Raw genomic sequence first — 72,089 nt, 5'->3', positions numbered from 1 at the left:
ATGTTTCTCGGTCCAGAACCCCTTTTTAATACAAACACTGTCCTAGGTTTCCTCAGAGATGTTGTCCTACACGTTATTAGTCCCATACATTCATAGCGCTTCTTCTCTTGAGAGGATGCCGCTGTGAAAATCGTACTGTATAGCACAAGCCTCCAGGCCCTTGTGTTTCAAGGGCTCTGGCGAGGGAGTAGTGCTCCAGGTAATTTTACCATCTCACAGATCTTTTCTAATGCAGCATTCTCTCACGATGGACTTTATTTCTCATAGAACATGTCATTATCATCGACATAATTTTATAACACATAGATTTTGCGCAATCTAGAGCGACTATTTTTAAGGCCCCTTTACAGCCACGTCACATCAAGTTCACTGAACTCATAACTACACTGCGAATTCATCAACACTGGCTCGGCGCTCTTTGGCCATACCTGGCCCTTGCGCCAATAAAAACCAAACATTCATTCCTTTCGCGCGGCCAGCTCTGCTTTGCTCTTCTGTTTCCAGTAAACTGTTCAATTTGCGCGGATTGATTTGCTTCGCTACGGCAAAACAGCCTTTCAAGTTGGCTGGTCGGATCATGCGGCCAGATTTGTTTTCGCGTCCGTTTCCAGTAAATGGTTCATTTGGCTCGCTTTGCTTCGCTCTTTAGAAAATACGTAATACCTACATTTGAATCGAGCTCTTCGGTTCGGGCAGCAAGCTTTGCTTTGCGCTACTATTTCCAGTAAACTGTTCGGTCCGCGGCTCGATTTTCTTCGCACTCTTTAAAATCACGTTGTATCAACCTTTCTAGTAGGCTCTTGCTTTCGCACGGCCAGCTCTGCTTTGCTCTCGTGTTTTCAGTAAACTCTTCAATGTGCGCGGCTCGCTTTGATTCGCTTTGATTCGTTTCCAGTAAAAGGTTCGTGTGGCTCGCTTTGCTTCGCGTTGTATAAAATCATGTATTACCTAGTCTTCAATTGAGCTCTTCGGTTCGGGCAGGAAGCTTTGCTTCGCGCTACTGTTTCCGTTAGACTTTTCGGTCCGTGGCTCGATTTTTTTCGCGCTGTTCAATATCACGTCGTATCTACCTTTCAAGTAGGCTCTTCCTTATGCGTGGCCAGCTCTGCTTTGTGCTACTATTTCCAGTTACCTTTTCAATTCGTGCGGATTGATTTGTCACGCTATCAAAAATCAGCCTTTCAAGTAGGCGGGTTTGATTGTGCGGCCAGATCTGCTTTTCGCTCCCGTTTCCAGTGAACGGTTCGCGTGGCTCGCTTGGCTTCGCGCTGTAGAAAATACGTCGTACGTAGTCTTCAAGTGAGCTGTTCGCCTCGGGCAGCAAGTTGTGCCTTGCGCTGCTGTTTCCGGTAAACTGTTCATTTCGCCTCGATTTTCTTCGCGCAGTTGAAAATCACGTAGTATCTACCTTTCAAGTAGGCTCGTCCTTATGCGTGGCAAGCTCTGCTTTGCTCTTTTGTTTCCAGTAATGTGTTCCGTCCGTGGTTCGATTTTGTTCGCGCTATTGAAAATCACGTAGTATCTACCTTTCAAGTAGGCTGTTCCGTATGCGTGACCAGATCTGCTTGACGCTACTTTTTCCACTACACTGTTCAGTTCGCGCGGCTTGCTTTGTTACGCTATGGAAAATCAGCCTTTCAAGTAGGCTGGTTTGTTCATGCGGCCAGATCTGCTTTTTGCTACCGTTTACAGTGAATGGTTTGCGTGGCTCACTTTGCTTCGCGTTCTAGAAAATCACGTAGTACCTATTTTTCAAGTGAATTCTTTGGTACGGGCAGCAAGCTTTGCTTCGTGCTACTGTTTCCAGTAAACTGTTCGGTCCATAGGTCAATTTTCTTCGCGCTGTTGAAAATCACGTAGTTTGCACCTTTCAAGTAGGTTCTTCCTTTCGCGCGGCCAGCTCTGCTTTGCAATACTGTTTCCAGTAAACTGTTCAGTTCGCGGTTCGCTTTGTTTCGCTATGGAAAATCAGCCTTGCAACTAACCTGGTCAGTTCGAGCGGTAAGGTCTGCTTTTCGCTATCGTTCCCAGTGAACAGTTCGCGTGGCTCGCTTTGCTTCGCGCTGTAGAAGATCACGTAGTACCCACTTTGCAAGTGATTTCTTCAGTTCGGGAGGCCAGCACTGTTTTGCGCTACTGTTTCCAGTAAACTGTTCAGTTCACGCGACACGCTTTGCTTCGCTACGGAAAATCAGCCTTTCAAGTAGGCTGGTCCGTTCGTGCGGCCAGATCTGCTTTTCGCTACCGTTTCCATTGAACGGTGGGCGTGGCTCGCTTTGCTTCGTGCTGTAGAAAATCACGTAGTGCCTACTTTTGAAGTGAGCTCTTCGGTTCGGCCAGCAAGCTTTGCATTGAGCTACTGTTTCCAGTAAACTGTTCGGTCCGGGCTCGATTTTCTTCGTCGTAATATCTACCTTTCAAGTAGGCTGTTCGGTTCATGCGGCCAGGTTTGTTTTTCGCTACTTTTTCGAGTAAACGGTTCGCGTGGTTCGCTTTGCTTCGTGCTGTAGAAAATCACGTAGTACCTACTTTTCAAGTAAGCTCTTCGGTTCGTGCAGCCCGCTTTTCTTTGCGCTACTGTTTCCAGTAAATAGTTGGCGCGGCTCGCTTTTCTTCTTGCTATTGAAAATCAACTAGCACCTATCTTTCAAGTTAGCTGTTCGGTTCGTGCGGCCGGCTCTGCTTTGCGCTATTTTTGATTCTACGTGTTTTTCGTGCAATTTCATAAAGACGCAAGACACCTTGTGAAATGTGGAAAAATTAACGTTTATTTTATTCTTTGTAAATGCTCGTCGCGGGCTGTGTATTCGTCCAGCGTTGTGGCACCAGGTAAGCAGCAGTACTTTCCGCAGGAAGCTCCACGAGACGATGTGAGCTGAAAAAATTACAAGCGTTATTTTGGTATTAACATCTAAGAATAATGCCTGTAGAGACGAAGCGTGCGAAAGTGGTGAGCGGGCGGCATTACGAACCAAAGCAGTTCGTATTTACACACACGGAGTAGAAAATACCCGACTCATCCCAAGCAATACCGTACATACCACAAACATTCTAATTCCAAGCATTCCCCTCTTCCCAATACTTATTTCCTGCACATTAATAGCACGAATGCGCGGGCAACGGCACGTTTCGCGAACTTGGCTACAACCGACGTGATAGTACGCTACGAATACACAGAGGTGGCCACAACACAGGCTCTCAACCAGAGCATGCTGGACGCTCGCAGAATTCCTTCTACTCGCACTCAAGACAAAATGCGTGGGTGCCGTTCATAAGACAGAATTTTCGAGTTACTAGTTCCTGGCGTTTGAGCTCCTTGGCTTATCTCTTGCGCGTTCTGCAGGCGCAAGCAACGCACTCCCGTGTTATGACTCTTAACGATTGCTCGTCGCGTTTTCGACAAGCGTGGGTACCGAAAGAAGGTTTAAATTGTTGCGGGGACATAAAAATTGCGAAAAATTTGTCGGAATAAGATTCAGTACGCGCCAAACTCACCACGGCCGAGCTGGTTTTCGCTGCGTCACAACAGGCGCGGCGAGCGGGCCTCATAACATAAAAGTATCGAAAATAATTTTCAACAATGTTGGGCGTCAGAGAAAGAAAAGCGCCATGAACTTGTCAGTGCATTAAAGCGCGAAACCGCGCACCACGGCCGAGCTGATTTTCGCGAACCGAGTCACAGCGCCAGGCGCGCCCACTGCGCTCGAAAGGTAGCCCAAAAAGCTATGAAATTAGATTCAATAATGTTGGCAGTCAGAGAAAGCGCCAAAACTTGTCACAGTAAAATTCAGTACACGCGAAACTGCGTCACAGCACCCTGTGCGACTAGCGTGCCCAAAAACTACCGAAATCAGTTAAAACAATATTTGGGCTTATAGGAAGCGTCGCAAACATCTCCCAGTGCGATTCTTTAATTCAAATTAACTGCTCCACGACGGCCACGCTGTTTTTCGTTAACTGCGTCACAAGTCTAGCCGAGTTGCCGGGCAGTAAGCCTAATTGCTTGAAGTGCGTCGCAGACTGTCGAACAAAGTTTCTCACCTTGCCGTAGTCCAATAGTGCAGCGCTGCCTTGTCGAAGTTCCGAATGAACGCAATAATTCGCCGGGAGGTCACCAAACCAGGCTAAATACCAAAATAGAAAAACAGGCAGAAGGGCGCCCGAACAGTCCAACGCTCAGATGCGCGGCCACTCTCTCTCGCTTCGGCGGTGAGTCTGACGAATGACGTAAACATTTGGCTCGTCATTCGCCAGTTCGCCTGTCGCTAGGCAACGAAAGTAAGCCGCAAAGTTTAACTTAATTTATACGCAGATATTTTTAATTTTTCCGGGAAAGAATAAAAATAATAAAACAATTTCTGTTAATCTCATTTCACATTCTTCTTTTTCTCGATGCTCGCGGCCCCAATTCGTCGATGTTAAAAGTATGGCGTGACGTAATTCCTGTTTCCAATTTTCGCCGAGTGTCCGCTCTTGTTCAATCTCTTTCTCTATGGCTACTCTATGCACATGTGTGAAAAAAAAAATAAAAGGCGCGTAATTGGCTCCGCCATAATTGATGTCGTTGCTCGCCGTCGCAGCCGAGCGCGTGCGCAGCAGTTTCTCTCCGGCTCCGAAATGGGTAGGTCACGCGTCGTACGCACATTTAAGTAGCAGGCACCTTTCGATCAGCAACGCCGGGAGCAGAATCAGAGACGAGCTTGTCTATGCTGCGCGGATACTGCAGTCTGGGCACAGCGAACGGGCTCGCGTAGCCAAGTGCAAGCAGCAACTGCGTACCGAGGATCCGGCAGCCTACCAGGCCGTCGTTTAATGAACCGTCGAGATTAACCCAGCGATAAACACCTGGGCCGCACGTTTCCGCTCTACTGGTTAGCCATATGTATGGAGTGCTTGGGCGGTGATTTTTTCTACCCGTATACAAAACAAGCTTGCGTCTCGCGTGAATGAAGAGCTGTTAATATAACGTGAAGCAGTGTGTTTAGAGAGCTTGTTCGACAAATCATTAACATACAAGCACGCATCCGCAAGTACGCCACTAGCCGAACAAGCGATGCTGTCAGCATATGCTGTGGCTACTGACGTTTTATCCCCGTTACGTGACGCGCAACATCAGCAATCCACATAAAAATTACCGTGTACATTTCTCTCCAATAACACAGATCAAGCAGCCCAGCAGTAAGTAATGTCTACATTTGCTTCTTTGTGTACTTTGAGTGGACTGGACCGAACACTCTGAAGGGTACCTGAACCGCAGCTACACATTCCACCGGCTCAAGCTGCATTTATAGCGAAGCAAATGGTGAAGGCCCAGTTGGCAAGTAACGTTTTAGGCGAATTCATTGAGCGCACCGAAGTATCTATGCAGCTCCGCATCTAGGACTTGATGCAAGACTAATTTCATGAAGCCACGCGGCGGGTTCGCGAGCATCGAAACAATCGACGCATATTTTATGCAGTTGCGTCACTTTCCGCACAATCTGTCATTTACCGTCGGTATTCCGGTGTTAAATGTGATGCCCACTCGGAGAAACACAATAACATCACTTTCGCCAAATCGAAGGTGAAATTGAGACGCAAAATACGTCTCTTACTCAACGCACATTGGCAGCGTGTCGACGGCCTGGAACGGATATGGCCGCTACCACCCTTTGTTGCTCCCCGCAGGGGCGTCTGCGTCAGGAGGCGTTTGGTGTGTTGCGACACCAAACAGCCTGTGTTGTGTTGGCCACCGGCGGCTGTCCGACCTACAACCAGCGAGTCGGCAGTCACGCCATCTGCCCCCGCGGCGGTTGCGGCTAGCCCTGCTCCGTCAACCCACCAGACGGGGCCACCGACCCATAAGGTGGGCGCAGCTGAGGCTGCCCCAACCTCCGCGGTCCCTTCCAGCGCTGGCAACAGCCAGCGCAGCGAAATCTCCCACGGAGCCCCATCGACCTCCGGGCTGGTGGGTGCAGGGGTCTTGCCCTCCAAGGCAGGGCCCTCGTTGGTAAATTCTCGCTCGCAAGAGCACGTGTCCGGCGCCTCACAAGAGGCAATGGACACTACACCTATCCTCAAGGCGCACCCAGCGCCTAAGGAGCGGCGAGGCTCCCTCGAACGCTCCAGAAAGAGTAGAACGTCCGTTACAGGGTCTCGAAAGAGCTCTGTAACTTAAGGCATCACCTCCGTTTGCATACACACAGCACTCATTTACCTTCAAAATGGCGACACAAATTATTCAATGGAACGTCAGAGGTCTTTTTAGGAACCTTGATGACGTGCAAGAGCTTATACAAAAACACAATCCAAAAGTGCTGTGTCTACAGGAAACACATTTAAACCCTGAACACACAAACTTTCTCCGACAGTGTGTCAAGTTCCGCAAAGATCGCGATGAAGCTGTCGTATCATCAGGCGGTGTTGCCATTTGTATTCATAAAAGTATTTCCTGTCAGCGTTTACAGCTACAAACGCCCCTTGAGGCAGTGGCGGTTCGAGCTGTTTTCCTAAACAAACTCATCACCATTAGCTCTCTTTACGTGCCCCCACACTACAAGTTAACGAAACACGATTTCCAATCCTTTATAGATCAATTGCCAGAACCTTATGTTCTTCTTGGCGATTTCAATGCGCACAGCTCCCTGTGGGGCGACTCTCGTATAGACGCGCTAGGACGTCTTGTTGAGCAGTTCTTTTTTCCTTCAGGTGCGTGCTTGCTGAATAAGAAGAAACCCACTTATTACTGTCTTGCAAACAATACCTTTTCTTCAATTGATCTGAGCATAGTTTCCCCGTCTATACTGCCCGAACTCGAATGGGAAGTTACAAATAATCCCTACGGAAGCGACCACTTCCCCATACTATTAAGAACACTTAAAGAAAATGAATATCTACCACAGGCTTCTAGGTGGAAGATTGACACAGCAGACTGGGAGGAATGTCGAAATTTAACTAGTATACCATGGGATGACATGTGTTGTTTGGAAATCGATGCTGCTGTGGAATACTTCACAGCATTCATAATGGATGCCGCATGTAAATGCATAGGTGAAGTAAGTGGCTCGGCATGCAAACGGCATGGCCCGTGGTGGAACGATGAATGTAGAGTCGCACGTAGGAATCAAAACAAGGCGTGGGGGTTGCTACGTCCTTCGCCCACTGCAGAGAATCTTGTTGACTTCAAGAAAGTTAAGTCTCAAGGCAGGAGAACCCGCCGACAGGCCAGAAGAGAGAGTTGGCAAAAGTTTTTATCGAACATCAACTCGTTTAGAGAGGAGGCGAAAGTCTGGAACCGCGTAAATAGAATTAGAGGCAGCCAAACATATTCACTCCCTCTGGTAAACACACAGGGTGATACGCTGCAACATCAGGCAGACTCACTTGGCGAACACTTTAAGGGTGTGTCAAGTTCAAAACATTATTCGAAATTCTTCCTAAAGTATAAACAAATAGAAGAATGTAAGCCACTCAAAAGTAAATGTCTACAGAATGAATCGTACAACTGCCCTTTCAGTATTGCTGAGTTCAGAGCTGCCTTGAGCTCATGCAAGAGCTCTGCATCGGGATCTGACAGAATCACGTATGAAATGATCAAAAACCTACGCAGTGATACCCAAGTTACACTACTCACACTTTTCAACACCATTTGGGCTGCAGGATACCTCCCAACTGCATGGAAAGAAGCCATTGTGGTTCCTGTTTTAAAACAAGGCAAAGATCCTTCCTTAGTGGCAAGTTACCGCCCGATCGCCCTCACGAGTTGCCTTTGTAAGGTATTTGAAAAAATGATTAATCGGCGACTCATCCATTTCCTTGAAATGAGCAAAATGCTTGATCCGCATCAGTGCGGCTTCCGAGAAGGGCGGTCCACAACCGATCATCTCGTACGTGTTGAAGGAAATATCCGGGACACATTTATACATAAACAGTTCTTCCTATCGATATTTCTCCATATGGAAAAGGCGTATGACACAACGTGGCGTTACGGAATCTTAAGAGACCTGTCAGAAATGGGCATCCACGGTAATAGGCTTAATATAATAAAAAGCTATTTGTCAAATCCTACCTTCCGGGTAAAAGTCGGCAATGCACTCTCACGGCCTTTCACGCAAGAAACGGGTGTACCACAAGGAGGCGTTCCCAGCTGCACGCTCTTTGTCGTAAAGATGAACACGCTTCGTGCTTCATTACCACCCGCCATCTTTTACTCTGTCTACGTGGATGACATTCAAATGGCTTTCAAATCCTGTAACCTCGCAGTCTGCGAGAGACAGGTACAGCATGGTTTGAACAAGGTGTCATTGTGGGCAGAGAAAAATGGATTCAAAATCAATCCTCACAAGAGTTCTTGTGTTTTGTTTACAAGGAAGAGAGGCCTGGTTCCAGATCCCTGCTTAGAAGTGTGTGGACAACATATACCTGTAAACAAAGAACACAAATTTCTAGGTGTCATACTTGACTACAGACTCACTTTCGTCCCCACATAAACACATTAAAGAAAAATGTCTCAAAACAATGATCATGATGAAACTTCTATCCCAGACTACGTGGGGTAGTGACAGGAAGTGTTTATTGAAACTCTATAAAAGCCTCATTCGACCACAATTAGACTATGGTGCTGTGATTTATCACTCTGCCGCCCCGAGCGCACTAAAGATCTAGACCCAGTCCACCATCTAGGAATCCGACTGGCCACAGGCGCTTTCAGAACAAGTCCCATACAATGTTTATATGCAGAATCAAATGAGTGGTCACTTAATCTTCAGAGAACATACATTAGCCAAACATATTTTCTGAAAGTCCACTCAAATCCTCAACATCCCTCTTTTAATACCATTAATAACATGACATATGCTACACTCTTTCGCAATCGTCCTTCCGTAAGACAGCCTTTCTCGCTGCGTGTGAGGGAGCTTAGTGAAGAAATGCACTTTCCTCTCCTCGAGCTTCGCCTAATGCATCCAGCCAAGCTGCTACCTCCTTGGGAGTGGCAGCTCATACAATGCGATATATCTTTCATGCAAGTTACAAAACACGCTTCAGACATTGAAATCCAAATGCATTTCCGGGAACTCCAGCACACACACTCCTGCACGGAGTTCTACACAGACGCATCGAAGTCACACGACGGGGTGTCCTATGCAGCCGTCGGGCCATCCTTCTCGGAATCCGACGTACTGCATCCGGAAACTAGTATCTTCACGGCTGAGGCCTACGCACTATTGTCGGCTGTGAAGCATATCAGGAAATCAAAACTCCAGAAAGCAGTCATATATACGGATTCCTTTAGTGTTGTGAAGGCCTTAATGGCATTCTCTAACCACAAAAATCCTGTTATAGTTGAACTCTATTCCGTCTTATGTAAAGCATATGTATCTAACCAGCATGTGATTATATGCTGGGTGCCAGGTCATAGGGCCATCGAAGGCAATGTTCTGGCGGGCCAGATGGCCACGTCAGTTGCATGGCATTCTCCTAATCCCGCCGCTGCAGTTCCTGTCACAGATCTGAAGCCCTTCTTACGGAGGAAACTACGGAACCACTGGCAACGCCTATGGGACGCGGAAACAAATAATAAGCTCCACGTGATAAAGCCACAGTTAGGATTCTGGCCCCCTGTAAAAAAATCCGAACAGATGTCCTATTCTGTCGTCTCAGAATAGGACACACATTTGGCACGCATAACTATTTACTCACTGAAAATGATCCTCCAACCTGCGGTAGATGCGGGGAGAGGCTGACCATCGTCCACGTCCTCCGGGAGTGTCGGGAAGCCGAATATGAAAGAAAGAAACATTTTCCCTTAGCATACCGGCAGCGCATCCCCCTTCATCCTGTTATGTTACTCGGCCCAGAACCTTTATTTGACACCAACGCAGTACTAAGTTTTCTGAAAGATGTTGTCTTGCATGTATTTAGCCCAACATGTTCGTAGCGGTTCCTCTCCTCAGAGGATGCCGCTGCGATAGCTCTTTAGTATAGCACATGCCTCTGGGCCCTTGTGTTTCAAGGGCTCTGCCGAGGCAGCAGTGCTCCAAGTAATTTTAACATCCTATGTTTTTCTACTTTGCATCATTCTTCCACGACGGATTTTAATGTTCATAGTATTCGCCATTTGTCATCGCCATAATTTTATAACAAGTTAATTTTATGCACTTTACAGCGAATATTTTTAGGCCACTTTACAGCCAAGTCTCATCTTCCATAATACATCGTCAACATTACCACTTGTCATGGCGCTCTTTGGCCAAACCTGGCCCTTGCGCCACAAAAAACCACACATCATCATCACCCTTTGTTGCCGGCATGCTACGTACCTTTGCGGTGCTAAGAAAAAAAGTCCAGTGACTCTAGCTTAGTGTGATCGCGCGTGTGCTTTCTTGAAGGCAATTTGCGCTGCATTCGAATGATATCCGGCCAGTTTTGGCGTGTGGCTTCGTGTCTGTTGTGCTCTCGGGCACCTAGTTCACGCTGAAGCGAGGGGCAGCACGCAGGAGAACTTGCTGGCCGTTGCTGTCGCTCTTCGTCACGTCAGCGTTCTGAGAGCGAGTGTCCGCGGTTCAATTATTAAAAATAAATTCTGGGGTTTTACGTGCCGAAACCAATATCTGATTACGGCACGCCATAGTGGAGGACTCCGGAATAATTTGGTTCACCTTGGGCGGTTTAACGTGCACCTAAATCTAAGTACGTGGGAGTTTTCGCGTTTCCCCTCCATCGAAATGCGGCATCCGTGACCCGGATTTGATCCCGCGGCTTCGTGCTTAACAGCGCAACATCTAAGCCACTAAGAAACCACGGCGGGTGAGTTTGCGGGGTCATCTAGTTAGATGTTTTCGTGTTTGCGTGGGTGCATGTTAATTTATTTACTAAGCGAATGTTTACTGTTGTTTATGCAGCTGATAAAACGATTAAGCTTACTTTGTATAGCTGTCTGGTATCGGAATCAATGCTTCGCCTGTCGTGCGGAACTTTATTTTCGTGAGGAGCAAAATCAGAAGTGGTGTGAATGTGGACGTACGATGAGCAAAACGAGAACAAGGTAAAAGCTCGGGCCAACATTTCTACAGGTGGACTTGTCATTTTCATGGCGACCTATGCTTCCCACTGCAAAGTAAAAAAAAAAGATATCGTTCTTCTAAAGAGGAGAGGAGGTAAAACGGGTGGGCGAGCAACGACCGACGGTGTGTTAGTGGCGAGGGTGTAGAATTGAAAAAAAACACAAATGTGCCGTTCAATGTTGGTGGAGGAATGTCAGGGAGCGCCGTGTTTAAGCCAGCCATGTGTTTTTCGTGGAAAGGGCCTGGTCGACGTGGGCTGGAGAGGGAGTATTATCTGCTGCGCTGGAGGTCAGTGAACTATCGTCTCTCTATTTTCACGAGCACAATAGCGCTCGTGAAAATAAATGTGATATATGAGTAAATGTGTAGACAAAAGAAACAAAGAACGGGAGGAAAGTTAAAGAGAAAAAGAAAGCTAAGCCACGCAATGAAAAATAGCTAAGTGCATTGCCGATTGTTTAAAATTTAGCAAAGCGAATGGATTCTAAAGCTCCATGTCAAAAGTTTATGCCTATTTGTTGCAATGTCTTGAACTTATGGGTGAGGTGCAATTCTCTGTATTTTCTGCATCGCGTACAACGGAAACCTCACTCTAGGATGCAGAGTTTAAGTTCATCAAAGTTATGTCGGTTGAAATGCTAGGCGATGGCCTTGGGAAGCTTTTTTGCAATGTCCGCGCGATGTCCGTTTAACCTGATGTTCACTGAATGTCCCATTTCACGCATATATTGTTTCTTACAGAAGGCACATTGAAGTATATAAATCGAATCGGAACTAGTGCAAGTAAAGCTAGTTTTCACTTCGTCTATGTAACTGCTGGTGGTTCTTTTATTTTTAATATCACTTTGAAGGTTTTGCACCTTGTGCGATTTAAATATGGGGGCATGATGTCGGCTTACTTTTGCGTGCACTAACACGTCTTTAAAGTTTCTGTTGCAGCAATAGGTCACCTTTGGTACCAAAGGGAACGCTTTTCGCATACACGCGTTACTTGATAATAATGGATGGTATTTTCGTAGAATGTTGTATGCATTTGCGAGGGCTTTAGAATATTCTGTTATAAAGGCTGGTGGTCTCTCACGTTCAGGTGTAGGCTGTTCCCTAGGTAATTCCGACTTCCTCTCCAATTTTGACGTGGCATCATAGGCCCTGTCAAGAGTAACTTGTGGATAGTTCCTTTCAGTTAGCCTTGCTTTAAGGTCACACCACCTAAATGACATTAAATCAACGGGTCCTCAGAACGTTTCGGCGAGGTTGGCTACAGCTTTCCGTTTAAACGATTCCCCTGTTTTATGCTGCAGGACACAAGCGCGTAACTCGTCCGGCATCGTCTGTTTCGCGTGGTCCGCAGTCATCAGCGTGCGAAAATCGTCCATTGTTTTCGCGTTTCGGCTGCGCAAATAGTAATTCAGTGTTACTTCTAACTTAGTGACGAACACTCCCCATCTCTCACTACCTTTTCGGAAGTTTAAAACCGGCGCTTATACTCCTCAGGTGTCAGTTTTAGCTCCGAGAGTACCAGTTCGCGAATTTCTTCTCACGATAACTCTTGGTCATGGAATTTGTTTGTTACTAGGGCCCGAGTTCCCTCATTCAGGAATGGGAGAGTTATTCAAGCTGCGATATCTTGCGGAATCTCACGGCGCGAGCACTGCTCTTAGGTCCTTGGCACTACTGCCCAGAATTTACTTTCGCGCACTTTCGTTCTCCTAGACACTCTGATCTTGCAGTTTTAGAATTTTAAGCAGAATTTCAAGTCTCAGTATTAGCACATCCAGTTCGTTCTTCCTCAGCCGCGAGGCCGCGCTTTGGCTATTGGAGTCGGTTGTAGTGCTATGCCCTTCCGAGGCCTCTACCCCAGCTACATCTGTCTAATTCAAAGCTGATTCAGAGGTTATTTCTAAAGCTGCGCGCTGCATATGCGCTCGCGTGGTGACCGACATGGTGCCTCCAGAGGCAATAGGGTGGAGCCTACCTTGCTCGAATTCGTCCCAGACTCATGGCGAACAGACTGGTGGTGATGTCGATCGAAGTCGTTCAACTCTGACGCTCGTGCAGTCATCAGGTCAGTCTACAGGGTCGTTCACAATGGATCGTGCGCCATCCTATTCACGATGCCGCTGGTGGCCGATACTGCAGGAGCCACGCTGTGCAATCGCCGACTCCTCGACACAACACTCATTGGCTGTACTCCGCCCGTTGTCCCACAGTCTGTCGGCAAACACTGGCCACTAGGATGTCACCACGGAATCTTGAGTCTTGGCTCCTGGAACTTCTTACGTGAATAATGCTCGAGCACGCTTCCCGAAACGAACCACAAGCTGTGGCCGACAGTTGGTCCTAGCCTCTCACTCGGATACTGCCACAAAATTTTGATCCTTGGCTCCTCGAACTTCTTACGAGGATAACGTTCCAGCATTCTTCTCAAAGTGAAGTGAATACTTGTAGCCAGCCCTGACGCAGTCAGTCAATCGGACGATCCTGATCACGGCACCAGTTAAGTTTCTTCTCCTCCACGTCTTCCAGGCAGACCTGGAGTCATCAAGGAGTCATCGCGGCCGTCCGGCGACACTTTGTACTCAGGGAGACTAACTTAGAAGTAGATAGGCTTATTTGTATAACGTCGCATAGATCGACTAACGGCGACCAATTATCGGCTCGCTTGCTTTACCCCCTTTCCTCTCCACACACGCTTTTAAATACCGTTGGGAATCGGGGCGGCACCCTTATGTTAAAGATCTTCACTCACATTACACCAATCAGTTTTATTTTAAAGTATGTGGGGCCATGAACAATACACAGTGACCGCCACCCCCCATACTATCCCATTTCTGGAACACAATGATCAACATAACTTAAACGAACGCCTTGCTCGAGGTTCACACGCCTCCGTGCAGCCGTCCCGGTGCAATGGCATGCCCCGCGAACTCATAAATCGCCCCGTGTGTCATTAACCCAAGAAATGCCGCACATTCGTACAGTCGCCCGACGTGGCCGCCACGTCTCCCGTTACATACGTATGCTCGACGGCGTAAACAGTGTCGCTCTCCCAAAGCAAGAGGAACGCCGGCACCCTTGGCAAAAACACACCTGCATGCCATTGAGCGACATACGCGCGGCCAGGTGGCTGCTTTGCCTCCGGTTACCTGCGCTTGTGCGTACAGTGTCCATATTGTCACGTGGTAGGCACGTATGGAGAACACAGTACCAGTACTGTGAAAGACGAAAGTAATTTTTATAGGGCGAACCTGTGCCCACAAAAACGGGCTACACTTTAAGGACGGCGCCAACGGCGAACACAGTCGGCGATCGTCAAAATCAGATCAGCGGGTCAAGCACGCCAGCTTTTATACGTCAGTCGTCGAATGTTCCACAGTAGTCGCGGGGACCCGCGTGCACAGGTGTGAATCTCCGCATGGCTGCCATAGGCTGTTTTCGAGCAGGCGCTCTTTCGACGCTAGCCCCAAGGTCCCCTTCACGGAAATAAAAATAGATGGCCGCATTGGTAAAGATCTAGAGCTTGCAGAAAAATTTAACCACTTTCTCATAAACATTGTGAAGCAAACGCAACAATTACAGCCAACTGCAACTCGTGCAGAGACTACAGAAACAAACAGCATCTTTTTTGAACCAACCAACGATCAAGAAATAGCCTTAACGTTCTCTGTGCTAAAGAACACCAGAGCGCGTGAGATAGATGGCTTTAAGATATCTCCGATCAAGCATGTAATCCATATTATAGCTCCTGTGCTCACTCACATTTATAAGCTGTCTTTATCGACAGGCTGTTTTCCAAAACAAATGCAAACGTCTGTTGTCACTGTGCTATATGAAAAAGGAGACAAAAATGACCTCACGAACTAAGGACCAATTTCAATATTACCGATATTTTTAAAAGGCATAGAAAAAATTTATTTTAGAAGAGTCATAAGCTTTTGCGCCACATTCTACATAATAACAACATCACAATACGGTTTCATGAAGGGCAGGTCGACAGAGACTGCTTTACTAGCCCAAAAACAAACAATTCTAAAATCTTTTGAAGATAAAAAACTGTGCATTGGAATCTTCGTAGATTTTTCCACGGACTTTGATCGTCTCTGTCATTGCACTTTAATTGAAAAACTAGAAATGTATTGTATTCGTGTGTTGTGTTGTGTTGTGTTTTATGGCACATAGGCAACTAAGGCCATCATGCGCCAAGCTCGAGGTATAGGAGAATTTTCCATGTAATTTTATAAAAATGTATATAATCGTCGGTGGTGTTGAGTGCTTAAATAGCTAGTTACCTCATGATGGAGTAAGAAAAAGATAAAAACTTCTAAAGGATCTCGAGGCTCCTACCCAACCAATCAAATAAAGTCCTCAGCCTTTTTCTCAGGAATAAGAAATGGCTCTGGTGTATGAGGTAAAGTACTGCGTGATGATTTACATATATTTAAGAAAACCAGCTTCTGTTAAAAATCTAAAAACGCTAGACATATCCACAATTGCATTATCACTCAAGAGCAGTGCTGGGTGAAACGGGATGAATTGGTTATAAAACGGGGAAAAGCACTTTTTCCGTAGCTTTTCCAGTTTACAACATGAAATTAAAATGTGTTTGACTGTAAGTTCATCTCCGCAAGTGCAAATTGGTTTGTCGTCTTTCTTCAGCAGAAAGTTGTGTGTAATGTGTGTGTGACCTATACGGAGACGGCAGATAATGGCTTCCTTGAAACGCTTCTGGTGCACGCATGACTTCCATTCACCTAGAACTGGTGTTATTAATTGTAGCTTGATATTTAGTTCGCTGTTCCAAGTGGACTGCCATTTTTTCCTTGCATTACTATGCAGTAAGTTCATGCAATCTTTATAGGGCATATTTACATTCTTAATTTGTTTACCGTAAGCTTGAGCAGCGCACAAATCCGCTCTATCATTGCCTTTTATGCCGACATGACTTGGTACCCAGCAGAGCCTGATGTTTTGGCCTTGAGCTGTGGCTGCTGTAATGCTGTGCATGAGGTCTCCAAGCAGAGGAGCCATTGCATTTCCAGAATGAAAGGCTGTGAGCACACTCAATGAGTCTGTGTAAATAACACTGTTGGCGAGTCTCTCTTTTACTATTTTTTCTATGGCTACACAGATGGCATAACTTTCCGCAGTGAAGATAGAAGCACACTGTGGAAGTCGTACTATATTATTCCAATTGCCCTGTACAGCTTCGCTTCCTACATAAGCATCTGTTTTTGAACCGTCTGTGTAAAAAGCTGCAAAATTGCTGTACTTTTCTTCAAGTGTGAGGAATTCTTGTATTATATGTTGTTGCGGAATTTCTTTTTTACGGAAGTGTATCAGAGTGAAATCACAGATTTCCGGAAAATTGTGCCATGGCGGCAGTGGACCTCGCCTTTGGACAATGTTTGGCAATATGTCTAGCATGCGGAGGTTTTGGCACATCTCTTCGAAACGCAGGAGGAGCGGCCTAATAGTTTGTGGTTTGTTGTTAAACAGTGTTCTTGATGGGCACTTTGTGACTATGGGGTAACATAGGTGTTTGGGAAGCGAACGGATTTTTAGAATGTACGAGCTTGTGAGCATGGCTCTTCTATCTGTAAGTGATGGTTCATTGGTTTCTACATGGAGACTGTTTATGGGTGATGTCCTGTATGCACCAGTGGAGAGACGCAAACCTAAATTATGTACTGGATCTAGCCGTTTCAGGTACGATGGTCTTGCTGACTCATACACTATACATCCATAATCCAGGGTAGAGCGTACTACAGAACGATAAATTTGTAAGAGACAAGTCCTATCGGCTACCCAGTGTTTTCTCGAAAGCACTTTGAGTATGTTCAGGGACTGAGAAGCTTTCTTTTTCAAAGCATTTATGTGAGGCAAGAAGGTGAGCTTCCTGTCAAATGTTACACCTAGAAATTTATGTTCATTTTTTACGGGTTGATCTATTTCGTTCAGGTGTAAGGTGGGATCTATTTGTATGCCTCGTCTAAGTGAGAAAAGAATGGCCACCGATTTCTGTGGGGAAAAACGGAAACCATTTCTGTCTGCCCATGTTGCTAGTTTGTTTATTGTTAGCTGTATTTGTCGTTCGCATGTTGATATGTTCGAGGATGTGCAAGCTATCTGGAGATCATCTACATAGAGAGAATACATCACGCATCTTGGAATTATTTTCCTAATAGAATTCATCTTTACAATGAAGAGTGTTGTGCTCAAAATACATCCCTGAGGCACTCCATTTGCCTAGATAAAATTCATTGAAAGGGTTGAGCCAAGGCGGACATGAAATGTACGGTTAGACAAGAAGTCCTTCAGGCAGTTCAACATCCTGCCGCGGATGCCCAGTTCAGCCAGGTCCTGAATGATCCCAATCCTCCACGTTGTATCATATGCCCTCTCTAAATCGAAGAAGACAGATAGTGTTGCCTGTGTATAAATGATTCACGAACAGTGTTTTCAAGACGGACAAGGTGGTCGATGGTGGAGCAAGCCTTTTTAAAACCGCATTGATGGACATCCAGGAGCTCCCGGTCTTCTAACACAAATGTTAATCTGATATTTAATAGACTTTCAAAGGACTTTGCTAGACAGCTAGTCAGAGCTATGGGACTATAGCTGCTAGGAAGGGTGAATGGTTTTCCGGGTTTTAATAAAGGAACAATAATGGCCATCTTCAAGGCTTCGGGAAGTTTCCCCGACACCTAAACTTTGTTAAAAATAAATAAAAGTGCTTCCACAGCCAGTTCAGAGAGATGAGCTAACATATGATAATGTATTTCGTCTGGGCCAGGTGCAGTTTGCTTACCAGCGGACAGTACTCTAGTAATTTCCTGAACTGTAAGTAAGTTAATATAGGGTTCATTTGTACCGCCACTTGTCGACAGTCTTTGTCTTTCAGCTGTGTTTTTGTATTTCAGGAATGATTCTGAATAGTGAGATGAACTGAAGACCGCAGAAAAATATTCACCCAGAATATCTGCCTGTTCTTCTATATTTGTCTGTGTACCAGGGTCAGAGAGAAATGGAACGTTGAAAGGAGATTAGCTGCTATTTATCTTTTTTACCATCTCCCACATTTCTTTTGATGTAATTGTGCTACTTATTGAGGACAAGTAACCCTGCCATGAAGTTTTTTCTGCTTTACGGCGAATATACCGGGCTTTTGCTCTGAACTTTTTGAACTTGATGCAATTTTCCTGCGTTGGGTACCTACGAAAATTCCCCAGGCTTTGTTTTGTCTCCTTTTTGCGTCTCGGCATTCTTGTGTGTACAAAATTTTGTTATTCTCTTTTACTACTCCTGAAGACTGAGGAATCGCCAGGCGTGCAGCGGTTAAAATGCAGTTGGTCATAGCTTCATTCAGTTCGTCTATGCTTACATCATCTGAAACTATTTTATCTAAGCTGGCCCTTTCTTTAAAAAGTACCCAGTCGGCTAAGTGTAACTTCCACCGTCGTGGTTTTGTTGGGATGACTTGTGGTGGAGAGGTTAGGCTGATTAATACAAGCAGGGGATCGCTGCCGTATGGGTTGTCGATGAAATCCCATTTACAATCGCTACAAACAGAGGGTGAACTAAAAGACAAGTCTATGGAACACATTTTTCCCGTGCGCGGAGAGCAGTATGTACTTTTGCCGGTGTTTAGGAGGGAAACATTATTACTTAAAATAAAATCTTCTAAAATACGGCCTCTCGCATCAGTGTGTGCACTTCCCCAAAAACCGGAGTGGGCATTAAAAGCACCAACTAGCAGGTACGGCTCTGGTAGCTGTTCTAAAAGGGTTTCTAAATCATTAGGTGTTACTGTTAAGTGTGGCTCAAGATACATATTACAGATTGTGATCGTCTTAAAATGAATGACAGTGACAGCAACAGCTTCGTATTTGGTTTTAAGTTTGATTTCTTGGGTTGCAACACCAGTCTTAATTACAATGACAACACCTCCAGACAGTCTACTTGCGTGTTCTCGGTCAGACCGAAAGACATTGTACTTGTTTAAAATGTTTTTTTGTTTCGGACCTAAGTTGGTCTCCTGTAAGCATAAAGCCACCGGGGACAGCGTGTTTAACAGTTCTTTTATGTCACTGTAGTTATTTATTAGTCCTTGGCAGTTCCACTGTATAAGGAACGCCATGTTTGATGAGTATAGTTAAATATTAGGATGCTGGTTTTCGGGGTACCAATACTGGGATTTTTTCGTTTCTTTTTCGCTCCAGGGAGCTATGCTTCTGCTGCAGCAGAGGCGAGTTTTGTGTTATGTCCATTGTCTCACTAGAGGCTCTGGACTTCCGCGGTGAACCCGTGGGTGTACCATTTGTGGGCTTCTCTCGACTGGGGGAAGCCTTGCGGGCGGCCGACTGAGAGGCCGGCGCGCCTTTGTTCAGAGGTGCCAGAGCAGCCTTTGCTGTGTCTGCCGGGGGCGGGAGTGGCCCTGCCTCAGGCTTTGCGTGGGTGGTGGCTGAGGCCTGGTGTGGTGTGCCGCCCCTGCGCACCACATCAGCGAAATTTGTTTTTGCTTTGAATTGAAATGTTGAGGAGTGTCGTTTTCGTGCCTCTTGATAAGTTATGTTTCCCTTGCTCTTGATCGTTATGATTTCTTTCTCTTTCTTCCAGGTCGGACATGATCTCGAGTACGCGGGGTGATCCCCTTCACAGTTCGCGCACAGTGGTGCAGCGGTACAGTCCACAGATTCGTGAGCATTTGAGGAACATTTGGCACATGTTTGGCGGCCACGACAGCTCTGAGAGCCATGGCCGAATCTTTCACATTTGAAACAACGTCTCGGATTTGGAATGTATGGTCTTACAGTTATTCTAAGATAGCCTACTTCTATGGATTCAGGGAGTTGGCTGGAGGCAAAGGTCAGTATTGTGTGTTTTGTAGGCATTTCCTTGTTGTCTTTTCGGATTTTGATACGATGGACATCGGTGACATTCTGCTCTTTCAGACCATCCAACATCTCTTCTTCAGAAAGGTTCAGGAAATCGTGCTCAGACATTACTCCTTTGACTGTGTTTAGTGAGCGTTGAGTAGTTACGGTTACCCGCACGTCTCCAAAGGACACTAAGGTTGGGAGTTTCGAGTATTGTGCTTTGTCTCGGATTTGGAGAAGTAGGTCGCCACTGGCTAGCTTCGTCACCTTGTAGCCAAGGCTTAGGGCGTGAGTCAGAGATTTTGATACTGTGAATTGGGACATTTTTCGAGCTGGTTGATCTGGATCTTCACTTTGTATGACATGATACCTGGGGAAATGTTCGTTTGTTTTTTGGAAGCATTGGGAAGTTATGTCCTCGGTCCGCACTCTTTTTGGAGTGCGATCATTTTTTGAGAGAGGTGGAGCTTAATGTTCGGTCATGATGCCAGCCGCCCACCATGGAGCCCAACGAGGGGACGGGAGCGGAACTCGGCGTGGTACCGGCACGGCTATAGCTGCGCCGCTCACGCGAATGCTCTTCTTTGTGCAGGTGCTACTCACTTCGCTTTCGTGCCCGTGCTTGTCAAGAAGTTGGCAAGGCATATCTTTGAAACCTGCGTCATCGGCGGAGGAATCTTCGCTCGTCTGTTCTTCTTGGAACCAAGCCGCCAAAGGAACCAACATCTGTGACTGAACGGACACCACCGCTACTCTTGGACTTTGTCCGATACCAGTCAACGAACCTTGGAACGTCGCATACCGCCTAGACAACCTACTAATACAGCGGAACATCAGTCTGCCTCTGGGGCGTGGTACCGGCACGGCTATGGCTGCACCGCTCACGCGAATGCTCTTCTTTGTGCAGGTGCTACTCACTTCGCTTTCGTGCCCGTGCTTTTCAAGAAGTTGGCAAGGCATATCTTGGAAACCTGCGTCATCGGCTGAGGAATCTTCGCTCGTCTGTTCTTCTTGGAACCAAGCCGCCAAAGGAACCAACATCTGTGACGGAACGGACACCACCGCTACTCTTGGACTTTGTCCGATACCAGTCAACGAACCTTGGAACGTCGCATACCGCCTAGACAGCCTACTAATACAGCGGAACATCAGTCTGCCTCTAGGACGTGGTACCGGCACGGCTATGGCTGTGCCGCTCACGCGAATGCTCTTCTTTGTGCAGGTGCTACTCACTTCGCTTTCGTGCCCGTGCTTTTCAAGAAGTTGGCAAGGCATATCTTTGAAACCTGCGTCATCGGCTGAGGAATCTTCGCTCGTCTGTTCTTCTTGGAACCAAGCCGCCAAAGGAACCAACATCTGTGACGGAACGGACACCACCGCTACTCTTGGACTTTGTCCGATACCAGTCAACGAACCTTGGAACGTCGCATACCGCCTAAACAGCCTACTAATACAGCGGAACATCAGTCTGCCTCTGGGGCGTGGTATCGGCACGGCTATGGCTGCGCCGCTCACGCGAATGCTCTTCTTTGTGCAGGTCAGTCAGAACGCAACGTGCGATGCTTATTCTATTGTCATTCTGCCGGTACCACCCCCAATGCTTTTTGCGAGTGTAAGAGCTCATGCCTGTCGCGTTCGACCTGTGTTTTGTAGGCGCTATCGGTTCAAGTTGCTACGCGGTTTCGCATTTTACTTTTTGTTGTTACTTGTATGCGGTGACGTCGAGATGAACCCTGGCCCTGACGATAGAGTTCTTAACCGTCTTTTAGACGGACAAAAGGAAATTAAGGAAAAACTTGGTGCTATTGAAAAAAAATTACCGACGATTACGTTACTTCCTAACGCGAAATTTGAGCGCAGCAAATAAGCTGTTTCACCTTTTCGATAGATTGAGGCAAAGAAATCGAGCAACACAAGTATGCGCTATCACAGAATTTTTTTTATTTTTCACACGTATTCCTTTAACAAAGACTCCACTAACAGTTCTTGACAGTCATGAAGGAAGCTTTGTGGTCGGAGAAATAGACTGATATATGTTCGACTTGGTACCACCGCACAGGGGTTGCATTGGAGGAGGAGCGAAGAAAGGAATTAAGTTCGAGCCGGCGCTTTGACAACCGGAGACTCGCAGGAAGAGGGGGGAGGGGGGCGGCGTGTACACCCAGCGGCAAACGATGGGGGCAGAAGCGCGCGCAACAAGCGGACAACACGATAAAGGGAGGAGGGAAGAGATAGCAGCGACTGACTGATGCCGCTGACGCCGATAGTGAGTCAACCCCAGCTGCGGAGTTGGTTTCAGGGACAACGCCGCCGATGCCGACACAAACAATATGATACCCTCGCTTCCGCAGCGCTAAGAACCAGGTCTAGCCGTGGGAAGGTGGTCACGTATTCGTCGACGTGCCGGGGCCTACGTGAAATAACCGGCGCGTCGGCAACTGAAGAGCACCCTATCCGCCACACAGGGGGGGGGAGGGCACCCTTTCCTCCTCTTTCTGCATGGCGGCGACGGTGTTCTATGCAGTCACGTTATCTTGACTCTCTAGCGGCGTCAGCGGCATCCAGCGGTATGAGTCGGTCGCTGCTAGCGCTGGGGGGATGAAAGGGGGGCGGAGCTGGTTACGAGGCCGACGACAACGCCGACGACGACGCGAAACCCAGGAACGGACGCCAAAGAGCTGCGCTCTAAAACACCAAGCCGAAAGTAACTCTGCCATATAGGACCTCAACGAACGTATGACTAAATTAGAAACAACGCTTACTAAACTTGAGGAACTGCACAGCGTCGTAAAGGGATGCACAGAGATTTGCGAAGTGCAGCAAGCGGAGCTAAAGGCGCTTGTATATAAGGTTGATGACCTTGAAAACCGCAGTAGGAGGTGCAATTTAATCATTTATGGAGTGAAAGATGATGAACACGAAACGTATGAAAAGGCTGAGGAACGTATCTTAGAAATTTGTCAGTCGAAGCTTCAATGTGAAAACGTATCAATAGAGAGAGCACATCGTCTTGGAAGGCATAATCCTAATAAAAAGCTGCCAATAATGGTCAAGTTTCTTTCGTTTAAGGAAAAGCAGGCAGTGTTATCAAGCGCGAGGAAATTAAAGGGCTCAGACATTAGTATCTCAGAGGACTTTTCTGAGAGCATGCGCAAAAAGCGGAAACGATTGTGGGATTATGCTAAGGCGAATCAAGTGAAGACTGACAAAGTAAACCTCAAGTTCACTACTCTTCATATAAATAAGGTAAAATGCGTCAATAATGAATCCCTGGACCAAGTTGTACAAGCAGACTGACAGGAACTGAAAGCAGACGGGTCGGTGCTTTCTTTTCTTATTGTGAATTGCAGAAGCATAAGAAATAAAGGCGATGAAATTTCTAGCCTTGTTGATATGTCTAGACCAACTGTCGTTCTTGGATCTGAATCCTGGCTCGATACTGACATTGAGGATAATGAAGTATTTCCCAGGGGCTTTGTTCGTTACCGTAAGGACCGAAATCGTTTCGGGGGCGGCGTTTTTATTTTGGTGGATGCGACAATGTGCTCCCGGGAAATTGACATTCAATGCAGTCAAAGTGAAATGTTGTGGGTAGAGATTAGATTGAAGAACGACAGGTCATTATCGGTATGTTTGTTCTATCGCCCACCAGGAGGCAAAGTTAACATTCTAGGTGAGCTTACCGCCGCAGTGGAAACAGTGAGCACCGATTATCTAGTTATAGGCGGTGATATTAATCTTCCAGAAATCAATTGGTCTCTGGCAGATCCCAGTTCCAGCGCTTGCAGCCAGTCAAGTAAAGAAATGTTGAAGATATGTCGCCTCTTCGAGCTAACACAGCTAGTACTAGAGCCCACACGAGCAAAAAATGTTTTAGATCTATTTTTCACTAACACGCCCGAGGCGGTGCGTTCTACAGTAGTACTGCCGAGCATAAGCGACCACCAAGCTGTATTGTGTGATACGAATTTGCAGTATGTGAGAGCAGCTAACAGCGGTCCACGGCGTATCTAGAGCTATCAAAAAGCACGTGTCAGTGAAATGACCCTGGCTCTAGATTCCTACTATGACGTATTTGAGACACAGGCTGAATTCATGAATATGGAAGAATTATGGGAAGTATTTAAGAACAAGTTGCTCGAGATGCGTGAAAGATATGTCCCATCATGGGTTATGACGGCGCGGCGCAGCAAAAGTAAGCCGTGGTGTTCTCGACAGGTGAAATGCAAAGCCAGGCAGAGAGCTCACGTTTACGCTGCTTATGAGAAAAACCCTTCGTTGAAGCTTAAAGATAATCTCAAAAACAAAACTGAAGAGATGAAGGTAGCTACGCAGACAGCGAAAGATAAATACTTTAGCACGTTCCACCTGCGTATACAGAAAAGACCGAAAGAACTGTGGCAATTCTTTAAAATGAACAGTAAAGTTGTATTATCAATACCTGCTCTTGATAGCGACGGTGCCATAACGACAATGAAAAAGCCGAGTGCTTTATCTCGTTTTTCAGTTCTGTGTATGCTGCTCGTGTTGACACTCAAAACACTGTGGCGCGATCCACCCAAGTGGTGGGTGAGCCCATGGACGATATCGTGATCGATCAGCGAAGAATAGAGGCAGCTCTCAGAACATTGAATCCGTCTAAAGCAACTGGGCCTGACGCTTTGTCACCAGCACTGCTTTCTTCGTGCCCACGGGAGGTGTCCAAATATCTGTGTGTAATCTTTACTAAATCTTTACTAGAAATATCTTTATCAGATGACTGGAAACTTGCCAATGTCGTCCCTGTGCATAAAGGTGGACCGCGAAGCAGTGTTTTGAATTACCGGCCTATCTCGCTTACCAGCGTTTCATGTAAGATACTTGAACATGTGATTTACAGTAATATTATGAGCCACATGAACGCGCACACTTTGCTCAGCCCCCAGCAGCATGGGTTTCGCAGTGGCTTTTCCTGTACAACACAATTGCTTGAGCTGACGAATGACTTAGCAGGAGCTTTGGACAAGGGTTTTTCTGTTGATTGTTTGTTTCTAGATTTTAAGAAGGCGTTCGATGTTCTCCCTCACTCTTTACTTATAGAAAAATTAGAAATATATAATATAAACAGTACGGTTGTTAACTGGATAAAATAATACTTAAATTTAAGAAAACAAAAAGTTGTGCTTAATGGCAAAGCATCCCGTGAAGTTGATGTGTCCTCTGGAGTGCCCCAAGGATCAGTTATAGGACCACTTTTATTTCTTATCTATATAAATGATATTTGCTCCGGTATTTCATCGCAAATCAGGCTATTTGCCGATGATTGTGTTTTGTACAGGACTATTCATAGTACCCATGACTGCAATGATTTACAAAATGACCTGTACAAGGTAAATGAGTGGTGCAACAAGTGGCATTTGCACATTAACATGAAAAAAACCGTTCATATACGTTTCTCGAGGAAAAGAACCCCTCATGACTTCTGTTACTCTTTAAATTCAACCATGATAATATCGGTTCAGGAGCACAAACATCTCGGCGTTTATTTCACACCTGTTCTTTCTTGGAGCCGTCACATTGATCATATCACAAGTAAAGCATGCCGCATTCTAGGTTTCCTGCGCAGAAATGCAAAAAAAGTTGCCACTGGAGACAAAGGTATCATTGTACAAATCAAACGTCCGATCTGTTCTGGATTATGCGTGTGCTGTATGGGGATCCGTGGACGGCACATGACGTCAACAGTTTAGAAAGAATTCAAAGCATAGCCGTTCGTTTTGTTTATTCAAACTACACTAGGAATTTCAGTGTTTCAAGAGCAAAAGAAACCCTCAGTTGGGAGCCACTTCAGCAACGCAGGAATTATCTCAGACTGAAACTCTTTCATAACATATTCCACTCTCGAACAGGTATAAACCCCGGGAAAGATTTTTCCAAGCCTGTTTACGTTTCTGAACGGCTGGACCATGAAAATAAGGTTAAAGAAATAGCCTGCCAAACTGAAGCGTTTAAAATGTCATTTTCCCCAGAACCATAAGCCAATGGAACAAGCTACCATCCGATATCGCAATGATTCTATCAAATGATGTATTTTCAAACTGTATACGCCCACTGAAGTAAGTGTTTTTGTGTGTATGTGCGAGTATGACAGCATTCCGGGTATATGTTATGTATTGCCTGCTTTATTTATTGGTTCTTTGTTTTCTTCCCCCCCCCGCTGTAATGCCTACGGGGGCTGTGGGTATTGTGATAAATAAATAAATAAAAGCAAGTCCTGCCCACGCCAGCTGTACACCTCAACTACAACCTAATACGACATAACCAAGGTAGGTTAGTCACAGAAGGTTATCCCGTGCCACCTACGAAAAATTTAACTGAACAGAAGATACAAGAAGACAGCACAGGTGTGAAAGAAGAGGGTAAAGAAAAAAGCGTTTAGAGGGAGAAGATAGGAAAAGGCGACTGCCGATTTCCCCCGGGTGGGTCAGTCCGGGGGTGCCGTCTACGTGAAGCAGAGGCCAAAGAGGTGTGTTGCTTCCGCTGGGGGGCTTTAAAAGTCCAAACACCCGGCATCGGCTCAACCCCCAGGATCCCCTTTCCCCGGACACGGCTAAGCCGCGCACGGCTACACGCGGGAGGGTCCAACCCTCGTGTGCTCGGGTACGTGGTGTCGCAACACACCAAACGCCTGCTGACGCAGACGCCCCTGCGGGGCGTATGGTATTCGTAGCATCCCCCTTTCACTCTTTAAATCATACCTTGAATGCCGATCGCAATGTGTAACAATTAACAGTTATTTCTCTGTTGCCGATAGTCACTAGGGTACGACAAGGTAGCATTTTAGGGCCGCTGCTTTTTAACTTATACATCAACGATATTGTATAAATTATAGCGATAAACCTAAATATATAATCTATGCCGATGACACTAGCATTTTCTTCAGTGGTAACGATATAGGTGCATTGACTACACTTATCAGCACTACATTAGAGAGCCTAAATGGCATGCAGCGAGCAAAATGCATTAGTCATTAACGCATGAAAAACAAAAGCTGTCATTTCTCACTCACGCATGCACATTAATTCTCCAGGCGATGCCTTACGCTTAGGTAGTGCGACGATTGAAATTGTGGAGACAGTTAAAACTGTAGGAGTGTTTTTTAATTGTGCAACTTCATGGGAACCACAAATTAATACGTTAATAACTTAAATTTCTAAATGTGTAGGTATACTTACACGACTTCATTCCTTGCTTCAAGTTTCCGTTAAGATTACACTTTATAACAGGTAATTTTTATTGCATGTCAGTTATTGTTTTTTGGTATGGGGAAGTACAACAGCAACGAACATTAATAGACCATACAAATTAGAGAAAAAAGCGATTAAGCACATTGCTAATGTTGACTATTATGCACAAACGGGTGAATTATTTAAGCGGCTTAACATTATCGCAATTCATCAGCTTTACGAGTATTACCTAGCAGTAAGATATAAAAATGCCTCCTCAATAGCAATCGCGCTTTTTTGGATATTTTTCAACTAGAACCATACATTATCTCATACCGTACTCGTCACCAACAACACCGGATCATTCCATTGTGCAGAACACACATTGGCCAACAAACATATGCTTCGCTTCCCTTTCCCTGTTTTATTAAACAAATTATTTCAGAAAAGGATAATAATTGAAGAATGTGGCACACGTGTTATTAGGGAAGCACTGCTATCATGAAATCAACGAAATGATTTTTATCACTCACTAAACTTTCAATGTTTATTGGAATTGGTCTTTATGTGTTGTATTGTGCAATTTAACCGTAGATGAATATGTGTATCTACATTTTCAGTTCATGATGAATCTATGTGTATCACGATTTGGAAAATATTAACCCCTTCTTGCTATGAACGAATTTTGTTTGTCTGTCCTCAATTCTGTCCATGTATCAGGGATGCTCGGGTTCCCCTCAAGTGACTAATGTCACTCTTATCCCGAGCCTGCCCTCATCTTTGAGATGAAAATAAACTGGTTTGATTATTTGATCCTCATAGGTCCAGTTGCCGAAGGTCGAGATCTTTTCGAAGGTTTCGAGCCAGGTTTCCGGATCCTCCGACGTAGCTCCATGGAAGGTAGGGGGCTCTCTGGGTTGTTGAAGTACGACGGGTAACACTGGGGCTGCCATTGTGATTGTTTTGGCCACAAACTTCTTGGTCTTCTCAGGTCCGTGCTCCGGGGGCAGCTGTTGCAGACGGTGGCTTGCTCGATAGTCTGAGACTACGTTGGTGTTCTCTATGTGGCCCGGGCTTGGACCACGGCTTGACGGGGGCGTTCGGTACATTAACCAAAAGCACTTCCACCAGATGTCACATGGTAGTGACGTATGAAGAACACAGTAGCAATAGTGTGAAAGGCGAAACTAACTTTTCTCTGGTGAACCTGTGCCCACAAAAACAGGCTAAACTTAAAGAACAGCGACAACGGCGAACACAGTCAGCGATCGTCAAAATCTGATCAGCGGGTCAAGCGCATCGGCTTTATTTATCAGTCATCGAATTTCCCAGAGTAGTCACTGGGACCCACGTGTTTTACACAAAGTTCTGTATTATTCGCGTAGCGAATACATGCAATCAAATTACACAAGGTTTGGTCACAGACAGCGGATGGAACCATCGATAACATTCTAGAAACGTCCTGTACATGCAGGCGCGTACTGCGCTGTGCGATACCATTTGTTAGGCGGCGAAACGTGGTCGCCACATGAAGATGAAGGAGTACACGTGTCATTATATATTGGGCACCGCGGTGGAAGCGCGCCGTCCGCAGCGGTCCCTGTGTCGAGGAGTGGGGCAGCTTTAAGAACACTAACGATGGTCGGCCATAGAGTAACAAAGTAAATGACAACAGCGGACACTCGAGCCGTTTCACGGCCGAGCTATGGAGCTTCGCCGATTCCGCTAGGTGACAAAGCAAACCAAGAAAAAATGCGGCTGTGGCTGCGGCTGCGGCTTGACAGGCGGCACGACCACTGGGCACGACACAACATGTGCGAAGCCTAGTAAGGCTATTTCTGTAAAATGCACCTGAGCATCGTTGGAGGGTTCTTCTGCCAGCGTCTACTTTGTCGCCGTTTCATGGTAAGGCCACAGCAAGCTCTTTTGCGCGTTGTTAACGACTTATTCTCTTCGCATTTCGTTATGTCACTGTTAGCCGCATGAACGAGTGACGGTGGCCTTGCAGCCATGAACACTGCCCGTTTTCTACGCCGACTCATTTCGTATGTTTTTTTTATGCGCAGCAATGAACGGTCATGCTAGGGATAAAAGTGATGCGGCAGCGTCCGAGCTGCGAGGCACTATCGATACTATGACGAAGTTAGAAAATAAATAAAAATGGTTCGTTAAGAAATGTGGCCTATGAACACATGCCGTTCGGGCCAGAGAGCTTTATGTTATGCGCAGTGACTGCTGAAAAAGAATGTACTATTAAAAAAAATGTAGCTATTTCTAAAGCGGTACACGTGCAATATTTGCAGTATGGCAATAATGCAGTCTCTCTCAACCTCTGTAGCAGGGTATGTGCGCTCGAGCGTTGTTGGTGGTTCGGCATTGGGCTGAAGATACGTGTTTTCATGTTTTAATTTCGTATGGAGTCGTTACGGCAGAAAGTTTGTTTCTTAGCATTTATTACAGTGGTCCCATAACAAAAAAATACGCATTTCATGAAGGAACGCAGCATCTGCATTATAATGCTTTGCAGGCTCCAGTGTAGCTTATACGAAGGAACGTTGCGTCTACATGCAAGAGCTTTGAAGCCTCCAGTATTGCTTAGCTTCTATCTGTGATACTACGTACTGCAGAAATGTCCACAATTTCCTCAAAATGCACTATACAGCTAAAAGACATCATGCATATTCAAGGGCTAAATTCCAAGTATCAGAAGACGATTGCAAGCCTTCGAAGACAGCAGGTGAAGACCTCCAACACAAAGTGCTTAATTGCAGCTATTTAATGACGGACACACTGGCTTAAAAATTCGAGACGTGGATGCTGGTGCGTGCTCAATTATTTTTGCAGCCATTTTGTTTCGGCACGCTACCATTCACATAACTTTTGCTGCCCTAATTCACCCTCCTTCGCAGTAGAACAAGAAAGAACGTCATTTTTGTTTTCCTGCTAAAACAAACCAATATTGAGCAAATTAACTGCTGTCGTGTATGTGCAGTCTTTTTTTTTTCTTTATCTGGATAGTTGCAACACCTCTTCTATGTGTTTTGCTTCTGCAAAGTTGAGGCCATCACGCCGTTAATTTCCGACTATTCTCCATTATACCACTGTCACACGACCACTTTCGATCGCGATCAAGTCCGATCCGGATTGAAATTCTCGTCTACTATTGGCTCCATTGCACAGCTTGCGCAAGAGAACCAATCGCGACCGCGAAATTCAAATCAGCTTGAGCTTGATCGCATTTAAAAGTGCACCGCGTGACACCCGTTTTACTTGCATTTTGCTGTTTCTTACCATTTTCTGCATCTTACAATCTTGCTGCAATAAATTGTTGTCTGTCACTTTCGTGTTCTTCTCTGTGCAGCAAGTCTATTTATATTTAAGGAACACAGCACAATTATTTACGATGCACGTTTTGTCGTGAGTTATATGTACAGTCTAGTCCACTCTTACCGTGGCCGCGCTCCGCGCGGCGCCAGTGGGTCCGGCGCGGCGGCGCATCGAAGCCGCGCCGCCGCGCAGCCGCGCCGCGCAAGTGGCGCAGGCGCACACGGGCCCAGGGGTGGTGCTTCGCGCCGTCTGCTACAGCGCTGGAGCGCGTCTTCTCTTGCTTTGCTGTGAAGTACACTTCGCTAGACCCAGGTGACTGGGTGCCCGAGGCGGCATTGCGGGAAGGCGCACTTCACTAACCGGAGCATTTTCCAGCTGGTTCTGTCTACAGCTTGTAAACAGCCTGCTTATAATCAATATACCTAAACAGAAACAAGCTTCTCACCACATAAATCACTTAGCATGTTTTTTATAAGGCATGAGGGTAAAAATACTGTAATTTTTTCGCGCTCTTTATTAGGCTGGAGCCCTTTTATTTTACTCTCACAGCACTTGGTGTAGTGCATACCGAGAAACCTATTAGGCGCGCTCTTGGTTGGAGTCATCATGTGATGAGCCTAGCACGCCGTTTCGCGCATGTCTTGATACTATAACGAATGTGCTTAATTGACTTAAGAAAACTACCGAAACCCGCTATGAATTTCGTAGAAAGTTAGAGAGCGATTGTTCAATCACGCATCATCATGTTTGCCATGGATTTTACCATTAAGGAGGGCAATACTATTACTTCTAGAGCAACCAAGAAGTAATATCGGCTGCTTCCCACTCTGTTATCGACGCGTTAATGTCGCTGGTAGGAGAGCATGGAGCGCTTTACGCGATGTAGGAAAGTGCTCTCCCCGCCACAGCAACTGATTTGGCGGCAATTTTACTCCCCCTTTTCATTTTCTACATCCCATAAAAAACTAAATTCATTTTTGTTGTCGCAGTTTGGGTAAAATCACCGAAGCGGTGCTGGTCCTCTGACGGCTACCTGACGCGAGAAGTCGCTTTCTCATTTGGAGGAATCGCTGGTCAATTATTTGATCACATTGATTAGGTGAAGTAAAACATGTGGCGCCGACGTTTTTTGGTTGTTTGTTTTGTTTCTCCTTGGAGTCAATGCACGCCGTATGCGAATGCTGTTTCCGTCCATTTCGAATAGGTAATTGGAGTGGAGAATCTATAATCTACCTGTCTCTTTTCCAGCTTAAGTTACGTCTTCCCGGGTAATTAAGTCGTTATTCGCTTCTATTTCATTTAAGTATTTCCTCGGAATGGGCCATATGCACATTCTCACTAGCATATAATAATTTGTTAATTGCGCGGTATACGTACCGAAGCGACGCATGGCCTCTGAGTTACGCCATAGAGGAGGGCATCGGATAAATTTGGAGATTAGGTGGAATTGACTTCTTTTTTTTAAGGGGTAGGCGGGGGAGTGCTGGGCTGAGCGGGTAAAGCCCAAATATGAATACCGCACATGAACCCTTGCTGTGGACAAGCGATGCTGTTGCCGTCGTGGGGAAGGGGCTGGTCCGTGTTTTGGATGAACGCGGCCACGCTATTTAAACCGGTGGTCATGAGGCCGGCCCAGTGTCGTCTGCCCACAGCATGCCGGTGGTCGGCAAACGGGCTCGCCATTTGTAAAAGCTTAGCCTGGCCCAAGCCAGATTGCTGTGGTCGGGCCATTCCACTTTTTAACAGACCATGGTCGTTTGCCCATCAACCGCCGAGCACCCCCCCCCTTTCTTTTTGCTTAGGTCATGCTACCCCATCTTAGCTTCATATGATGATGCGGTGCAGCCAACGACTACTCAACTGAGTGACTGGCCGCTCAGGAGTTAAAGATTCCGGGATGACTCGCCAAATCGAAAGACACCAGAGGTGTTTCCATTAAACGCATTTTCGTCGACTTGCATGATGAATAGCATTTTGTTCGGTAGCTGGTTGCTATGGCACTTCGGCGATAAAAACGCTGTAACAGTGCAGGATAATTTCATTTCCCCGGTGCACTTTGGAAACTAGGCATGTCGTGGGCACTGGAAAAGAAAGACGACGCATTGTAGATCTGTGTCAACAAAACTATTCTCAACGCGTTATATCGGAGATTACAAAAACGCCACTGAAAACTGTAAATAGAATCGTCCAGGCTTACAATAAGGGTGGATGAATTGTGGATGCTCCCCGTAAAGCCCGGCAGAGAGTGACCATTGTTGCGGCGGCTGCTGCAAACCCGACCTCCACCGTTCGAGAAATTAAGAACAGCCTCAGGCTGGGTGACGTACCTGACACGACAATCAAGCGTCGCCTCTACGCCCCAGCCTAATGAAGAGCGCGAAAAAATGACTATTTTTACCCTCATCACTTATAAAAAACTTGCTAAGTGATTTATGTGGTGAGAAACCTCTTTCTCTATATGTATATTGATTAAGCAGGCTGTTCACAAGGTGTAGACGGAACCAGCTGGAAAATGCTCCAGTTGGTGATGTGCGCCTTTCCGCAATGCCGCCTCGGGCACTCAGTCACCTGGGTCTAGCGAAGTGTACTTTACAGCAAAGCAAGAGGCGACGCGCTCCAGCGCTGTAGCGGACGACGCGAAGCACCACCCCCGGGTCCGTGTGCGCCGGTGCCGCTTCGCTTCGATGCGCCGCCGCGCCGGACCCCCTGGCGTCCCGCGGAGCGCGGCCACGGTGAGCCGTGTTCACCCTAAGAGTGGACGAGACTGTACAATAACATAAGCGACAAAGTTCTACGTCTTCAACAGTTGGCATGATTGTTGCGCTAAGTTGCAGCTTGAAACAGCAAGTATGAATTTAACTGACACTAATATGAGTGAAACACCTTTGCGTGCTAGTCGTCACAACATATTGACACGTGTACTTATCTTTATCGGGCGACCACGTTTAGCCGCCTAAGAAAATGTTATCGTGCAGCGTAGGACGCGCCTGCACGTAAAAGAAGTTTCTGGAAAGCTATCGATGGTTCCCTCCACTGTCTTTCACCGCAACTTGTGTAATCTGATTGCATGTATGCGCGACGCGAATAATGTAGAACTTTGCGGAATGCACGCGGGTCCCATCGGTTAATCTGGAACATTCCATGACTGATCGATAAAAGCCGACGCGCTTGACCCGCTGATCAGATTCCCGACGATCGCCGACCGTGTGCACCGCTATCGTTGTGCTATAAGTGTAGCCTGTTTTGTGGGCACAGGTTCGCCCAATAAAAGCTAGTTTTGTATTCCACCGTATTGCTTCTTTCTTCACCGTCACTACCACGTGACATCTGGTGGAGGTGCTTTTGGCTCATGTACCGGACGCCCCCGACAGGCCGTGATCCAAGCCCGGAACGCAAAGACAACACCAACGTAGTCCCGGACCATCGAGCAAGCCGGCGTCAACAACTGCCTCCGGAGCACGGACTTATGCCTGAGACGACCAGGAAGATCGCCACCAAGTCCACCCCAATGGCAGCCCCAGCGTCCCCCATCGTGCTGCAGCTGCCCAGGGAACCACCGACGTTCCGCGGTTCCACATTTGAGGACCCGGAAACCTGGCTGGAAACGTATGAGAGGGTCGCCACGTTTAACAACTGGACAAGCGACGACAAGCTACGACATGTCTATTTCGCTTTGGCGGATGCCGCCAAGACGTGGTTCGAGAATCGAGAAGCCACCTTGACGACGTGGGACCTCTTCCGAAGCGGCTTCCTGCAAACGTTTCAAAGCGTCGTGCGAAAATAGCGAGCCCAAGCTCTACTGGAGACAAGAGCGCAGCTGCCGAATGAGACAATCGCGATCTTCACTGAGGAAATGAGCCGTCTGTTCCGCCACGCCGACCCAGAAATGTCCGAGGAGAAGAAGGTACGTCTACTGATGCGTGGTGTAAAAGAGGAACTTTTCGCCGGTATGGTAAGAAGCCCACCGAAGACCGTCGACGAGTTCCTTCGTGAGGCGACGAGCATCTAGAAGACACTGGAATTGCGGAACCGGCAATTCGACCGACGCACCAAGCCAACAAGCTACTCCGGAATTCAATCACTGGCCACGGACGACCTATGCGAGACCATCAGGGCCATTGTGCGAGAAGAACTGCGCAAGGTCTTGCCTTCGTCGCAGCCTCAAGTAGCCTCGATCGCGGACATCGTGAAAGAAGAGGTGCACCGATCGCTAGGAGTTCCTGAGGTGCAACCACAATTACCGCAGCCCCAGCCAGAAGCGGTGACTTACGCCGCCGTCGCACGCCGTCAAGCTCCCCCTCCGCGACAACGCCAGGGCCCTGTAACGCCGCAATTCCGTCGTCCACCGCCGCCGCCGCCAGCACGCCCACCCGTCGCCCAGCGAACCTACGCGAGGAAAACGGACATTTGGCACGCCCCCGACCACCACCCGCTCTGCTACCACTGCGGCGAAGCCGGCCATGTATACCGCCGATGCCCATACCGCGACCTGGGATTGCGAGGCTTCGCCGTCAACGCACAGCGCCCGAGGGAAGGTGAACGCCCTCGTGACATCGCCGACTACCTCGCCGCTACTCAGTGGAGCCCTCGACGACCGTCCCGTTCGCCGTCATCAGGCCGCTACCTGCCGCCGCAGCGCCGAGCATACACCGGCCCAGCCCGGGGCCGCTCTGCGAGCCCATATCCGGAAAACTAAAAGCAGCAACCGATGGAGGTGCGGTTGCTGTTCGTCGAACTGACGAACATCCTCCGCCGCCGACGAAGACAACGAAGAAATGACCTCGACGACATAACGACACGCCGCCGTCCGGACGAAGTCAGGAAGGCAAGACTACACCGACGAACGACGACTTGACGACACGACGTTCCAACTTCAATTCAACACGACGCAGCCGTGATCCGACGCCAAGACCTAACTGCAATGCCAGACAAAGGACCACCGACCTCGACGTGCTTCTCGACGGCCACGCAGTTACCGCCTTAGTCGACACAGGGGTTGATTACTCCGTCATGAGTGGACACATCACCGCCCATTTGAAGAAAGCTAAAACTGCATGGGAAGGCCCTCAAATTCGAACCGCTGGAGGACACATCATTACGCGGCCTGGAGTCTGCACGGCAAGAATTACCGTTCATGACCGGACTTACCCTGCCACCTTCGTTATCCTCCAACAGTGTTCACGAGACGTCATTCTCAGCATGGACTTCCTGAACCAAAACGGCGCAGTCATAGACCTGAAGTCGAAGTCAATAACGCTGTCGGAAGATCAAGCGATACCGCCGGAGAGCCCTCGTAGTCACCACGCCTTGAGGGTGCTCGAAGATCAAGTGAGCATCCCGCCTCGCTCCAGCATTGTCATTTCGGTCAGCCCCGAAACACTCGTTGACGTAGAAGGCGTCATCGAAGGCGACCAACGTCTACTGCTCGACCGTGAAATTTGCGTCGCAAGAGGGATCGCTCGACTGCACGGAGGAAACACGAAGGTGTTGCTGCCAAACTTCAGCCAGGAGTTCAAACACATCAACAAGGGCACGACGATCGCATACATCGAGGAAATTCAGGAAACCAGCGATGCGTTTGTCCTCTCGGATTCTGTCGCATCTACCACGACGACCGTAGTTCCCGAGCCAGACTTCGACATAAATCCAAATCTCCCCATGATTAAGAAGCCACAGCTCAGAAGTCTGCTTCGACGATACAAAGACTGCTTTTCGACGTCATCGAGGATTCGGCAAACCCCAGTCGCAAAGCATCGCACAATAATCGAAGAGTGCGGTCGACCACTCCGCCAGAGCCCTTACCGAGTTTCGACGCGAGAACGCGAAGCTATAAGACACCAAGTCGACGAAATGCTGCGCGACGACATCATCCAGCCGTCGAAAAGCCCGTGGGCGTCTCCAGTTGTTTTAGTGAAGAAAAAGGACGGAACCCTACGTTTCTGCGTCGATTATCGTCGATTGAACAAAATCACGAAGAAAGACGTATACCCCCTCCCACGGATAGACGACGCATTGGATCGGCTCTGCAATGCTAAATACTTCTCATCGATGGACCTCAAGTCTGGCTATTCGCAAATAGAAGTCGACGAAAGAGATCGCGAAAAGACGGCCTTCATCACCCCAGACGGCCTCTACGAGTTCAAGGTAATGCCATTCGGACTGTGCTCGGCGCCAGCAAAGTTCCAGCGCGTCATGGACACCGTGTTAGCAGGATTGAAGTGGCAGACCTGTCTCGTTTACTTGGATGACGTCGTCGTCTTCGCCAGAAATTTCGACGATCACCTGAGGCGGCTTGCGACAATACTAGAAGCCATCAAGTCATCAGGGCTCACTCGGAAGCCGGAAAAGTGCCGCTTTGCTTACGATGAGCTTCTGTTCCTAGGCCACGTAATCAGCAAATCTGGTGTCCGCCCAGACCCGCAAAAGACACCTGCCATCGCACAGTTCCCGCAACCCATCGACAAGAAGGCAGTGCGTAGATTCCTTGGCATGTGTGCCTACTACAGGCGCTTTGTCAAGGACTTTTCACGCATCGCCGAGCTGTTGACACGTCTAACTAAATGTGATGTTGAGTTCAAGTGGGAAACGCCGCAGGCTGACGCATTTGAAGAACTCGAACGACGCATGCAGTCGCCGCCGGTACTTGCGCACTTCGACGAGTAAGCCGATACAGAAATCCATACTGACGCCAGTAGCCTAGGCCTCGGTGCCGTTCTAGTCCAGGGGAGAAACGAAGTCGAAGAGGTGATAGCTTACGCTAGCCGGTCGCTGTCAAAAGCGGAAGGCAACTATTCTACGACCGAAAAGGAATGCCTCGCCATCGTTTGGGCAACAGCTAAATTTCGCACTTATCTTTATGGCAGGCCATTCAAAGTCGTCAGTGACCATCACGCGTTGTATTGGCTAGCGAATATAAAGGATCCTTCAGGACGACTGGCACGGTGGAGCCTCAGACTCCAAGAATACGACATCACTGTAACCTACAAGTCCGGACGAAAACACTCCGATGCCGATTGTCTATCACGCGCACCCATTGACCCGCCGCCGTAAGATGACGAGAATGACGACGCCTTCCTGGGAATGATAAGCGCGGAAGACTTCGCCGAACAGCAACGGGCAGACCCGGAGCTGAAAGGCCTCGTCGAATATTTGGAAGGGCACACCGACGTTGTCTCCAGGGCATTTAGGCGCGGATTATCTTCCTTCACGCTTCTAAACAATCTACTCGTGAAGAATTTCTCCCCAGTCCGCGCCAACTACCTTCTTGTTGTCCCGTCAGGACTTCGTCCAGACGTATTGCACGCCCTACATGACGATCCGACCACTGGGCACCTCGGTTTCTCCCGGACACTATCGAGGATACAAGGAAAGTATTATTGGCCGCACCTGACCGCCGACGTCGCCCGTCATGTCAGAACATGCCGAGACTGTCAGCGACGCAAGACACCGCCAACTAGGCCAGCCGCATTACTACAGCCAATCGAGCCTCCTTGCCGACCATTCCAGCAGATCGGGATGGACTTGCTGGGACCCTTTCCGACGTCAACAACCGGAAATAAGTGGATTGTCGTGGCGACGGACCACCTCACCCGCTTCGCTGAAACTAAAGAACTGCCGAAAGGTAGCGTAGCCGAAGTGGCGAAATTCTTTGTCGAAAACATCCTGCTGCGACACGGCGCCCCAGAAGTCCTCATCACCGACAGAGGAACGGCCTTTACAGCGGAGCTCACTCAAGCCATTCTGAACTACAGTCAGACAAGGCACAGGAGGACAACGGCCTACCACCCGCAGACGAATAGTCTTACGGAGCGGCTGAATAAGACCCTCGCCGACATGCTAGCGATGTACGTCGACGTCGAACACAAGACGTGGGATGCCGTCCTGCCGTACGTAACATTCGCGTACAACACGGCGGTGCAAGAAACAACGCAGATCACGCCGTTCAAGTTGGTTTACGGCAGGAACCTGACGACGACGCTCGACGCCATGTTGCCGCACGTCACTGACGAAGAGAATCTTGACGTCGCTGCCTATCTCCAGCGCACCGAAGAAGCCCGACAACTCGCCCGCCTACGGATCAAAAACCAGCAGCGTACCGACAGCCGACACTACAACCTCCGACGACGCTTCGTCGAGTACCAGCCCGGCGACCGTGTTTGGGTATGGACCCCGATACGCCGACGAGGACTGAGCGATAAACTACTGCGACGCTATTTCGGACCCTACAAGGTCATCCGACGTATTAGCGCACTGGACTATGAGCTCGTACCAGACGGCATTTCGCATTCACAGCGGCGCCGCGCACGACCTGAAGTGGTCCACGTAGTGCATCTTAAACCGTTTTACGGACGCTAACGAACTTCCCTTATTTTGTTGTTTTCGTTGTTACGAGTGCTTATTTATTAGTTTCGTTTGTTTGCAGCACCGGGTCGATGCTATTTAATGCCATCTTCGACTGGTCGTTTCTGAGCGCTCTGGAGCGCTCTCGCGAGCGGCGTTGTCTTCGGCTGGTTGAAAGAGGGTGCCCGCCCTGCGTTCGGCTGGTTCTTCTCGATTGCTCTCCTCCACCTTCGAGCGCTCTGAGGCGCTCCGAGCCCTGTCGTCGGAGCAGTCGTCGAAATTGAAACGTCATCGCAGAGCCGCGTCGCTGCTGTTGGCGACGGCCCACCGTAACCTAGGCAACCTAGGCCACTGCGACAAATGCTCGTCCCGCCGGCGCGTCCGCCGGTTTTCCCGGCAGCGCCGGGAGCTTTCGATAAGCGAAACATCGGCCGTTGGTAGTAGTCACGTGGTTTAGCATCTGCCATTGCCTCCTCCGAGAGCGAGTCGCACGTTTGGCTTGCGCGCTCGTCCTCTACCTCTGAGCTCGAGGAACGCCGGATCTGCCCGACTCTGCTTCGGGGGATGGAAGCGACCAGCCGAAGATAGCATAAGAGGGGGGTAATGACACGTGTACTTATCTTTATCGGGCGACCACGTTTAGCCGCCTAAAAAAATGTTATCGTGCAGCGCAGGACGCGCCTGCACGTAAAAGAAGTTTCTGGAAAGTTATCGATGGTTTCCTCCACTGTCTTTCACCGCAAATTGTGTAATCTGATTGCATGTATGCGCGACGCGAATAATGTAGAACTTTGCGGAAGGCACGCGGGTCCCATCGGATAATCTGGAACATTCCATGACTGATCTATAAAAGCCGACGCGCTTGACCCGCTGATCAGATTCCCGACGATCGCCGACCGTGTTCGCCGCTATCGTTGTGCTATAAGTGTAGCCTGTTTTGTGGGCACAGGTTCGCCCAATAAAAGCTAGTTTTGTATTCCACCGTATTGCTTCTTTCTTCACCCTCACTACCACGTGACAATATAAACAGCGGCACAAGCGCCTGCATGAATTCGCTCGATTTACGCAATGGTACACTCTAAGAACAGTTTACACCCTTTGGCTTGCCCCTTCTGCCACACAAAAATAATCGTCATCTGCCTTGATGCGTTTCCTTTCTTTGCGCTGCAAGCCCGGAACTTTCCAGTGACGAACGGCACGCGCGTTATCAGAAGAGGCACTCCAAAGGGTGTAAACTGTTCTATGCTGATAACGCGCGTGCCGTTCGTTACTGGGAAGTTCCGGGCTCGCAGCGATAAAGAAAGGAAACGCATCAAGGCACATGACGATTATTTTTGGGTGGCAGAAGGGGCAAGCCAAAGGGTGTAAACTGTTCTTAGAGTGTATGGGTCACAAAAAGTAATGATACAAGAAACAAAACTAAAATTAGGGCCTCCGAGATTTGGCGGCGTGCGCGACCATCTTGGAGGCTGGTGAGTTTCGTCGGTTCCGCTAGGGGCGCTGAGAGCCAAAGTCGGCTAAAGTCAGCCGCAGGCGCCTACGGGAATGTCCACTCACGTTTACTATGTTACTCTATGGGTCGGCTGCGAAAGAAAACAAGCGGCGCGAGTGGCGAGAGTGGCGTCCGGGTTCCAACGTGGTTGCGTTCAGGCATACAAGGCCCGATTGTGTCATCCTACTTAACTGGGGACTAGTGCCATACCCCAGTATTCAAATGTACACAGAATGTGTACCTTTACTTACGGAGCATAAGTTTTTATACCCCTGTCACAAGGGATAACAAAAGTGGACTTTGTGTAAGCGCACATCAGTGCGCTGAGTGTGATTTTGGCGGCGGGCTGCTACGCGGGAAAGTATTCTGTCAAGTTCATTGCGATGGCGGTGGGGAGTCAGGAGGCGGCGCATTTATTTGGTAACTTAGGAATACGTGCAAAGAAGAAGTTTGTTATTGTCAGAAACAGCATTTGAAATCAACTTAGGTGAAGGTAAAGTAATTTATTGTAACCTTAATACCAGTATTGATCATCAGAAGCCAAGACAACAAGAGCTGACTAGGTCTTATTGCCCAGGTCTTTTACGCGTGAGGCATTGGGGTGAGGGCCAGGGAGGGGAAGGGGCGTTCTTTTCCGGCGGCTGATGCTTACTGTGTGGGCGTACGGGCGCCGTATGTTGAAAGCATTCTGCGAAGGGGCCAAAGATCGCGCCAGCACGCGCCTGATCTTGAAAGAGAGCTGCAATGTTTGCAGAGTGCACGTAGTGCCGGTGGCTTCATATGCGCTGTGCTTTCTACGTTTCGTCGGCGTTGAAGCAAGAGATGTACGAAAGTCAATTCACTTTCTGATGATGCCACGATTCCTCACTCGATCGTTTTGGCAGCGAGTTTCTGCAGTGATCGATGGAGATGTATTCATGGTTACGTGTGCACGCGTGACAGTGTTTGGTAATTTAGTTAGTAAGGAAACGTTAACAAGCTTATGCTGCCGATAAAACTCCCATTATTTACTTCATATAGCCACCTACTAATTTGCTATCGCAATCGATGCTTCGCCGCGAAACTGCGACTTTTTTGGTTTCATGTTGAGTTAACAGCATCGTGAAGGTGCTTGTTTTAGAGGGGGGGGGGGGGGGGGGCATACGCATTTGTATATTGCTTATGTTTTTGCGGTTCCAATTCCATAGCGAAATAATATTTCACAGACAAGTTTGCGTCCAGGAAGCGAACAGTGGCATATATTCTGGCAGGCATGCGAGTGCCAGCCATTTTGCTGGAATCTTGAATGAATAATGACGCGCAATAATAAGCTACTTAGTACAAGTCTTGGAAAGAAAACAGCGGTAAGAACGGCACTACCCACTAGGAGAGAAGATGGAGTGCCGACTACCTATTGAAAATTTATTTCACGCCAAGAGGCTTTTAAGCATTAGAAAAAGAGGAAAAGAGAAAATAAAAGCAATTTATAATCAAGAAACAAAACTAAAACCTAAGAATCACACTAGAAAGAAATACTGAGCTGGCAAGTTGGACGCAGAACATGCGCCTTAATCGCGTAGGTGAGCGACGGCAGACTGATAAATTACGCCGCGGTGAGATGAATAGCAAGAGCTTCTAAGACTTTCCCTGCACGTTGGTCGCGATAAATCCTCTAGATACGCGCCTTTTCAAAAGTTGGTTCACACCCACACCTATTGATTCTTTTATTTGATGATTAGTGCAGCCTCAATGAGGCTATTGCAGGAGTGCCATGAAAAACAAGCATACAAACATTTATAAGCAGCTTGCGTGAATTGTTTCAGTGATAGTGAACGGATGTTGCCCCGTAATGAACTCTCAAATTGTTGACAAAAAAAGTGTTTTTATAGGAATCAGTGTGCCCAAAAAAGGTTGAGATATTTAGAGCATTGTGACTTCTCGTCCATGAGGGTTTTGTAAAAGACAAATAGTTATCCAGAGAGGAGAGGCGAGCAGAATTGACTAACGTGTGATGCAAGTTTTGGCAATAAAATTTGAGACGTTCTGCAAGAGGCGTGAGACCAAGTAGGGGGAGACAGTTATACGGTCCCCGCAGGGGCGTCTGCGCAAGCAGGCGTTTGGTGTGTTGCGACACCACGGATCCGAGCACACGAGGGTTGGACCCTCCCGCGTGTAGCCGTGCGCGGCTTAGCCGTGTCTGGGGAAAGGGGGATCCTGGGGGTTGAGCTGAGGCTGGGTGTTTGGACCTTTACGGCACCCCGGCGGAAGCAACACACCCCTTTGGCCTCTGCTTCACATAGACGGTACCCCCGGACTGACCCAGCCGGGGGAAATCGGTAGTTGCCTTTTCCTGTCTCTCTCTCTCTACAACCTTCGTCTTTTCCTTACTTTCCACCTTTCCTGTCTCCTTCTCATTTCTTTATTACTTCTGACCTTCCTGGCAGCAAGGGTTAACCTGGTGTGCTATGACCTACCTTGGTTATAACATATGTGGTTATAACGACGATGTACAGTTGGCATGGTAGGGTTTGCTTCACCGCATACCCTGCCGTGTCCCCTTGTTGGGCTCGGTGGTGGGTGACTGGCATCGTCGCTGAATACACAACACATTTCATGGGAACTTCCAACCCCTTCTTTACCGATCGTCCCTCTAAAAGGGGGCGCACCGATGCTACGTTTCAGTTTTTTTTAAAAGGCACTCAGACTTTCCCTAAATTCCACGTTATCCACAGTGACAAACCTGACAAGAAAGCAAGAACAATCTCACCATTCGTTGTCGCGAAGCATCTCGCAGAGACCATTGGAGGCGGCTATAAGATCACCAAGCTGGCCAGTGGGGACCTATTACTAGAACTAAAAGACAAAGCGCAACACGACAAGCTAACAAAACTTGTACAACTTGGAGACATCCCTGTCAGTGTGACAGCGCACCGAACCATGAATACGGCCAAAGGCGTAATCTCTGACATAGACTTGATGAACTTGACCGATGAAGAACTCCTGGAAGGATGGAAAGATGAAAACGTAATAAGTGTACAAAGAATAAAGATTAGACGTGACAACAAGGAACTGCCAACTAAGCACCTGATTTGCCTTTGGCTCTAGCACACTACCGGACACATTAGAAACTGGATATACCAAACTCAGAGTACGACCATACATCCCAAACCCTCGACGTTGTTTTAAATGCCAGAGGTTTGGTCATGCTTCCCAGAGCTGCCGAGGGCGGCTAACATGTGAAAAATGTGGCATCAATGACCACTCTGCAGAGGACTGTAAGGCTGAGCCCCGTTGTAGTAATTGTAATGGTGGTCACCCAGCATATTCCCGATCATGCGCAGTCTGGAAGAAAGAAAAAGAAATAATTACAATAAAGGTAAAAGAAAACATAACTTTCAGAGAAGCAAGACAACGCATCTCACAAACATTTACACAGACCGCATCTTTCGCCGAAGTGGTACGTCGGGGGGCAGTACCACAACGGCACTCGGCGGACGCCAGCACCACGCGTAGCGAGCGTGCGGCAACGCCACCCGCCCCCACAGTGGGAGCAGCGAAGGCTGCCCTACCTCTCCCGAATTCGTCCACAGTTGAGGCCTCCGCTAGTGCTGGCACCAGTCAGCCCAGCTCCGAGGTCAAGACTAGCCCACCAACCACCAGGATGGTGGGCTCCAGGGCCTTGTCTTCCGAGACAAGGCTTTCACGGAAAACACACCGCTCGCAAGAGCGGCTGTCCAATGCCTCTCAAGAGTCCATGGACACAACACGGAGTCAGAAGGCGCAGTTGACGCCTAAGGAGCGGCGCGATTTTGCCGATCGCTCCAAAAAAAGACAAAACTCCAATTACAGGGCCCCAAAAGGGCAACATAAGCTAAACCAAGTTCATTCTCTTTGACACATAGCACAACATTTATTTTAATATGGATACACTGGTTATTCAGTGGAATATCAGAGGCCTGCTTTGCAACCTCGATGATATCCAAGAACTCCTTAATCAACTAACTCCTAAAGTGCTATGTGTCCAAGAGACTCATTTGAAATCTAAACACAAACACTTCCTACGTCAGTATGTTATTTTTCGGAAGGATCGCGATGATTCCCTCGCATCATCCGGCGGCGTAGCCATCATAGCTGACAAATCTATAGCCTGTCAACACTTACAGCTACAAACACCCCTTAAGGCAGTGGCCATTTGAGCTGTATTGTTAAATAAGCTGATGACCGTCTGCTCCCTATATATACCGCCGCATTTTCAGCTCCACAAACAAGAATTCCAAACACTAATAGATCAGTTGCCTGAACCATATCTTGTGCTTGGAGATTTAAATGCGCACAGCAACCTATGGGGCGACTCGCGCTGCGACGCGAGAGGTCGCTTGATTGAACAGTTCCTTTTTTCTTCAGGTGCATGTCTTTTGAATGGGAAGGAGCCCACGTATTATAACATGGCAAACAAAACATACTCCTCAATAGATCTTAGCATAGCATCTCCTACTCTTCTACCTTACTTTCAATGGAAAGTTATTAAAACCCCATACGGGAGTGATCATTTCCCTGTAGTTCTAAGCACACCTATGGCTAATGAGTGCCTTCCACAATTACCTCGCTGGAGAACTGACTCGGCTGACTGGGAAACGTTCAAAAAGCTTGCTTGTTTATCCTGGGACGACATGTGTGCTTTAAGCATAGACGCTGCGGTTGAATATTTTACGGCTTTTCTCCTTGACACCTCCTCCAAATGTATCCCTGTAACAATGGATTGTCCACAAAACGCCGTCTTCCATGGTGGAACGATGAGTGTCGAAAAGCGCGAAAGAAGCAAAACAAGGCACGGGGTTTACTTCGGGATTCTCCGACAGCAGAAAATCTAGTCAATTTCAAGCAGGTCAAATCCCAGGGTCGAAGAACGCGGCGACAAGCTAGAAGAGAGAGTTGGAGAAAATATATATCAGGCATTAACTCCTACACTGACGAAACAAAGGTTTGGAATAGAGTTAATAGAATAAAGGGTCGACAGTCTTACTCTCTGCCTTTAGTGAATACTCAAGGCGACAGCATGGAAGATCAGGCGAACTTTCTTGGCACACATTTCGAACAGATATCCAGCTCGTCGCACTACTCTGAAACATTCCAAAGGTACAAAAGGCAAATAGAAGCACAACCATTAGAGCGAAAAAGCACAAAATACGAGGCATACAATAGACCCTTTTGCATGGCAGAGCTTCAGGCAGCCCTAAATAGCTGCAACCAATCTGCCCCCGGATCTGACCGCATCCTATATGAAATGCTTAAACACCTGCCGCCTGAAACACAAAAAACCCTTCTTTGTCTTTACAACTCTATATGGTCGTCCGGCCGCATTCCCTCTGCTTGGAAAGAGGCCATCATAATGCCTATTTTGAAACAGGGTAAGGACCCTTCTTTGGCCAATAGTTATAGGCCTATAGCATTAACGAGCTGCTTATGCAAAGCTTTTGAAAAGATGGTAAACAGTCGCCTTGTACATTATCTAGAAAGTAACAAGAAATTAGATCAAAATCAACGTGGCTTTAGAGAAGGTAGATCAACGACAGATCAGCTTGTGCGCATGGAAATGTATATCAGGGAAGCGTTTGTCCACAAACAGCTTGTGTTGTCCGTGTTTCTTGACATGGAGAAGGCGTATGATACCACGTGGCGCTTCGGGATCCTTCGGGATCTTTCTGCAATGGGCATTCGCGGCAACCTGCTGAGAATAATTGAAAGCTATCTCTCTAACAGGACATTTCGTGTTAGAGTTGGCAACGTGCAATCTCGACCATTCATACAGGAGACAGGCGTACCGCAGGGTGGAGTACTGAGCTGTACGTTATTTATTGTTAAAATGAATTCCCTCCACACCGTATTACCTCGCACACTCTTCTATTCCGTCTATGTGGACGACGTACAGATAGGGTTCAGGTCATGCAATCTTAGCATTTGCGAGAGGCAGCTACAACTTGGCTTGAATAGATTCTCAAGGTGGGCGGACGAGAATGGTTTCAAATTGAACCCCCAAAAGAGCACATGTGTCCTGTTTTCTAACAAGAGAAGTGTACTACCACAACCCGATATAAACCTTAATGGAGAAAGACTAACTGTCAGCCCTGAACACAAATTCTTAGGTGTTATCCTGGACACAAAGCTTAACTTCGTTTCCCACTTAAAATATCTTAAAGAAAAATGCCTCAAGACCATGAACCTCCTCAAGCTGCTCTCTCGAACAACCTGGGGCAGTGATAGGAAGTGTCTGCTGAGCCTGTATAAGAGCCTCGTACAATCACGCCTCGATTACGGAGCCGTGGTGTACCACTCCGCAACTGAGAGTGCGCTAAAGATTCTCGACCCAGTCCACAACCTCGGTATACGACTGGCAACAGGCGCCTTTAGAACTAGCCCTGTTGAATGTTTGTACGTCGAGGCCAATGAATGGTCCCTACATCTACGCAGAACATTCTTAAGTTTTTCATACTACACTAAGGTAAAATCAGACACCGAGCATCCATGTCATTCCATTGTTAGCGACCTGTCCGCTGCCAGACTTTACAGTAACCGCCCACGTATTAGAACTCCTTTGAGCCTACGTTTGGAAGCAATGGCAGAAGAAACAAACATCCATCTCCCAGAAAATATCCTAATGCCTCCCACTCGCCTTCCACCGCCTTGGGAATGGCAGACCATGGAGTGCGATATCTCTTTTGTTGCAATAACGAAACATGCACCTGAGGCACATATACTATCACACTTCCTCGAACTCCAAGCGAAGTACTGCTGTGCCGAGTATTATACAGATGCTTCTAAATCATCTGCTGGTGTCGCGTATGCAGCTCTTGGGCCAGTTTTTTCCACCTCCGGTACTTTAAATCCTAACACAAGTATTTTTACGGCTGAAGCGTACGCAGTACTCTCAGCCGTAAAGCACATCAGAAAAACAAATCTGAATAAGGCCATCATTTTCACAGATTCATTAAGCGTAATAAGGGCCTTAATGAGTTTTCGAAAACATAAGAACAATGTTTTTAATGAACTATACACACAACTATGCCTAGCATTAATGTACAACCAGAACATCATCCTATGTTGGGTACCTGGCCATAGGGGCATAAAAGGCAATGTAGCTGCTGACGAAAGTGCGACATCAGTCACCTTTAATGAAACGGATATGAATAAACCTATATCAGCAAAAGAACTTAAGCCCTTCTTACGCAACAAACTGAGGAAGTACTGGCAGGACCAATGGGATAATGCAGTATTCAATAAACTACACGTTATCAAGCCAAAATTAGGGAACTGGATAACTGAAAGAACAACAAGACATAAGGAAGTGCTTCTGTGTAGATTAAGAATAGGACATACGTACGCCACTCACTCCTACCTTTTCACGGGAAGCGAACCTCCAACATGTAGCAAATGTGGCAACAGCCTTACGGTTATTCATGTTCTTATCCAATGCACTGAAATAGAGGCAGAGAGAAAAAAGCACTTTCCCTCTGCTTATATCCAACACATACCCTTACATCCAGCATTTTTTCTTAGCAATGAACCCCTTTTTACGTTTCAATCACTATTCAACTTTTTATTTGAAACTGACACCCTAAATGTGATTTGGCCAGGCTACTTGTAGCGCGGCCTCCACCTGGAGGTCGTAGCTGCAATGAAAACATTTTCTAGAGCACCTGCCTCCCAGCCCTTACTTTCAAGGCTCTGCTGAGGCACTAGTGCTACAGATTTTACAGAATTTACGGACCATCCCCATCTTGTGAAACATCTATTGTCATCGCAGAAACGATCAATCGCAGTCATTTTTTATATTATGTATATACGTGTATTCTACGCACTTTAGAGCAAATAAATGTTAGCCCCTTTTACAGCCACATCGCACCACATGCATATACTGCGCTTTGTAACGAATATTTTAGGCCACTATACAGCCGTGTTTCATTACTCCCCGCAATTAACACCCATATATCATTCAGAAGTACAGATCATCGACTTGGCGCTCTTTGGTCACATCTGGCCCTTGCGCCAAAAAACCCTACTAATCAATCAGTTATACGGTGATAATTTCTGTTCATACCGCCTACAAACAAAACGCACTGCCTTTTTTGCACTCACTGTCGTTTTTTGACATCAAAGTGTTTGTATAGATTCCATACAACGAAGCCATATTCGAAGATGGGGCAAATTAGGGTTTTATATTGTTCCGGGAAGGAAGAAGCGTGCGTGTATTTACAGATGGCTTCTAATGGCTGAGCCCAGTAGCGTAGAGCAGCGATAATTTTAAACTCTTCTTCGTCGTCTCCAAGGTCACAATCAGCGTTCTCTCTTCCCTTGCCGACTGTGACATCACCCCGGTCGGACAAAGCCCCTATCGGAAAACGCCAAGATGTCCAGCTGTGGGAACGTCATGCAGTTGGTGCAGCACATTCTGTCGCACATGAAACGGAATGACGCTTAAGAGCTCGGGCCCGTCGGGGTGCATGTTGCGGCGATGCAGGATGCCATTTTGTAGTACGAACAAGTGAAGAGATGGGTCAGACGGATCACAGAGGAGGCGTTGGATAATGGGGCGTAACGACTCATCGCGTCGTTGTTCAGCGCCAATGTCTTGCAAGGCAGAGAGCGAAATTACGCAGATCGGTGCGACATCCACTAAACCGTCCGGTACATCGACGGGATGACGAGACAGGCAATCGGCGTCCTGATGTAGACGACCCGACTTGTAGACCAAAGTGTATGTGGATTACTGCAGCCTTAGGGCCCAGCGACCGAGGCATCCGGTGGTATCCTTGAGGGAGGAAATCGAAACGAAGGGCGTGGTGGTCGGTTGTTGCTGTAAATGGTCGACCATATATGTAGGGTGGGAACTTGCCCACCACCCAAATGAGGGCGAGACACTCGCGCTCATTAATCAAGTCATTGCGCTCTGCGGAAGAGAGGAGGCGGCTGGTATAAGTGATGAGGCGGTCGTGCCCACATTGGCGTCGAGCTAAAACTGCGCCGATGCCGTAGCCACTGGTGTCAGTGCGGAATTCTGTCGCAGTGGAGGCGTCAAAATGAGCGAGGAGAGGAGGTGTGGTGAGCAGCGTGATGAGCTGCGAGAAAGCAGACGCTTGTTCAGAGCCCCAACAGAAAGGAACGTCTTTCTTCAGGAGGTCAGTCAGAGGACGGGCCACATGGGCGAACTTTTCCACAAACCTGCGGAAGTAACAGCAAAGGCCAATAAAGCTGCGAACATCTTTGGCACAAGTTCGTACGGGGAAATTCTGCACAGCATGAACTTTAGCGGGGTCGGTGCGAATGCCTGACGAATCGACGAGGTGTCCGAGCATGGTTATTGGGCGGTGACCGAAGCGGCACTTGGACGAGTTGAGCTGTAAGCCAGCGGTGCGAAAAATAGAAAGAACAGATGAAATTCTTTCAAGATTAGTCGCAAAAGTTGAAGAGAATACGATGGCGTCATCCAAGTAGCACACCCCGCAGGGGCGTCCGCGTCAGCAGGCGTTTGGTGTGTTGCGACAGCACGTACCCGAGCACACGAGGGTTGGACCCTCCCGCGTGTAACTGTGTGCGGCTTAGCCGTGTCTGGGGAAAGGGGGATCCTGGGGGTTGAGCCGATGCCGGGTGTTTGGACCTTTAAGGCCCCCCGGCGGAGGCAACACACCTCTTCGGCCTCTGCTTCACATAGACGGCACCCCCGGACTGACCCACCCGGGGGAAATCGGTAGTTGCTTTTCCTTTCTCTTTCTCCCTCAAATCTTCGTCTTTCTCTCACTTTTAATCTTTCCTGTCCTCTCTTTTTTTTTCGTATTACTTCCGGCTTCGTAGGCGGCGAGGGTTAACCTTGTGCTCTATATCCAGTCTTGGGCATATGTAATTGGTTATAGCGGGGTTGTACCGCTGGCGTGCGCAGAACTGAATATTTACGTCCTGTGTCGTCCCCTGGTTGGGCTCCATGGTGGGTGGCGGCCATCGCTGCCGAAAAAAAAACCATACTTCTAATGGCCACTTCCTTTCCCCGACTACCTGATCACCCTAAGAAACGAGGGCGCACCGAAGATATTTTCCAATTTCTTGGGACCAAACAGCCAAACTTCCCCCGATTCCATGTAATTCATTCAAACAATCCTGAAAAGACCATGAGAATGATTTCTCCTTTCCTCGTGTCTAAGTATCTAACTGAAACTCTTGGTACAGGCTATAATGTAACGAAAATGGCTAGCGGCGATCTCCTTCTGGAACTCCGCAATCCGAAACACCATGAAAATCTTCCTAAAGTGCAGTCATTTGGGGAAATCCCAGTAACAGTAACCCCACACCGAGCTATGAACACCAGCCTTGGTGTTGTTTCTGACGACGATTTGATCGAGCTCACAGAAGCCGAACTGTTGGAAGGCTGGAGTGAGCAAAACGTGATCAATGTTAAAAGAATCATGCTAAGGCGCGACGGGAAGGAGGTAAAATCCAAGCATCTTGTATGGACTTTCTCCTCAAGCATTCTGCCTGAGACACTCGAGGCCGGCTATGTAATGCTACGGGTTCGGCCGTATGTTCCAAATCCTCTCCGCTGCTTCAAATGCCAGCGTTTCGGCCACAGTTCCCAGAACTACCGAGGCCGGCAGAAATGTGCAAAATGTAGTTCCCGTGACCATGCCTCTGAGACGTGCGAAAAGGCTCCACACTGCGTGAACTTCGATGGCGAGCATGCCGCATACTCGCGGTCATGCCCGTCGTGGAAGAAAGAAAAGTTATAGTCACAATCAAAGTAAAAGAAAACATATCATTCAAAGAGGCGCGCAGGTGGGTTGCATACCTTCCTAAGGCCAGCTTTGCCGAAGTGGCGCGTCAGGGGGCAGCATCACAATGGCCTCCGGCGGCTGTCCGACCGACAAGCCGTGAGTCGGCAGTTACGCCATCTGCCCCCGCGGCGGTTGCTGCTAGCGCTGCTCCATCAACCCAGCAGACAAGGCCAACGACCCCGAAGGTGGGCGCAGCCGAGGCTGCCACAACCTCCCCAGCCCCTTCCAGCGCTGGCAACAGCCGGCGCAGCCAAATCCCTCAGGGAGCCCCATCGACCTCCGGGCTCGTGGGCGCAGGGGTCTTGCCCTCCAAGGCGAGACTTTCCCGGGAACCTTCTCGCTCGCAAGAGCACGTGTCCGGCGCCTCACAAGAGGCAATGAACACTACACCTATCCTCAAGGCACACCAAGTGCCTAAGGAGCGGCGAGGTTCCCTCGAACACTTCAAAAAGAACAAAACCCTGGTTATACGGCCTCGAAAGAGCTCTGGAACCCAAGCTCTGAAATCTCTGTTTTAATACTTATGTTTCCGTATACACAGAACCTATTTACTACCAGTACGGATACACCAATAATTCAATGGAACGTCAGAGAACTTCTCAGGAACCTTGACGACGTGCAAGAGCTTATCCAAAAACACAATCCAAAAGTGCTGTGTCTACAGGAAACACACTTAAAACCACAACACACAAACTTTCTCCGGCCATATGTCACGTTTCGCAAAGATCGCGATGATGCTGTCGCATCATCAGGCGGTGTTGCCATTTTTATTCATAAAAGCACAGCGTGTCAACCTTTACACCTACGAACGCGCCTTGAAGCAGTGGTGGTCCGAGCGGTTCTGCTACACAAACCCATCACCATTAGCTCTCTTTACATACCCCCACATTGCAAATTAACGAAAGATGAATTCCAATCCTTTATAGATCAATTGCCAGAGCCCTATGTTGTTCTTGGCGATTTCAATGCACACAGCAGCCTGTGGGGAAACTCTCGCGTCGATGCGCGAGGTCGTCTCCTTGAACAGTTCCTTTTTTCTTAAGGTGCGTGCTTGCTGAATAAGAAGGAACCCACGTATTACTCCCTAGCAAACAGAACATTTTCTTCAATAGATCTTAGCATAGTTTCCCCGTCCATACTGCCCGAACTCGAATAGGAAGTTACCAACAATCCTTACGGAAGCGACCACTTCCCCATACTATTAAGAACACTTTTTAAACAAAACGAATATCCACCACAGGCTCCGAGGTGGAAGACTGACACAGCAGACTGGGAGAAATTCCGAATCTTAACTAGTATATCATGGGATGACATGACCTCGTTAGAAATTGATGCTGCTGTGCAGTATTTTACAGCCGTCATAATAGATGCCGCATCTAAATGCATACGTGAAGTAAATGGCTCGGCATGCAAACGACATGTCCCGTGGTGGAAGGATGAATGCAGAATCGCACGTAGGAATGACAACAAAGCGTGGGGGTTGCTACGTGCTTCGCCCACTGCAGAAAATCTTGTCAACTTTAAAAAAGTAAAATCGTAAGGTAGGAGACCCCGCCGACAGGCCAGAAGAGAAAGCTGGCACAAGTTTTTATCGAGTATTAACAGGTTTAGAGATGAGGCCAAAGCCTGGAACAGGGTTAATAGGATTAGAGGGCGGGAAACATATTCACTCCCTCTAGTAAATACACAGGGCAATACACTGCAAGATCAGGCCGACTCACTTGGGGAGCACTTTGAGAGTGTATCAAGCTCAAATCATTATTTGCAATCCTTCGTAAAATATAGACAAGTAGAATAACGCAAGCCATTAACAAGATAATGTCGAGAGAATGAGCCTTACAACCGTCGTTTTAGTATTGCCGAATTGAGAGCTGCCTTGAGCGCATGTAAGAGCTCCGCACCAGGATCTGATAGAATCATGTATGAAATGCTCAAAAACTTACACAATGACACGCAACTTACACTACTCACACTTTTCAACACCATCTGGGGATGCAGGGTACCTTCCAACCGCGTGGAAGGAAGCCATTGTGGTCCCTGTTTTGAAACAAGGCAAAGACCCTTCCTCAGTGGCAAGTTGCCGCCCTATAGCCCTCACAAGTTGCATTTGTAAGGTGTTTGAAAAAATGATAAATCGGCGACTCATTCATTTCCTTGAACAGAGCAAAATGCTTGATCCTTATCAGTGCGGCTTCCGAGAAGGGCGCTCCACAACCGATCATCTCGTACGTGTTGAAGGGAGAATCCGGGACGCATTTATACATAAACAGTCCTTCCTATCGATATTTCTCGATATGGAAAAGGCGTATGACACAATGTGGCGTTACGAAATCTTAAGAGACCTGTCAGAAATGCGCATCCATGGTAATATGCTTAATATAATAGAAAGCTAGCTGTCAAGTCGTACCTTCCGGGTAAAAGTCGGCAATTCAGTCTCACGTCCTTTTACGCAAGAAACGGGTGTACCCCAAGGAGGCGTCCTCAGTTGCACGCTCTTTATCGTGAAGATGAACACGCTTCGTGCTTCATTACCACCCGCAATGTTTTACTCTGTCTACGTGGACGACATTCAAATAGCTTTCAAATCTTGTAACCTCGCAGTCTGCGAGAGACAGGTACAGCATGGCGTGAACAAAGTCTCAGTGTGGGCAGACAAGAATGGATTTAAGATCAATCCTAACAAAAGCTCTTGCGTTCTTTTTACAAGAAAGAGAGGCCTGGTTCCGGATCCTTCCTTAGAACTGTGTGAACAACAAATACCTATCCGCAAAGAGCACAAATTCCTAGGTATCATACTTGACTACAGACTCACTTTCATTCCACAAATAATATATTTGAAAGAAAAATGTCTAAAACAATGAACTTAATGAAACTTCTATCCCCGACTACATGCGGTAGTGACAGGAAATGTTTAATGAGCCTATACAAGAGCGTAATTCGGTCTCGATTGGATTATGGGGCTGTAGTATGTAACTCTGCCGCCCCGAGCGCGCTAAAGATGCTAGACCCATTCCACCATGTAGGAATCCGACTGGCCACTGGCGCTTTCAGAACGAGTCCCATACAAAGTCTACATGTAAAATCAAATAAATGGTCTCTCCACCTACAGAGATCATACATCAGCTTCACATATTTCCTTAAAATACGCTCTAATCTTGAACATCCATGTTTTGATACCGTTACCGATATGACGTGCGCTACCCTTTTCAGCAATCGTCCCTCTATAAGACAGCCTTTCTCGTTGCGTGTGAAGGAGCTTAGCGATGAAATGCATGTATCACTCCTCGAGCATCGCTTAATGCACCTAACCAAGCTCTTACCTTTTTGGGAGTGGCAGGTGATGCAATGTGGCATACCCTTTATAAAAGTTCCAAAGCACGCTCCTGAGGCCGAAATCCGAAGGCATTTCCTAGAACTCTAGCACAAGCACTCCTGTGCAGAGTTTTACGCAGACGCTTCGAAGTCAAATGCCGGGGTATCCTATGCAGCCATCGGCCAACCGTTTTCGGAATCCGATGTACTGCATCCGGAAACGAGTATCTTTACGTCCGAGGCCTACGCACTACTCTCTGCTGTAAAGCACATAAGAAAATCGAAACTTCCAAAAGCAGCGATCTATACAGACTCTCTCAGCGTCATGAAGGCCTTAATGTCACTAAGCAAACATAAAAATCCCGTAATTAATGAACTATATTCGGTCTTGTGCAAATCGTACTCCTCTAACCAGAATATCATAATATGCTGGGTCCCTGGCCATAGGGGAATCGAAGGTAACGTTCTTGCGGACGAGATGGCCACGTCAATCACATTGCAAGCTGTTAACCCTACCGCTGCGGCGCCTGTAACAGATCTGACGTCTTTCTTGCGAAGGAGGCTGCGAGATCACTGGCAACACATGGGGGATGCGGAAATGGATAATAAACTCCACCTGATAAAACCACAGCTAGGATTTCGGCCCTCTACTAGAAAATCGCGCCGAACAGATGTCCTATTCTGTCGTCTCAGAATAGGACACACGTTTGGCACCCATATTTTCCTACTCACCGGAAGTGAGCCTCCAACCTACGGTAGATGCGGCCAGAGGCTGACCGTACTCCACGTCCTCCTGAAGTGTCGGGAAGCTGAATCCGAGAGAAAGAGACATTTTTCATTAGCATACCGACAGCACATTCCTCTTCATCCTGCAATGCTTCTTGGTCCAGAACCACTTTTTAATACAGACACAGTGATAGGTTTTCTTAAAGATGTGGTCTTACATGTTATTAGTCCCATGAATTCGTAGCACCTCCTCTCTCGAGAGGATGCCACTGCGATAATTGTTTTGCATAGCACATGCCTCCAGGCCCTTGTGTTTCAAGGGCTCTAAGGAGGCAGTAGTGCTCTAGGTTTTTTTACAATCAGATATATTTTACGTATCGTATCATTCTTTTTAAATGCATCTAAATGTTCATAGTACAAGTCATACGTCATCGCCGTAATTTTCTCATACAGATTTTACACACTTTCGAGCGTATATTTTAAGGCCTCTTTACAGCCACCTCTCAGGAACTTCATTGTAATCATAATTACACCGCAAACTCATTAGCACAGACATGGCGCTCTTTGGCCATACCTGGCCCTTGCGCCACAAAAACCGATACATCATCATCCAAGTAGCACAGACAGATGGACCATTTCAAACCACGGAAGAGCATGTCCATCATCCGTTCAAAGGTCGCCGGTGCATTGCACAAGCCAAACGGCATTACCCGGAACTGCTATAGGCCATCTGGTGTGACAAATGCTGTCTTTTCACGGTCCATTTCATCCACGGCAATTTGCCAATATCCAGGCCGAAGGACTATAGATGAGAAATAAGTGGCACCGTGGAGGCAATCCAGAGCATCGTCAATGCGGGGGAGTGGATATACATCTTTCTTGGTGATCGTGTTCAGATGACGATAGTCAACGCAGAATCGCCAGCTGTTATCCTTCTTTTTGACAAGAACAACAGGGGACGCCCATGGGCTAGAAGAGTGTTTAATAATCCCTTTGGCAAGCATCTTGCTGACCTCGCTCTGGATAACGTGTCGCTCAGAAGGAGAAACCCGGTATGGGCGTCGGCGAACAGGCGCTGCATCGCCGGTATTTATACGATGCTTCACGACCGTAGTTTCACACAAAGGGTGATCGTTCATATCGAAAATGTCGCAGTAGGACTTGAGGACGCCACGGAGCTCTGCGGCTTGTTGGGTTGAGAGGTCCGGTGCAATCGTCTTTGCAAAGTCGTCGGTCGGGCCTGATGCAGAAGGCGCAGAATGAGCATTGGTCGACGACGGCGCAACAGATAGAGCGGAAATGTGGCACTCGTGCGTCGGTGACAACGTGGCAAGAAACATGCCTCGAGGAAGTACTTGTGGGCACTGTGCGAAATTTAGGATTGAAAGACATGTCTGATTGTCCACAACAGAAACAATGGTGTGCGGCAAGGAGACATTGTTAGAAAGCAGGACTGAAATCGCGGGCGTAAGGACATAGTCTCCGTCAGGTACAGGTGGGCGGGCTAAGAGAGGGATGCAGGTTGCTGCAATAGATGGCAGGCGTATGAAATCCGCGGAACAAAGCTGAGTTGGAGCTTGAGCAGGAAGGTCAACGGGAACAGGTAGGGGTAGGTCAAGTTGTACAACACCGGCGGAGCAGTCAATCAGAGCAGAATGGGCAGCCAAAAAGTCGAGTCGGAGGATAACAGTGTGAGGGCAACGTTCGAGCACACTAAACAAAAGGGACGTGTGGCGACCGGCGACACTGACACGAGCAGTGCACATTCCAAGCACAGCCGGAGTTCCACCGTCGGTGACCTGGAGCAGTCGAGTCGGAGAAGGAGTAAGTACTTTCTTCAAGCGCGTTCGGAGCTCCGTACTCATGATGGAAATTTGGGCTTCAGTGTCGATGAGTGCTGTAACGGGAAGACCATCTACGTCCACGTCCAGAAGGTTCCGATTAGTAGGCAGGGTCAGTAGAGGAATTTCAGACCGGGCTTCTAGAGCAGCGTTATCTCGAAGAGGTGCCGCAGGTTGTTTCCCGTCGGAGAGCGGCGACGGTAAGCTAGGGATGGAGAGCGACGCAGCTGGGGCGAACGGGAGCGGCGACTATGTAGTGATGGCGAGCGGCTGGTCGCGGTGGCTCGAGCGTTGTCAGATGCGTCTTCAACCTCGGTTGAGAGTGATGGCGGGCGAGGATTCAGTGGGGAGCTGCGGTAGGCGGGAAAGCTTGGTCGAGAGTGGGCTGGCCAGGAACTTCGACAGTGGCGAGAGATGTGGCCGACACGTCCACAGTAAAAGCAGATGGGTCTGTCGTCAGGTGTGCGCCATTCGGTCGGGTTGCTGTAGCTCGGATATGGACCGTGTTGGCTCCGGTGAACAGGGGCAGAGGCAGCAGACGAAGCAAAGTCAGGACGGCTGTCGGAGAAGATGGCCGGAAGATCCCCATTAGCTAGTTTTTGGCGAATGACCGCCTGAATGAGAGACTCAAGCGGCCGGGAATCGTCAGAGCACAGCGTCACTGGCGTGGCAGGAGACGCTGCTTCGATTTCTCGCCGAACGATACGTATGACGTTCTAGCAAGAGGTGGGCTCACGTGGTGGACGAACGTCTTCGCGCGTCGATGAAGCTGCGGTATTAGGTAGACGCGTAAACTGCTGAACTATGCGGTGACTGTTTGCGTCTTCAAAGCGCGACATTCGTTGTTACGTTCTACCGTTTACCGATGTTACGTTCTTGTAAACAAGCAGGTTAAACGCGTCGTCCGCGATGCCTTCTAAAACATGGCTGACCTTGTCTGCCTCTGCCATATTCTTATCCACTATGCGGCAAAGAGTGAGGACGTCCTGGATATACGCTACGTAAGATTCAGTGAACGTCTGTACACAGGTCCCAAGGTCCTTCTTCGCAGCATGTTGGCGGCCGACGGGCTTGCCGAACAAATCTCTAATCTTCGGTTTGCACTGGTCCTAACTCGTAATATCTTCTTCGTGTGTTTCGAACCAGACCCATGCTGTTTCCTTGAGGTAGAATATTATATTGCCCAGCATAAGCGTGTTATCCCACCTGTTGTGTGCGCTGACCCGTTCGTAATTCTGCAACCAGTCATCGACGTCAACGTTGTCGATCCCGGAAAACATGCCAGGGTAGTGAGGTGGGGCCAGGATGACCGTCGGTGGCGACGAGGGGGCCGTGGTTGAACTGGCTCCTTCGGATGACATGACGGCCAGGTTACGTCCGCTGCGGAGCTCCGTCTTGCGCAAGTGATAACCCCGCACGTCCACCAATAATGTTACGGGAAGGAAGAAGCGTGCGTCTATTTACAGATGGCTTTTAATGGCTGAGCCAACAAGCCTAGAGCAGCGATAATGTTAAACTTTTTTTCGTCGTCTCGAAGGCCACCATCAGCGTCTTCTTCGTCCTTACCGACTGTGACAATACGTAAGAAGTTTAGATTCTTGAGTAGTAAGACACAGCGTGCGATGTGGGCAACCTAGTCTTTAAGGGCCTTGTTACAGGTGACATTAGTGTGTTTCGACCATGACCAATTGTGCGTTAGCAGGATGCCTAAATATTTGAATTCATATTTGAATTTGAAGGCATAGACAAAAAAGGAGGGGCATGAGCGTCACGTAAAAGACACGAACACAGTTTTGGAAAAGTTTATATTCATTTGCCATGCTGTGGACCACTTACAGAAGTCAACAAAATAATTGTTAAGGACAGTACGATCCCAAACAAATTTAACTGGATGGTGTAAAATGCAATCATCTGAAAAAAGGGGTATTTTAACTGAGATGTGTAGGGGGAGAACATTAATATAAAGCAGGAATACAAGAGGACCCAATACTGACCCTTGGGGAAACCCTGATGAAACAGGCATCAAGGGTGTGTTAGTAGAGTTGTAACATACACATTGCGAGCGCTGGGAAAGAAAGTCCGATATACAGCCAACCAAAGATGCATTTTTCAGTATAGCGAACAGCTTGTCCATGAGTTTAGGGTGTGAAACAGTGTCGAAGGCCTTTGCAAAGTCTGTAAAGATAGCATCTATATGGTCACCTATGTCTAAAGAACTGCTGATGTCCTGAACAAATTCGGTCAGTTATGTTATAGTACTAAGGTCACGTCTAAAACCAGACTGGAAAGTGCATAAAATTTGGTTAGTTTCAAGAAAATCCATAACATTGTTAAAGGGATGTTGCGAGTATATAAAAACTACATTAACAATATATATACAGGATCAGTCAATATAGCTGAGGTTGCTGACCACCAACTACACGCAGCAGCCAGCGTCTCTAATCTTATTCTTTCTCTCTCTTCTCTCATCCTTCGATGGATCCATGGTATGGATTCAGCTGCGAAATGTGCATGACGTCCACAGGCGTCTTACTTGTGTATGCATCCCAGTGTAGCGGCGAAATCTCGTAATTGACGTCGTTAACTTGGCGTAGGACTTCATAAGGTTTTGTGTAATGAGACTAAGCTTCTGGATCAGGTGCTTGGGTGCTCCTCTGGTCACCATATCATCGGGCCAACCCGATGATATGGTATCCAGAGGAGCACCCAAGCACCTGATCCGAACTTAAAATTGCGATGGCAGCGGTCGTGACGCTCTTTTTGCATGTTATGTGAGACTAATAAACGAGATTGCGCGACATGACGTGCCATGGGAGCACAGTCGATGACTTCACGAGCGTTCTCAGTTGCAGCATGTGGCACAGAAGGGAGGATGGTGTCAAACGGCAGTGTAGGGTCGCTACCATACAAGAGGTAAAAAGGTGAATATCTGGCGGTAACTGTCGAGGTGCACCGTGCTGGAGAATGACGTCGTGAAGGAGAAAATCGGCGACCTCAGTTGTCAAAGTAGTTTGCAACGCCTTTGCTATCGCGTAGCGTTCCGCGCAATCAGCAGTGACAGCGCTTCGCTTATTCGCTCTAGTTGTCGTCGGAAAAGGGCCAAGCAGGTCAATGCCTACGCGAATCAATGGTTCCAAGACAATTTCAATTGGATGGAGTCGTGGCAGGGTAATTTCTTCCGGTGCTGACACAATTCGCAGGTTTCGACATAATGACGCACAGAGCGGTAGTGAACCGGCCAGAAGAACCGGCGTCATACGCGGTCGTATGCACGCAAAACTCCAAGGTGTCCCGCCGACGCTGCATCGTGAAGTTGTTCGAGAACGACGGGTCGCAGATGATGAGGAGGGACAAGCAGCAACTAAGGGTCGTCAGGGTAGATATTGCGGGGGTAGAGGATGCCGTCGTTCAGCACTTACATGCGGCACGTGCCGTCTGTGCTGCCAGATTGCACTCTGGCGATGATGGACTTTAAGGGTTGCGTCGCATTGTTGTTCAGCGCACTACTCGGTCATGCCAGTCAAAGCCATCACGCAGATCACCGGATCATGCGCAACAGGATCACGAGGATCCACGGCGTGACGCGAGAGGCAGTCGGCGTCCTTGCGAATGCGTCCAGTCATGTAATGGACACTAAATGAAAATTGCTGGAGCCCCAAAGCCCAGCGAACCAACCATCCAATGAGGTCCCGTAGGGAAGACAGCCAGCAGAGTGCGTGGTGGTCTGTGACGACCGAAAACGTGCGGCCGTGTAAACTTGGCCGGAAATTGGCGACAGCCCAAACTAAAGCCACGTACTCCCGCTCAGTGATGGAGTAATTTCCCTCGGCAGGTGAGAACAGGTGGCCGGCGTAAGTTATCACGCTTTCGGTACCATTCTGGTGCTGGGTGAGAACAGTGCCGATTCCATAGCCCCTTGCTTGAGTGTGTACTAAGGTCGGTGCAGACAAATCAAAGTGGGCAAGTATGGGAGGGGTGGTCAGAAACCTGATGAGAGCGGCATACACGTGAGCCTGCTCTGTGCCCCATGAGAATGGCATGTTCTTTTTTAGAAACTATGTCAGAGACCGAGCAATGCCGGCGAAGTTGTTGATGAAACGGCGAAAGTAAGAACACAGGCTGACGAAGCAGCGCACGTCAGAGGCAGATCGTGGCGCAGGGAAACTGCGTATGGCGCGAACTTTTTCCGGATCTGGTTGGACACCGGATGCGTCAACGAGGTGTCCCAACACGGTCATCTGACGGCACCCGAATTGACACTTCGTGCTGTTCATTTGAAAGCCGGCTTTTTGGAAAAACGCAAGAATTGCAGCGAGTCGGGTAAGGTGGCCACCGAACTTGGGAGAAAAAGCAATAACGTTATCAAGGTAAAAAAGACAGGTGGTCCATTTGTAACGCCGCAGAAGAGAGTTTATCATATGTTCAAATGTCGCAGGAGCATTGCATAGGCCAAAGGGCATGACTTTGAACTAATATAAGTTATCCGGCGTAATGAAGGCCGTCTTCTTGCGGTCAATTTCATCAACTGAAACCTGCGAGCAACCGGATCGAAGATCGATGGACGAGAAATATTTAGCTCCGTGCAAGCACTCCAAGGCGTAATCGATGCGTGGTAGTGGATAGACTTCTTTTCGTGTGATCTTGTTTATGGGGTGATAATCGACGCAAAAATTTCAGGTACCATCTTTCTTTTTCACAAGAACGACAGGCGAAGCCCAAGGGCTCGCTTATGGCTCGATGACCCTTTTGCGAAGCATTTTGTCCATTTCTGATTGGATGACTCGACATTCAGCGTTTGATACACCATAGGGACGCCGACGAATAGGATTCGTATCTCCAGTGTTTATACGGTGGTGAACAACAGATGTTTGGTCTAATGGCCTGTAGCCGAAATCAAAGATGCCACTGTAGGATTCCAGCAGGAGTCGTTGTCCGTGGCCTGTGCAGATGTGATTTCAGGTGTCAGGTAATCATTTTTGCGACGTCATCCATTAAGGAACCAGAGCTGTCAGCTGCAATTGGCGCTAATAAGCAACTCTCGGCATTCAGATTCTCAATGTCAAATTCACAACCACTGGAAACACTGGCCGCGAATATGCCGGCAGGAAGCACTTGAATGTACAGGCTGAAATTACGAAGCATTAGAACGACGTCGTTATAAGTAACTGTGACCAGAGTATGCGGAACAGCAACGTTCCGGTTCAAAAGCACGTCGATGATGGGGTGAAGCACATATTCACCGTCAGGAACCTGTGGCTGGACGGTCACAGTGACGTAACTGCCTCGGGTGACAGACGCACATCTTGAAGCGAACACAAGCGCTTTGGGGCGGTACTCGGGAGCATCGGTGAGTTGAGGCAGTTCTAACTGAAGAACGCCGATCGCGCAGTCGATGAGAGCAGAATGAGTGGATAAGAAGTCCAATACAAGGATAACGTCATGAGGGCAGTTGTCGATCACAGCAAAGAGAACAGAAGTAGGGCGGCCGGCTATAATTGAACGCGCAGCACACATTCCAACAACAACTAGCACGCTGCCGTCGGCCACACGAAGCGCTCGGGCAGCGTCTGGGGTGAGGACCGCCTTTAAACGTCTGCGTAGGCTAGCACTCATCACAGACGCATTGGCTCCAGTATCGAGGAGTGTTTGTACAGCTACACCATCTCTTTTGACGTCGATTACACTTCTCCTTGTGGGCACAGACAGAGGATTTGCGGCAGTAGTCGGCAATGCAGCACCTCCTCCGAGGGCTGCATTTCCTAGTTTTCCGAAAGAGTGTAGCCTAAAGCCACAGGGGACGAAAGGCGAAGTGGCTGCAACGAATGGGAAGATCGGCGAACGAGACTGGTGTCCGCGCGGCGATGCTGAGCGGCTGTACCGTGTGTTCCGAGCAGAGTTGGCGGCGCTCTTAGACTCGGCGGTGGGCGACACATTGAGGGTATTTCCATCAAAATGGCTCAGGTTGGTTGGCGTGCGAGGTGTTGAGGGCCACGAGTTGTGACAGTATCGGGCGACATTACCCATGCGGTGACAGGTGAAACATATCGGCTGGTCACCCGCAGATCCCCGCTTAGCCGGGTTGCGACAACGCGAAAAGAAGCGTCGGGGTGGAGTGAAAACAGTAGAACAGCGTTCGTTAGCTCTGGAATTGGCGACAGCACACACGAACTACAAAGCAATGGTTTTAGGTTCCTTGCGAACGATGGCTTGTACGAGGGGAACTGAATATGTGGTATCATCAGGGCTACGCGAACAGAAAGATGCGGGCGCCATCGCATCCAGTTCATGTCTAACGATTCGCACCACGTTCACTGATGGCGACGCATGCTGCTGTGTGGATCGACCTTCACACATCGACATTGCGGCAGTATTGAGAAGTCTGGCGAATGGTCGCAAGACGCGTCAGCTTTTGGTCTGCTCGAATTGTTGGCACTCTTTAATGATTTCGTCAACTGTAGAGCAGCTCTTGCATATGAGCAGATTAAACGCGTCGTCAGCAATGCCCTTAAGCACGTGCCCGACCTTCTCAGCTTGTGCCACTTCATGATCGGCTTTACAACAAAGTGCCCCCACGTCCTGGATGTACGAGACATAGGACTCCGTGGAGGATTGGGCACGGGAAGCCAGTTCCTGCTTTGCGGCAATTTTACGGCCGGCTGGTTTGCCATACAACTCTGTGAATTTCTCTTTGCATTGGTGTCATCTGGTTAGCTCCTGTTCGTGGTTTTCGTACCACACTTTTACCATGCCTCTTAGGTAGAACAACAGATTAGCTAGCATAAGCGTCGGGTCACATCTGTTGATTCCACACACGCGTTCATAAATGGCCACCCACTCTTCAACGTTCGCGTCATCGGTCCCGCAGAAAGGACCAGGATCCTTGGGTTGCACAACGACAACCAAAGGTGACAGCGACGTAGCTGGCGACGGTGACGTTGGAGGCGCCAACGACGTTGATCCCGCGTGCTCACCGTCATCCATGGTGCGGGCGGTTATGCAACGTCCACTGCGGAGCTCCGTTTCCAGCCGCGGTACCCCGCACTTTTCATCAATATGTTACGGGGATGCTGCGAGTATATAAAAACTATATTTACAATATATATACAGGATGAGTCAGAATAGCTAAGATGGCTCACCACCAACAATACGCAGAAGACAGCGCCTCCGATCTTCCTCTCTCTTCTCTCATTCTTCTGTAACAATATGTTTAAAGGTAATGTGTTCGAGTAATTTACGTGAGTATGATGTTAAGGGGATTTGCCTATAGTTAGATAACAATTGAACGTTACCCAACTTAAATAAGGGCAGAATTGAAGCAAGTTTCCAGGATGGAGGAAGGCTGGCGGTTGAGAGAGATGTTCTAGAGATAATTGCTAGATATCTGCTGCACCAAAGAGGGTATCGAACGAGAAAAACAGTTGGGATACCCTCAGGGCCACATGAGTTCTGGGTGTCTAAGTTTAGAATTAGGTTGAGTACACCCTCAGCAGACAGTGACATATTGTCGATTGGAGGGTATCGTTCGGAATCAAAAACAGGCGTTGCAGAGTTATCAGTCGTAAAGACAGAGTGGAAGTAGGCGTTAAAAGAATTCTTGCCGGTGCGACACACCATGGTGGCTTAGGGGTTAAGGCATTGCGCTGCTCACAACAAGGCTGGGGAACTAAATCCCGGCCGTGGCAGCCGCATTACTATTTATGCGAAGTGCAAGAACACCGATCTGCCGTGCACTGGGTGCATGTCAAAGGATGCGAGGTGATCCAAATTATTCCGGATGGCATGCCTCATGACTGCAGATTGTGGGTTTGGCTGCAAAGGCCCGCCAGTTCAATTATTGCCTGTTTTGCTCGCCGACCATTGGCATGCTCAGGTAGTAGGTAGGCCACAAAACGCGCTGTTTGTAATATACATAAGACCGAGCATAAGAAAAGGGCACTTCGTACACCACTTTTGTTTTGCATAGAATATATTCAGAAGAACCCTGCATTGTACTAGTTGGTATTTATTCATAATTACTACAGCGTGAACAACGAAGGCAAGGCAGGAAACGGCGAAATGAACTTGCTCTGTTAGATGACTGTTACGTTATTTTGACGACGCTACGTTTTTTCGGGTAGTGATGTGATGGCACATACCTAAAGCAAGAATGCACGACAATAAGCTTGGCTTATCTATAAAACGTTTGTTGTAGAGTAAACAAACTTCAGCTGATATCAGCACAAGGTCGTGTTTCGTGTGTGCCCACCATATTCGCAGTTTGCGCTGTAGTAATTATGGAATAAATTGCCATAGAAGCACGGAAGGCGCTCGCACTATTGACCATCCGGCATAGTGCTCAAAGCTTGACCTTGCTTCAAGGAAACCTCGGTGACGCCGGCTCATCCTGTTGTCTCTCCAAATGTGTGCAAAACACCATGAATATTGTTACGGTGCATTTGGACAGGATCATGCGCGTGGTAGGAAGTTGTAGACCATGTACTGGAGCCTGCGTGTTTACCACTAACTTTTCCCCATGTAAATAGTTGTACATACGTTTCTGCGTCGGGCTTCCTCTTTATTACATTTGGAGGAGGTGGGGGGAATGACTCAGGAAGGAGCTTCGCAGTTGCCGCCATTTCGGTGCTACACCGATGTCGCAGGAGAGGGTGCCTGGTTCGGCAACGGCAGCGTCGTCGGCATCGACTATCGTACTCACGCATCCGCGTGATTCAGGAACCATCTGCGGCACCGATTGCGCCGACGTCGGTGACTGGCTGGGGACGTATGAGCGAGTGAGCAGCCACAACAAATCGGATCCCACAGTGATGCCGACGAACATAATTTTTTCACTTGGCAAGAACAGCGTGAGCGTGGTTTCAAAACCACGAAGAAAAAATCCATGAATAGCATACGTGGAAGCAGATACTGCGAAATCTCTTCGAAAAGCCACAGGGTTGGGAGGTTGTCGCCATGAAAGAGTTGGCATCACGAGCTGAGACGTCCGCCGAAGCCTACATCGCTTATATACAAGACGTGATGGCACTCTGCCGGACGGCCGACAGTGAAATGCCAGATTATGACAAAGTCGGGTGTGTTAAAAAACGTATCGCCGATGAATCTTTCAATCTACTGATTCATTAGCGCGGTCCTTCGGTTAATGATGTCATGGAGTGCAAGCGTTTCGAGCAGGTTAAAAGTAGCCGTACCTACCAGTCATTTGCACGGCTTCGCAATGTGGCTGCAACATCCTCTTGTGAAGACGGACGAGACTCTCCAGCACGGCAGCAGCTGTAGCTTTCACAGCAGCTGACGAAGATTGTGCGCCGCGAAATTTGTTGCCGTGTGTCTCGCTGCTCTGCACCCGATGTCAACAATAAATGCGCTCCTATGGTTCACCTTGTTGAGGCTGTTGCGCGCCAAGAATTCCCCAATATCCGCTTTCAATCAGTTTGGACCATGGCCAGTTTTCGGCCAACCGAACTTCCTTCACTCGTGCATACCCAAAATCAAAGGGGTTCCTCGAGGTTATCGCAACATGGCAGAGTAGCGAACACCCCATGTCCGATTTCTTTGCGTCAGTTGTGACCGCATTGGTCAGGTCGCCCGATACTGTCGCAATCGCTGGTCCTCGATTCCGTTCTCAAACAGCCCTCCTACACACGGTGGTTTTCGCCATTTCGAGCCGCAAGCCGAACCAAACTTCCACGCCACTGACGGTACTACCAAATGGTGCCGCCGCTCACCGCCGCCGAGCAGTCACCAGTCCCGTTCGCGCCAATGCCGTCGCCCATTCTCCAGGTCAACCTAGTCCAGTCGCCTGTCACCGTCTTTCCGACTTGGGGGCTTCCAGAAAACTAAATGATGCAGCAAGCGGAGGTGACGCTGCATTGTCAAAGTCTCTACCAAAGCCTCTCACCCTGCCGACCAGACGCAATATAGTCCATTTCGAAGTTAACGGTGTATGTCCCAGCGCTGCTCGATACCGAAGCCCATATCTCTGTAAAGAGCAACCATCTTTGTTGCCCCTGTAAGAAAGTTTTCAAACCTTTCGCGTTCCGTGTTATCAGGGTCGCGGATGGCTCAACGCCCATTATCCTTCACATGTGTACTGCCCGATTAACTGTTGTTGGTTTGAATACTTCAGTTTTACTTGCTGTTCCTGAGCGGTGTTCCAATGACTTGATCTTCGGCCTCGACTTTATATCGGATCATTAAGCACTGATTGACTGCAGTGCTGGCCTCCTTCAACTCGAGCCGCCTAATCACTGCTGTCCTCCAAAATCAGCTGAGTCTCGTTTATGTTCTGAAGACTTCGTACAGTTACCCCTCGAAGCCGCCATTCGCTCCTACGTTACCTTTGACGTACTTGCCATCTGTTCCTGACAGTGACTACGTGCTGACTCCTAATGTTAACGTTCTCCTGCTGCGTACAGTTGCCGTTCCTCATACCATTAGGGCTATTGCCGACAAGTGCGTATTCGTTCCAATTTTAAACTTTGGTTCATGTACGCAAGTTATCCTGAAGGCCTGTCACTTGGCGACGTTTCTCCGATCACCGATACCGCCATCTCCGTAGTGGATGCTCCGTCTTCGTCAGCAGCCACCTTCTGTCCGATCAGTTCCACAGTGTCAAATTTCGACATATTTTCAAAATTGGTCGCTCATGACCTGCTTCCCGAACAGGCTGCGAATCTCTGTCGCATCCTCGCGCCTTATCGCGATGTCTTTGACTTTGAGGATCGCTCGCTGGGACAGATTTCCGTTGTGGCCCATAAAATAATCACCGGTCATGCTAGTCCTATCTGCCGACGTCCTTGTCGCGTGTCTCACGTGGAACACCACTTTATCCTATCTGAATTAGATGATAAGCTAACCAAACGTGTAAATAAGCGCTCTTCGAGTCTGTGGGCATGCCGGTTGTCTTGGCCAAGAAGAAGGATGGCAGCTGGCAATATTCTGTTGGCTACCATGAACTGAACAAGGTCACGTGAAAGGTAGTGCACCCTCCCCCGCGGATTGAGGACTCTTTTGACTGCCTTCACAGATCCAAATACTTCTCTTCAATCGACCTCCGATCCGGTTATTCACAGATTGTGGTTGGTGAACTCGACCCTGAGAATACCGCTTTCGTTACACCAGACGGCCTTTACAATTTTAAGGATATCCCTCTTGGACTTTGTAATTCCCTAGCAACTTTCGAAATAATGATCGAGTCTCTTTCGGGGCTACAAGTGGTCTACCTACTTATATTATCTGGAATCTGGACGATGTTATCGTATTTTCCCCGACGTTTGACAGCCACCTCACTAGCTTGACCGATATTCTTGAACTGTTTAGGAGGCTGGCCTTTGACTAAACACTTCTAAGTGCCATAATGGACACCATGAAGTCAAAGTTCTTGGCCACCTTGTCAGTGCTTCCAGTATACATAATGCTCCAGATCAGGTTCACACAGATAAGAACTTTCTTGTACTCTGCTCAACAAAATATGTGCGCAGCACCGTGGGCTTATGCTCCTATTTTCTTCGGTTAATAAAAATATTGCGGATACCGCCAGGTCACTGAGTGACCTGCTCAAGAGTACTGCACTCTTTTAGGGCCGCGAACAAGCCGACGCCTTCTACACCGCTTGTTGACAGCGCCCCCGATGTTAGGACTCATTGATCAAGCAGCACCGACCCATGTTCGTGCAGACCATGACAGACCTGAGAGTTGAATAAGCTATCCCCTGTTTAACAAGTTTAGAATGACTTCACTCGAGTGCGGGAAAGCTTACATGGGACAGAGCGGCAGGTGCATTATTATTAGGCTAAAAGAACACAAACATTCACTAAGCAACCCTAATGCGTCACATTTAGCGTCACACTGTTTCAATTGTGGTTGTAAACCTTTCTTTGAAGACACAAAAATTCTTTCCAGACACAAATGCCAAACCACGCGGGATATTATCGAGGCATTCCGCATCAAAAGATTAGGAGACGCTGGCGTTAGCCATGCATCGTTGTCTGTGTTAGATTGCGAATTTCAGTACCTTCGCAATACGTGTACTAATCTGAAGTAATCTTTTTTTTGTTTCCTTCTTTGGCTTCTATACCTCCTGATATGTGTAACTGATGTGTTTCGCCTTGTCATGTTCTTATGCTGCGGTTTTCGCAATCACCTGTATATATGTTCTTCGTTTTATTAAAAATTAAATTGAGAGTTAGCGTTTGTCCTGTCTGCTCCTTTCTGTGTCCGTGTTCACTTCGCGCTACAAGCCTAGTTACCGCGGATCCGGATCATGAAACTGAAATAATCAGAAGAATAATAATGGGCTCGGATGCGTTTGGCAGGCATTCTCAGATCATGGACAGCCGGTTGCAATTGTCCCTCGAGAGAAAAGTGTGTAACAGCTGTGTATTACCAGTACTCACGTACGGGGCAGAAACGTGGAGGCTTATGAAAAGTGTTCTAGTTAAATTGAGGACAACGCAACGAGTTATGGAAAGAAGAATGATGGGCATAACTTTAAAGGATGAGAAAAGAGCAGATTGGGTGAGGGAACAAACGCGGGTTAATGACATCTTTGTTGAAATATGAGAAAAATAATTGGGCATGGGCGGGACATGTAATGCGGAGGGAAGATAACCGACGGTCATTCAGGGTTTACGGACTGGATTCGAAGGGAAGGGAAGCGTAGGAGGGGGTGGCAATGAGTTAGGTGGGAGAATGAGATTCAGAAGTTTGCAGGCACAACATGGCCACGCTAGCTACATGACCAGGGTAGTTGAAGTATGGGAGAGGCCTTTGCCCTGCAGTGGGCGTAACCAGGCTGATGATGATGATGCTCTTACTCATCACGTTTGTCGATTTTTCCGGGTCTCCTACCACCTCCTTTCGGCATGAAATTTTCAAAATCCGAGGAATTCAAGAGGCCAGCCCCCATTGTAAATTGATATAGCAACCCAATTGGTGATTGATTGGTGACGTCATTAGTATATCGAATTGGTGATTGATTGGTAACGTCACTGAAATATTCAAGATGGCCGCCAATCGATGACATCACCGATAAACCAAGATAGCGGCCCCTATAGTAAATCAATAGCAACCTAATTGCCGATTGGTGATGTCACGTGACTGTGATGGCATAATCCGAGATGGTAGCCAAATTCTGGTGCCAATGGTGACGCCGTAATACAATATGGCGGATAGAATGTATGCAGGTGATTATGGCGTCATAATAAAAGATGGCCGCATAGTTTAGGACACTCAAATCCAAGATGGCGGCCAAAAGTGGGTGCAAATGATGACGTTGTAATTCAATATGCCGGCCAAAATTTGAACCACAGAAATATAACGTCATAATCAAAGATAGCGGCATAGTTTCGGAATCTGCAATCGAATATGGCGGCCAAATTTCGGTGCCAATGATGACGTAAGGGTACAATATGCCGCGTAGAAGTGGAACCATGTGTTATGATGCCATGGGACGAAATGTCGCCATAGTTCCGGTTTACCCAATTTTGGCACCAGAGGCAGCGCGAAGGAAGGACGTCTCACATTTCCCTGCTGGATTTTCCAAGCGTATCGGGGTCAAACCGTCACAGAAGAATAGTAGACAAGCGCAGCGTGACTACTGCTCAAGTGGGTGCGGCCAGACCGTCCGGTTATTATCTGATCTTACTGAACCAGCTGGATCACGTGGAGCTTGTCGTCACCGGATCCTGGGATAAAAGCACGCTCGCATCGAAGAAGCAACATTTGGCAACAGAGGCAGCGCGAAGGAAGGACGTCTCATATTTCCTTGCTTGATTTTTCAGGCGTATAGAGATCAAACCATCACAGAATAATAGTAGACAAGCGCAGCATGACCACTGCTCAAGTGGGTGCGGCCAGACCGTCCACTTACCAGCTGATCCTTCTTTGCATGGCCATCGCTAACAAGCGTGAACTGAACTGGCGTTTTGTTTGGTTGAAGGGCGGTAAAATCTTAGCACGGCAAATGGAAACATCTAATGTTATTCGAATTGGTAGCGAGGCAGAAGTGCAAAAGATGCGCGAGTAGATGCGCCTCGAGAAAGATTTCATTGATCTGCTTCATATCTTATTTGCGCCATGGGAATGGGTTTACCGAGAGACGTCATAAAGCCGTATTCACGCAATTACCTTTCATTTCTTCACTGTAATGCACAATCAGCTACGCACAAGCATGACGAGTTGATCGAACTTCTTGGTGACTCCCTATTTCAATTTGACAATGTAATGATAACGGAAACATGGTGTAGATCCGACGAATCAACTATCGCTTTCTCCCGAACCTTACATAACACCCCTTACTGCCCGCCGAACAAGACATCGCCACGCTGCATCATTAACGCCTTATAATGGTAGAACCAATGTCTCTGTCTTCTTTTTTCCCTCGAACAGTGACGGAATGGAACAGCCTACCCTATAACAAACTTCTCAGCACTGACTCAATAGCGCCCATTACTATCTAATTTTAGTGCTTGTTCTTACGAAAATTTGTTTCAGTTTGTATCGTTGTCCAATATTTATTGATTTGCGCGTTGTAGTAATTTTCAATTATGCACTCCTCCTTTTTTTCTATTACATTTCCTGTGCTTTGACATTGTGCTTGTGAAACAGTGTTTCAATTTGTATCTGTCACTCTCTATGCATTATTTAGAGGTGCTTTACTGATTATGCGATTGTACATTCGATTACATTTTTTCCTGAGCTTTCTTTTTTTTTACTCCTTTGTCAATCTATTGTGTTTTCTTTTTTTGTATGTACCTTTCCCCTCCTGCCTAGGCCTTCTAAGGCCTGCAGTATTCCTAAATAAATAAAAATAAAAATAAAGAAGCGTTTGGAATGTTTGGCTTTCAAACCTTTTATTTGAACCGTTCTGATAGGTGTGGCGGGGGTGTATAACAGCTTGTATCTGACCAAATTTCATGTAGCATGCATCCAGATTACTTTGCATTGACAACAGATTGCGAAGTGGTAAGTTTAGAATCGCACAAGTGTGTTTTAACTGCTGTGTATCGTCCCCCTAGCGGCGACATTACGATTTTTTTTTTGGTTCTTGAAAGATTGTTGTGCTTTATCTGCGCAAATCACTTGCAACTTGTCATGGGCGGGGGTTTAAGTATTAATCTTTAAGTAAATACGCCA

Source organism: Dermacentor albipictus, unplaced genomic scaffold, assembly GCF_038994185.2.
Source record: "Dermacentor albipictus isolate Rhodes 1998 colony unplaced genomic scaffold, USDA_Dalb.pri_finalv2 scaffold_18, whole genome shotgun sequence".
Classification (NCBI taxonomy): Eukaryota; Metazoa; Arthropoda; class Arachnida; order Ixodida; family Ixodidae; genus Dermacentor; species Dermacentor albipictus.
The sequence above is the reverse complement of the archived record's forward strand: the minus strand, read 5'-3'. Positions refer to the sequence as shown.